Source organism: Protopterus annectens, chromosome 6.part1 (genome assembly GCF_019279795.1).
Source record: "Protopterus annectens isolate FY-2018-M chromosome 6.part1, PAN1.0, whole genome shotgun sequence".
NCBI classification, from domain to species: Eukaryota; Metazoa; Chordata; order Ceratodontiformes; family Protopteridae; genus Protopterus; species Protopterus annectens.
In genome coordinates this window covers 383,721,947-383,794,035 of record NC_056738.1, presented here as the reverse complement: position 1 = coordinate 383,794,035, position 72,089 = coordinate 383,721,947, and positions in this window count along the sequence as shown.

Sequence of the window (72,089 nt, the reverse complement as noted above, 5' to 3'; positions counted from 1 at the left end):
GTCCGATGCCACTCGCCCCCTCGGAGCCGACGAGGGAGTCCCGGCACCCAGATTCCTCCAAGGACGGCACCATGGAAGAGATCGGAGCCGACGACGGAACTGAAAGGGTAGGTATCGGTGCCGACAGTCCCACTATCCCAGCCTCAGCATGCTCCGGCTCCAAGCTCAAGGGATGAGTCGAAGGAGGAACTACTGCAGAGACAGGTAGAGTCGAACCCTGATGAGGGGGGCTGGATAACATTTTAGCCAGGGCCTGCGATTTTAAAAGCCTGCTCACCACTCTCTCCAAATCATGGTCAGATAGTCTAGATGACCGAGAAGAGTGGGATCGGTGACTTCACTCCGATTGCAACAAGGGCGACCCCGGAGCTGAGTGTATCGACTCTAAAGATGGTGATCTGGAGCATTTTTGACTCCCTGACGGTTCCGACAGAAGAGTCGGGGCCGACTGGGAGATAAGTACTATGGCTCCAGTCAGAGCCGAAGTTGGCTTGGAGATAGGTACTTCGGTTCCAGCCGGATCCGAAGTTGAAGCAGATGCACACCCGATGACGGCTCCGAACTGGGAGCCGGCGGCTTTGATGGCTTGGAAGGTTTCACTGACTGAGCCTTGGCCGGTGATCCTTCAGGTTTAAGCAAACCCCTAAGGATAAGCTTATTTCTATGCTCCTGCAGGACTCTTGGACTAAAGGCGTGACACACCGAACAAGAGTCCTGCAGGTGTAGGCCACCCAAGAAATAGACACAAGAAGTGTGTCCATCTGTCAGTGACATTTTCTGACAGCATGAGTCACACTTCTTGAATCCAGACACTTTCGTGTCTTTAGACATTCCTGTAAAGGAAAAATCAAAATACAAAAAAAGAGTACAAAGGAAAGTAGGTAACTAGAAAAAAACACACACAGTCCACCACACAAGTTACCACACCCTAACAGCACACACACACTAGATAATAGAAGAAAGGCTAAACGGACCTACCAACTACCTTAAAAAAGGAAACAAGGATAAGCCTCTAACTAAAAACGGTTTACCTTAAAAAGGAAAACGGGAGTGAGGGAGGGAGGGGAAAACTCTCTAAGAAGAAAACGAGTTTTCAAGGGGGGATTAAACACCAACAATTACTACAACTATGTATGAACACTAAGTATTCTAACTAATAATATACAAAAAGTTATATATATATATATATCAATAAAGTGAAAAAATACGACCTGAGCCAGTAAACGCAACCTCGTAGCAGAAGCGGCAAACGAGATCTGGGTATCTAGTGCCAGGCATCATGGGATATAGGGGGGCCTCAAGCCAGTAAGCAGCTCTCGAGCTTTTGAAGATGGCCGAGTCAGAGCCGAGGATCGGCTCCGAACCCAACCAGCAAGAATGAAGGCGAGATCAGTGGCAGTGAAAAACATTGAGCAGCCTGTCTGCCCCCGTGGGAGTGGTTACTGACTTGAAACTGTAGTTTTATTGGCCATTCTGGGTCAATTCCAAAACTCCTTCATCTTCCTCTCTTAAAACCTGGTTGCCTCGTGGTTTTGGCGTCTTTTCAGGCTTGTTGGCTGTTGGTGAAGCACCCACCAAGAGGAGAAAACGCTGAGAGAAGAAAGGAGCCACTTTTGAGACTTTAAGTATTTTCCTCTGTTTATTTGCTAAGTTTTTCTGCATAGCCGCCTATTTTGAGCATTTTCTGGCTTGTTAAATTTGATTTCTGCATTAGTAACTGTATTTAGAGCACAACCTAGAGCTGTTTACTGAATTTCCTGTTTGCACTTATTTTTAAAATCGTTTTTCTCAAAACTTGCATTTTATCTGTCTTTGGCCTAGCACTCTTGTGTGGGGTCATTTACTGCACTGTTATAACTTGTTGATACTTGTTAACCTCTGCTATCTCTGAAAAATCAAAAAAAAAAACAAAACAAATCTGCCTTTTTCCCACTTTTCTGAGATTTAAAAAAGTTCAGTTACAGGCTTGCTGTTCTTGAACTGTTTGTAAGTTTCTGTGAGGCCATTTTTTGCTTGGGCTAAAGGAAAGTCTCTCTGTTGATCAGTGGCAGTGAAAACATTGAGCAGCCTGTCTGCCCCCGTGGGAGTGGTTACTGACTTGAAACTGTAGTTTTATTGGCCATTCTGGGTCAATTCCAAAACTCCTTCATCTTCCTCTCTTAAAACCCTCTTTTGCAGTGGTTTTGCGTTTTTGCATAGCTTAACAACGGCAGCGCCGCCTAATTGGGTTTAAACTATTCCTGGCTCCACAAAGTCTGCTCTTCACTTTTCCCTTAGAACTGCTCTACCTCTCAATTTAAACACCATATTCTCATTCTAAGGCCCTTCACTGGTCCAATTAAGTAATCCTACAAGTTAGCACTATTAAACCATAAGCACTACTTACTCTTATAATCTCTGATCACCCTGTCCTCTATTGGTCCATCTTAAATTCAGTTTCCCTATTACTCTAGCATGTCCAAAGGTCAGTCAATGGTTTCCTCTCCAGTCCAGCTGGTGAATCTAGAATTTTGAGGCAATGTTGCAACTGTCTCATGTACACGGACAACCCTCTCCTCCTCCAAACAGGTTCAAATATATGTGAGAGATGCAACTATTTAGCCAAACTGGAGGCTGAGCTCTCTCATCTCAAAACTGGTGTAACCAGTCAGGAGGAGAAGGTAACCTCACACAACACAATTCCAGTATCACATAGTCCCACCACATCAATGAACCAAACACATAAATACACAAAAACATACTAGGCTCTAAATAAAAATCTACCTAAGCAACAGAGACCTCCAAAGCAGACATCCAAGCAAACGCTACCTCAAAACAAAACACACACAACACATAACCCACAAAGTCAGTGTGCCAAGCAGCCACAGCCCTTAAGGCTGAATAACACACCTGATACTCTTGTTATAGGTGACTCTATTGTCAGACACACTGGCGTCCCGCTCACCAGGCTGAATAAAGAGAAGGTCACAGTGAGCTGCCTGTCGAGCGCTAGGATCCGCCACATAGCAAGCACTCAGGTCACTCCAAAGCAAATACAAATATGACTCAGTCATTGTACATGCTGGTGTGAATGACCTGAGGCGTACCTCCCTGGACTACATGAAAAGGGACATAGAGGAGCTCTCTGATCATGTAGCCCAGGCTGGTATGACCCTGACCTTGAGCAGCATCTTACCCTCACCTAGAATGATGCCACAGTACAAAGACAAAATGATCAATTTTAACAATTGGCTAAAATTTTGGTGTCATTCAAAGGGGATCCAGTGTCTGTCAGCCTGGGATGACATGCTCGACAAGCCACGTTGCTTCGCTAGGGCGGCTTGCACCTGTCACCCCTGGGCTTTCGGATATTGGCAAAGGCTCTTGCCACCCCATAGTGCCTTTTTAGGCAAGGCTCAAAAGTCAAACCCACCCCATAGACAGCACAAGGAACAAGAAACTAAGGGTAATGCTGCTAAGCGCCAGAAGTCTTAACCTCAAGATGCCTTTTCGAAGCTCTCCTCAGTATGGAGAACATCGATATCTGTGCAGTGACAGAAACCTGGTTCAAGGCTCCAGAGAGCACCCCAGCACTACCAGGCTATACCTCATATCATGCTTTTCGGCCCCAGAACCCAGACCGAACCACAAAGGAGGGGAGTTTCCATATTTATCAAGGATATCCACACCTCCAGGTTAGTGGCATTGCAGTATCGGAGACCATCCATGTGCAACTCACAGTGGGCAAGACTGCTTTCAGTTTATAGCATCCTACAGACCACCCTCTCAAAGTCAGGAATCCCATTTGGCTTTCCTGAAAACATTGGAGAACATGAAGATCTCTCGAACACCATTATATTGGGCGACTTCAACTACCCAAACATTGACTGGAAGCACTACTCAAGCCCCAGCACCTTAGCCCAAAGATTCCTGGAAATTATAAACTCAAATGCTATGGAACAACTAGTCACCACTCCCACAAGAGGGGACAACATACTAGACCTGATCATTACCAACATGGGGACTCTATGCTCCACACCAAGTATATCCCTCATTGGTAAGATCAGACCATAAATTAATTTCACTGGATGTCCACATCCCGACCCCAAGCCCAGCCCAGAAAACCACGGTAAAAAACTTCTCAAAAGCGAACTTCTCATTTCTCAAAACCGAAGTGGAATCCTTCAAGGCCCCAGGGCCAGTGGAAACTACAGCCCAAACTGCAGAATCCTATATAAATGCATTCTACGGACATCTCCAGGAATGCATGGATCATGCTATCCCAAACAAAACCAAGACCCAATCATCCAAGGCAGGCGTCCAGTCTGGTGGAACCCCTGACATAAATAAACTGTACAACAGAAGGAGGAAGCTACTACATGATAGAGCAAAATCCCTAATAGGGAAGGCATCTCTGATCAGCACTAGCCAAAAATTACAATCCCTCATAAAATCCTCCAAGGCCAGCTTTGAGAGAAAAATTGCACAGGACACCAAAGACAATCATAAGGCTTTTTTCAGTTATGTTAGAAACCTGGGATGCAACTCCCAGACTTGTTCTGATTTGATTCTAAGCGACAAAAATACACTGAACCCACAGACATCGCCAATATCCTGGCAGACAGGTTCAGTGCAAACTTCTCCACCCCTCCCCAAAGAGCAAATATCTATCGGCAGAGGGCTGCCTCCCAAACATCTCAGATGCTCAGGTGAAGGCTGCCCTCTCCAAAGCAAACAACACTGCTTCCATGGGACCAGATGGCGTCCCAGGTTGCGTCCTACATGAACTACAAGAGGAACTAATCCCTCAAATAAAACAGCTATACAATCTCAGCCTCACTACAGGATATGTGCCCACAGAATGGCGTACAGCAACAGTGGTCCTACTCCACAAAGGTGGAGCATCTACGGACCCTGGAAACTATCGCCCCATAAGCCTGACTAGCTTAGTTTGCAAGGCTATGGAGAGGATCATCATGGAGCTCATAAACAAAGACATTGGGGACCTACAGACACTAGATCCTACCCAGTTCGGCTTTGTCAAGGGCAGATCCTGCCTTTTGAACCTGGTTGACTTCTTTGAAACAGTCACCAAAGCCATAGATGAAGGAAGGTAGTCCACACAGCCTATCTGGACCTTGCAAAGGCATTTGACACAATACCCCACTCGGGCATCATAGATAAGCTATCCAGCTTAAATATAAACCCCTATGTCACAAGATGGGTCGCAAACTGGCTCAAAGACAGAACCCACAGAGTGAGAGTTGCTGGAGCCATGTCAGACTCAAAACCGGTCTAAGTGGCATCCCACAGGGTTCTGTCCTGGGACCACTCTTGTTCGGTATATACTTTTCCGAGGTACAGGCAAGCGTGGGAGGACTATGGCTCACCAAGTTAGCAGGCGACTGCAAACTGGGTGCCATAATCAACTCTCCAGCTGACACAAACATCCTTCAAAAGGTCTCACAGAGACAGATAACTGGTGCCAGCACCATGGTTTAAAGCTAAATGCCAAAAATGTATAGTCATACCCTTTGGCAAAAACAATGTGCCCACAAATTACCACATAGGCGGAAACCCATTAAGTACAGAGAAAGTTATTAGAGACCTGGGGACCCAAGTTGATAGCAATCTCTCCTTTGAAAACCACATTGCCAAAGTGGTTAGAAAGACCTTTTACATAGCCCACCTCATCACGAAGGGTTTCACATCTAGATCAAGAGAGGTAATCGTGCCCCTTTATTCATCCCTCATCATCCCCATCATAGAATACAATGCCCCTTTTGGGATGTACCTTACCCGACACCTGCAGAAATTAGAAAGACCCCAAAAGTATCTCACCAAGAGGATCAAGGGTCTCAAACAGATGCCATATACTGCTCGGTTAAAAAAACTCCAGCTCTACTCAGTTGCATACCGCCTACTTCGAAGCGATCTATGCCTGACATACAAAGCTATGTCAAATCCAGAATTAATGGACATGCTCCACCTCAGTAAATCTAAATCCCTTAGAGCCACACGCTCGAGGGACTTGAACCTCAGCACAGAAATAAATAGAACTTGCTGGAGGGACAGGTTCATAACCCAGAGGCTCCCTTCGCTCTGGAATAGAATTCCAGTTCATGTGAGGCAGAGCACCTCACTGAATCTCTTCAAGAAGAATCTCGATAAGTGGATGGGGGATCGTAGGTTTGTCCCAGGGATTACTCCTGTGTCACTATTAGACAGAGGCACAGTAAACTAAACCTTAAAGGGCACAGTATACTCAAATCAAGGGGTGGCGTAAGCCATACTGAATCGGGCTAGGCTTATAATTGCCCCAGGACAGATGGCCTAGTATGAACCTATGAACCTATGAACCTATAGACAACTTAACATTATCTGTTACTGTATTCATACTCTTACTTTGTATGACCAATATGCACACTCTGTTGTTGAGATTTGGCCTGTGTCCCTGCAGTAATACTGGCTATGACCTGACTTCCTGCTGTAGGGAGTTGCCAGGTATGTTATCCATAGCTCTCAAGCCATGACATACGAATATTGACTAAACTGTGATCTAGCCAGAGTACATCAGGGACAGTCATGGACACCTTTACAATGTCTGAACTATTCCTGTGTGACATTCACAGACTGAGAGGTGCTGAATGACAGCACATCATGTGATATGATAGCTGCGTCCACCCTTACTTACTGTCAATATGTCTAACACATAATCCAGTAGAATTCTTACAGGAGCCAACCTTGTAGGAAGGAGTGAGAGGGCCACATCTCTGATGTAATTCACAGCAGGCACATTTGAGAGGCATGCCTGTAGCTACTGGACAGCAGAATATCAACTACATGTCATTGCCAGAGATGTACTACAGGCCTACTGTTGTAATCCCTATTCCCCATAACTGCATCTTCACATCTGCGTCTCATTATATGGGGACATGCACTACATACCTGGTAGAGTAGTGTAATCCTTTTGTGAAGAAATCCTGAAGAAGAATGCTTGCTAAATCGCAGGCTTTCTTGGTATAGCAAGTTACATATGTATTTCCCATAGGCAGTTGTTTGCCTTTTGTAGGTGATGCTCATTAACAGGTAATTGCCTGTGCACCATTCCATGGCTCAGACTTGCTAATTGCATTCAGAACAGCTGGGTTGCACTTTTATTAGCCAATGGCATGGCACAACAGTGCAATATTTAAGGCCTTCATGGAGGCCTTAGTCCCTTTCTTAGTCTGTGAGATGGACATTGATGAGGTGTGAAGTGTGTAGCATCGCACAGGGTAGATGCTAATACTGTCCACTGTTGAGGTTTATGAAGTATGTCCACAGTTTTCCATGCTGTGTTTGGCCATTGTCAAATGACTATGATTATCTGGCAGTTCAGTGTTAAACATTGTAGGTTGAGGTCAGTAACGGGGGTGAGACATGTGGGTGTCGAACATCATACTCATCAGAATATGCATGCTACAGCAGTAGCTGCTGGTCTGTCAGCTCTGTATGTTTGTAGTGGCAGACTGTGACACATGTCCCTGTCATTTGACCTTTGCCCACCACTCCTTTCTGTATGGGTGTTGTGTGAATCCCTTGTTCTAGGGGGTTGTGAGGTACAGTAGGTCTGTAGCAGGTAACATAACATGCAGCTGCATATGTTGCAGCCTGCAGCTGCTGCCTTTTGCCTAGGACTCATAGTGGGTAGTGTGAACATGTTGGAGGACAGCAAGCTGTATGTGTCACTGAGAGAGCAGTGTCAGCTCTGTCATCACATCAGAGCCAGGGTGAGGGTACCCAAAACAGTCCAGTTGAGGCATGTGCTTAAGGTACATCTGTTATGTAACAGTGCTGATCAGACAGTAGTAGGCAACGTATAGGTAGGCTATACGAATATGTGCAGTATGTCCCTACCTACAAGACTTTGACTTGCTAACATGTGCAGCAGTCAATTCAGTAGCAGCAACCTGTTTTGGTTAAAATTGCATGACTCAGTCATTTTTTTCTGTATTCACAAGACTGTAATTGAAGTGCAATGCACTGGATTTGAACCCAGGACTGTGGGTGGCAAAATGGACTGCATGCATGACATTTAACAGACTGAACTACTGAGTCATGGCTGCAGCAGGTGTATTTGCAAGATATATGTCCATGCATAGAGCCTGTGACTCAGGAATTGCATTAGCATGTGTTTTCAGATGGGTATGAGGTGTGACACTCAAATGTCTTTTATGATTTTCTAACCTCAATCTTTAATGACTTGCCAGTACTTTAGCAGACAGATATGTTTTTGTGAAACCATGCCAAAACTAGGAGGCACAACTGTGGACATTCTACAACAGTCTGTACAGTTGACAGCTATACCTGCTATCCCATGCCTCATGTACACAATTTGGCTGTGTACTGGTGCAGTGTCTGCATCACAGTCCCATGAACACTGCCAATTTCCCCATTATATGTACTGGCAGTGTGCCAGTGGCAATCAGGATATGTTGGTGCAAACACCTGTTTTAATTCAGAGCTGAGTAGCCTAGTGGACTAATGCACTGTCCTGTAGTTGACAGGGGCTCAGGTTTGAGATGTGGAAAGCATGATTATTTTGCAGATGTACTAAACACTGTCAAAAATACATAAGATGATTAAGGTGCTTTTAAGCAGTTTTAAGTGGGTTTGCATGGTGCGCCACACTGCTTAGCTCCACTTAAACCTACGCTAATTATAAAAAAAAGAAAAGAAAAAAGGGGTGATAGGAAAGTGGTGAAATGGGGGCAAGCAAGGGGAAAAGCATACTGAAAGGCAGGTAGGAATGTGCAGGATGGGTGTAGGAAAGGACCATAGCTCTCCATTTCTTGTGCAGCAACAGCTATGCAGGTTGCACATAATTTGGAATTTGGAGCCTCACACCCCAGAGAGAGGGTGAGGGCAACATAACTGTGTTGATTAATGCATGTAATAATTAATTGTGTCCAGTGGACATGGGTGTGAAATGAAGAGCTATGTATGTGGAGATATTTGTTTTGTGGGACAGGTGCCCCCTTTTTTTTAAGGAGAGAGTGGAATGTTGGGGAAGGGATATATGTACATGTGGAGAGGTAAGCTGGGTAGGAGAGGTTGCATTTGCAGGCAGACAAGACAGATAAGAAAGCATACAGAAGCAGTGTGTGACACATGAGGGAGGTAAACACATTGGATGGGGAGGGTGTTGTGGAATCCGAGATACATGTGCCCCAAGATGGCAGCAGTGTGACTGAGCTCCCCACCCATAGGCAATCAGCACTGCTTCTTCACTGGCTTGAAGGTGGCTGAACAGGAGGCTGGGTGCCAGGGCTACCTTGCCCCTCCAGGTTAGCCCTCAATCCAGTGCAGACAATTATCATAACCACAATGCAGTATCCTGCACACAATCACTGATAGCTGATCCTGAGTGACAGACCCTTCTGCTCTCACTCCCAGTGGGGACGGGCTCCGTCCCCTGAGGCGGTTCCACCCATAGGTGGTGCAGGGCCAGCAGAGGGGGTAACACTGGCTTGGGTCCCAGATGTGTTAAGACCCGGTACCACAGCAGGCTGAGGTAGGGTAGGTGGATCACCAGGAACAGGCCTACACAATCAAGCTGTGGTGTTGAGGTATTTCAATGTGTATTGGTTAGTAATGAACATAACATTTAGTTAGCTATAGCAGCATGTCAGAATACTGCAAATGACCCAGTAACATAACATTGCATAGTATATGGAACACAATAATAAGTGAGATAACAGCCAGTATAGTAATATCTTGCCAGTAACAGTTACGGCATAAGGCCAACAACATACGTAATTCAACATGATATGTTAGTATGCAACCATTGTATTATATAACAATAATAAAACATAAGGTTCAACATAACATTTAGAGAACATTTGTTAATAGTAAACCATAGCTGATATATAACAATAATAAATTATGATGAAGATAAGGGGTGGGGGGAGAGAGAAATACAGTCCATTAGTACCAGTATAGACTATCCGCAGTGGTGGTGCTGCAGTAGCGTTGTTGCCTCACAGTAAGATGCTGACCAGTTCGACTCTCAGCTAGAGCGTCTTCTGTGTGTGGAGGTTTTGCTCGTGAATGGTACGTTGAAGGTTGTGCATTAGGGCTGGCAACTCAGCACGTAAAAATCAACTGCCAATTATTAGCGGGCCAGAGTTCCACTGTGGTGACCCCTAACCGGGAAAAGCCAAAAGACACAACAACAAAAAGTACCAGTATAGACTATATAGTTTGCAACAGTACTGTTAATTATTGTACAGGTCTGCCCTTCCTTTATGTATAACATTGTCCTATAGGTGCTGTAGCATGTACATACTCTCAAGCTATCCACATGGGTCAGTATGGGCCAAGCTGTAACACCTACAGGTACACAACTACAGAGGACTGTTACATGTCAGCTGGACCTATATGACTACCAAGGTGTACTTTGGACTGATGTAGTGTGATTGTGCTATTGACATAATCATGTCGATAATACATCTGTGACAGAGGGGATTAAGGGACAGTGATTACAGTCCATGACAGTGTGACACTTGAGAGACATGTATCATGTACAGTACAAAGAGTAAACAACTATCATTCCATTCTTGGCAGGCATGGGGTTAGACTGTCAGCAAATTTACACATACATACCAGGCACACAGCCATACCAAGATCACACATTTTATTTATTGTAATATCTTTTATTAGTATTGTACTTGTTGCCTTTATTTTCTGATGTGTTATTGCATTCCTGATCAATGCTGTTAACAGTCTTACTTCTGAACACACAAATTATTAACTCATAATACGGGCTACTGCACTCATTTACCTGTAATGCCTATGGGGAGAAAATCTGTTAACAATACATAACTGATTCAGTAATATTTATTAGTACTTGCACTGGATTAGAACCCTGGTCTGTGTGTGGCAAAATGTACATCAGACGCAGCATTTAACAAACTGAGTTACTGAGCCACTGCTAGCTATTCACTGCCTGATATTTGCATAGAGCTCACCTGGAAACAAAATATGACCTTGATTTAGTAATACAATTTTATACAAGACGGCAGTGACAGCTGAAGACACATGCATGAGATTCATGCATGACAGAGATACTAGGTAAACTGTACATTAATACATAGAATGCAAGTGTACACAATAAACTCTTAGTGGGTGGAAATATCTGTGACCTGTACAAACCATATCAGAGTATTGGGTTGGCTACCTGACCCATATACAGTTGCAGATAGTATATTTGCAGTCTACAGCTATTACAGTTTCATACTTGCCTGCAGCACCATAACTCAGAGCAGGAATGCATATAGCTGAAATGCAATGGTTAACACAAGACAATCCTGATATACACAATATACCTTGGGTGTTCCTGGTATTACTTCAGATGTTAGTGCAGAAAATTTCATAATACATATGTCTTGTAATACAGCTCTAAATCTACAGTTTAGCATAACACTCCTTCTTAGCTAACCATGAGTCAGTTAGTGGTATTCTTTGTGTTGTTATTTCAGAGCAGATGCTATACTTGATTTCATGTACAACAGCCCTACTTACACACATATTGCACAACACAGCTTTATTAGGGGTACCTTCATGCAGTTACTGTCATATTTTTGAGTCTTTATTAAACAACATTTGGGATAAAGCAGGTGTTGCAATACAGCTGTAATTCCACAATTATTGCAGTAGTATCTTTATTTCATTAACATTATCAGGTTTAATGCTTTAATGTTTATTGCACTATACTTTGCAGTAGACAGTTATTGCAGTACAGCCCTACGTCCACATTCATTGCATTACACAAATCTGTGCAGTATGTACCTACTGGCAGTGACTGACTTACTGTATCTGGTGTATTTGGACCTTCTCCTTGTTCAGTTCCTTTTAAGCTTTAGTGAGCACTATAGATTGCAAATTAATCTGGACTCACCACACTCACAGCGCAACTGGGCCAGGTGCCCTGCATGGGCCTCTAGGTTGAGAGCTCCATCCTCTGCAGCTGTAGGGAGAGAAGCACACCATTATGCATACCTGTCTATCACACATTCAGATTAGGTATTGGTAAAACAATGTTAACAGCACATACAAACTTGTGTGGCATTCCTGTCACAAGCATCGTGGACCCAGGTGTCCAGAATTCCCCTCTTCTGCCACTTCAGATCATTGAAATGGTGATGGACCTGCTCACCTGTACGGGGGATACATGTTGCACTGGTGAGATCACATGCCAGCTGGTCCCAGGCTTCCAACTTATACTCCATTCCCTGGTACTGGCCATGCAGCAGCCAGACATCATGGTATTTCACTAGGAGTCCAAACATGGCCCTGAACTCCAGAATGCCCCACCACTGCACCCAGAAGCATGCACCCTCTCCAACAAATGCCATAGTTCCTGCATGGTTCAAACTCCAACAGGTTATGCTATATTTCTACCTGTTGCATGTAAATCAGCCTGTTTTCCCACCCTTGCACATCACTGGGCCATTTTTAAAAATGCAGTGCATCACTTGGCACCATGCAAACTAGCTTAGCTGAGCTCAGCAGTGCTTTGACTAGAAATGCTGAGCAGTGCTTTGCACCACTTAGTAATGCGCAAACAAGTGGTGCTAAAACATACATTGTTTAAGCAGTGCTTGGCAAGGTTTAGCAGTGCTTAGCACAGCTTAGCTGAGTGCAGCAAAGCAGGATTTAAACATAATTGGCATAATTTGTATTTGCAGAATAAATGCTTGCTAATCTGTGTATTCAAATATTGCACCTACAGCACATAAGGCAGTCATTCTAACCATTTGGCTACGTGGAAGTGTAGAATTCTACTATACTTTGACATATATATTTCTACTGTGTTTAAGCACCGATGAGCACCATGGCACGCCACGCAAACCCACTCAGTTATGCTTAAACTTGACCTTTGCATTCATAATTGAATGTATCCAGTTTCTATTTTTAGATGTCTGGCATGTGTCAATTGCAGCACTCTGTGCAAACATAAAAAAAATAAATACATTTAATACATATGCATACATGATATACTGCACTTTCACAGTGCAGGGGGTGTGTTATTCATCTCCGGACACAGTAACACATTCCCTACACTAATTCAATAACCATGTTACATGTCTCACCTTCAGTAACGTGCCTTCATTAATATGCATGGCACGGTACCGAGGGGGTACCGTGTACACGGCCACTGTACCTTCCATGTAGGCTTTACACTATGTCTACACAAAATCTGAAGGATAATTTATTCCATCCACTTGAAATGCAGCTACTTGCTGATATTTAAAGAGAAACATAGTATTCTAATGGAAGCATATATTATTATTTTATAAAAGCATTCAAAGTCAAATTATATTGAGAAATTAATATAGTGCTGTCTTTCACTATGCAGCAAAACTTTTCACTACTTTTTGGGAATGACTAACTGCATGCAAAAATAAATAAATTAAATAAATAAATAAATACAATAAATAAATGAACCAAAAGTGGATACTTAAAATCCACACCAATAAAGAACTGTCCTTTCCAAGAATCTTACAGTGAAACTAATGCTGTTTTAAAATGCATGTTATTACTGTTACAGTGCTACCTGTAAATACATTGTACAGTTGGTTAACTAAAGAAACACATACTGTCAGCTATGCAAATACTGAGAAAACAGTCAACAGCTTGTGCAACATTAACTTCTATTACATTGTGCTACTGAATACCTACAAAAAGGTCATCATTTGACTGTTAACTGACTAACCAAAGAAGCACAAGTTATGAACTATAAAAAGTTAAGAAACAGTGAGTACTTAATGCAGCACTATGTTCCACTACTTCCTGAAAATGAATAACTAAAAAGGGTGGTGGTTATACTATGATACTTGTAAAGCATTCCCTTTGACGAACTGAATCAAGGTGTGATAATAGTTCTGCTTTTCACTAATTTTATGCACCTGAATTAATACAGTGCTATCTTCAATTCCTTGCACAAAACAGTAGCTAAAAATGGTATGCACATCTTCAAATGCATATTTATTAAATAATGTGTGAGGAAATGCCTGAAAAGCACATTATAATTAATGCACCACTACATTCCACTATTTTGCACAACTGAATAACTAATAATGGAATTGATCAGCTAAACAAAAAAGCAAAACATTTGACTACCATACTTATAAAGCATTTCCTTTAAGTAACTAAATCAAGACATATAACAATTAATTTGATGTTGCATTTCAGCTACTTACTAACTTAATGCAGCACTACCTTTAATTTCTATGCACACCTGACAAAATGAAATAAAAAACAAGGTTCAATAATTACTGAACCACTGTCTCTTATTACTTAGTCAAAAGACATCAAAAATGGCAATTTCAAATGTATGTTCATTAAATATTGTAAGAAGTAATAGGTGAAAAGTCCACTATAATTCATGCACAGATGAATTGCACTTTGTTGCACAACTGAGCAATTAAAAATAAGAAGTTATGTACCTACCATAACGTTCCATGTTAGTTGTCTTCATCTCGCCTTCTTTCTTGTTGTTTGGGATCGGAACCAATCCTCGGCTCCGACTCTGCCATCTTCAATAGCTCGAGAGCTCTTTACTGGCTCGAGGCTACCCCTTATCCCATGATGCCTAGCAATAGCTACCCAGATCTCGTTTGAAATAGCTAATCCAGACATAATAAGAGAGAAACCAATTATCAAAAAACTGGTTATTCCATGCATTCTAATATCTAGAATAACAATAAAAGAATACTCAGCCAGTGAAAAAAGGGACTCCTCTCGATCCACTAGGACGGGGGACGGAGGGAGGGACACAAGAAAGAAGGTGAGATGAAGACAACTAACATGGAATGTTATGGTAGGTACATAACTTCTTAATGTTAAGTTGTCTATCTCACCTTCATTCTTGCTGTTTGGGACAGCGTCCCTAGCACCTAACACCTTGAGTGGCTCAGTGGAACAGACTCTTCAGAACAGTGGAACCAAAGTCAGCTCTGCTCCAGGAGACCATATCCACCTTGTAATGAGAAATAAAGGTATGAGGGTTTGCCCACGTGGCAGCTGCACAGATGGAATCCATGGGCAACCTAGACTGAAAAGCTATGGAGGTGGCTAATGCCCTAGTAGAATGACCTTTTGGTTTAATTGGTAACTCTTTGTTCCTTAACTGGTAAATAAAAGTAATAGTGTGGGACAACCATCTGGATAAGGTCACCTTGGAAACTGGGAGACCTTGTTTGTTTAAGGCATAAGAAAGGAATAATTGGTCTGAATTTCTTATTTCTTTAGTTCTGTGTAGGTAAAAACGCAATTGTCTATGAACGTCCAATTGGTGAAGCTTGTACTCTGCCTTGTTGCTATGATTTGGGAAGAACACAGGTAGATCTATAGATTGGTTTAAATTATCTTCTGAGCAGACTTTAGGAAGAAACGAAGTATTAGTCCTCAGAGCAACTCTGTCCTTTTGAAACACCAGGTAGGGAGGATGAACACATAGTGCTTGAAGTTCTGAGACACGCCTAGCTGAAGTGATAGCTACCAGAAAGAGTGTCTTCCAAGATAGAAACTTGATGGAGCAGGATGCTGCTGGTTCAAAAGGAGGCAGAATTAAGGAAGTTAGGACTAAATTATGATCCCAAGGAGGAGGGGGATCTCTCACTTGAGGTCTAAGAAGAGATGTTCATCTCAAAAAAGCTTTATAGAGCTTATGAGACATAATGTTAGAATTTGACAAACCAATATGAAAATTAGAAATGGCCACTAATTGTACCCTAATTGTAGTGGAAGTGGCCCCGGAGTGAAACAGTTGTGCTAGGAATTCCAGAATTTTGTGGACTGGGGCTGAGAAGGGATCCACATTCCTAGACTCTGCCCAACCACAAAAACATTTCCATTTGCTAGCATAAGTTTTTCTCGTTGTAGACTTATGAGAGGAGACGATAATCTCACAGACTGCTGGGGAAATGCTGGGAAGCCTGGCTAAGGTTGGAAGTGGAGCAACCAAGTTGTGAGCTGGAGAGTTTGGAGGGATTGATGCAACCCGCCTGATTGATGAATCAGGAGATCTGGAATTGGATTCAGAGTCCAGGGCTGATCGAGAAGGTAATGGTGCAGGAATGGGAACCATATTTGTCGAGGCCAGTAGGGGGCAATGAGGATCGTTTTGCAACCCAACGATTTTGCTTTCTGTATGAGTTTCGGTATCAGGGGAAATGGAGGAAAAGCATAAAGAAGTCCCTGAGGCCAATTGTGGACTAGAGCATCTCTGGGTATGTGAACTGGAAGCAGAAGAACGGAGAAGTAGTTGCTGCATTTGCTGTTGAAGGGGGTGGCAAAAAGATCGCAGCAAGGCTGTCCCCATTTGCGGAAAATAAGATCCGCAACTTCCTGATTCAGAGACCACTTGTGAGGCATGAGGATAGCTTTGCTGAGCCTGTCCGCTATGACGTTGGATCTCCCAGGGATGTGCATCACAATCAGAAAACATTGGGAGGAAATTGCCCACTGCCAATGTCTGAGTGCTTCTCGACATAGGGGGTAGGATCTGGTTCCACCCTGCTTGTTGATGTACCACACCACTGACATGTTGTCTGTTTGAATTGCAATGGTCCCGGAAGGAAGAGAGTCTTGAAGAGCTTGCAACGCTAGGAGCACGGCTCTCATTTCTAGGACATTTATGTGCAGATGGTACTCATGAGGTTGTCAAGTGCCTTGGACTGTCCTGCCCAGATAATGCCCCCCCACCCTATCAGGGAGGCGTCTGTCATCACTGTGGCTACCGGAGGGGGTTGTATGAAAGGTCTGCCCTGAGTAACTAGTGGGAAGACCATCCACCAAGAAAGGTGTCTTTTGCATGCCTCTGTGATCAGGATCATGTGAGACATAGGTAGCTCCTGGAAAGACCACTGCATGAAAAGAAGCCACTGAAGAATTCTCATGTGGAAGCGCGCTAGTGGGAGTAGAAGAATGGCAGCTGCCATGGAGCCCAGAGTTTGAAGGACATACCTGACTTGGATCCTTTTGCTCTGCATTAGGATTTGCACTTATTGACAAATTGTGGACACTCTTTCTAGTGGCAACCTTGCAAACATATCCCTTGTGTTTAAGTCTGCTCCTATGTAAGTGATAGACTGACAGGGCAACAAGGCAGATTTTTCGAAATTTATTGTAATACCTAGCTGGGTGCAGGATGTGATTGTATAATCCCGTGCTTATAGGAGTTGATGCCTGGTGGTAGCAGTGAGGAGCCAGTCGTCTAGATATGGAAACACCTGGAATCCTTGACGTCTCAGGTGAGCCGTGACCACTGCCATACATATGGTGAACACCCTGGGGGGCTGTGGTGAGACCAAAGGGCAGAGCTCTGAACTGGTAATGACTGGCTCCCACCTGAAAGCGAAGAAATCTCCTGGAGCATCTGTCCATCTTGATATGGTAGTACGCGTCCTGAAGATCTATCGAGCACATCCAATTATCCTGACCCAGGAAGGGTAGAATGGACTGTAGCATGACCATCCAAAACTTTGTTCTTTGTACAGATCTGTTTAGTCTGCTGAGATCCAGAATCGGTCTCCAGTCCCTGTCTTTTTTGGTACCAAAAAGAACCTTGAGTAAGTTCCGGATCCATGCTGGTCTGCGGGGACTTCCTGAATGGCTCTTTTTTCTAGCAGTTTTGAAACTTCTATTACTGCTTGCTTCTTCAGATTGGGTAGAACATCTGGAAGGGTCTTCTTTGACTGTAAGGGGGGATTGATGGAAGGGAATTTTGTAACCTCCGGGTATAGTGGACCGTACCCATCTGTCTCTTGTTAAATTTTGCCAGGCTTTTGGGTACAGTGAAAGTCTTCCCCTGACTGCCTCCAGAGGTGAGCAGCCAGGCAACCCTTCAGGGATGCTGGAAGGGCTTATCAGAGAAAGATTCTCTGTTGCCCTGGTTCTGCGGACCCCCTCTGCCACGAGGGCGGCATCTATTATTATTGTTTCCCCCTCTACCTCTGGAGGAAAAATCACTACATGTGTCAGGTAAGGCTCCCTAAAATTTACGGAACCACATCTTCCCACTCTTCTGACCCTTGGGGTAAGGTCTAGAGGGAGTGGAAAAACAGACTCCCATGGCAGAGAGAGTCTTGCCTTCTTGCTCACACCTAGTCAACGTGTCTTTCACCTGTGGCCCAAAGAGAAAGGAGCCATCAAGGGGGATATTAGTGAAGGACACTCAAAAGGGTACCGCAAAGTGACACAGCCGCATCCATGCATGCCTCCTAAGGGCTACACCTGTGCTCCCAGCTCTACTTGCTCCATCGGCTGCATAGGGAATGAGCCGCATGGAGGAGTTAACTACAGAATTAAGCGTCGCTAGCTGGGAAGCTACTTTGGCTTGTGCTCCCTCAGCTGTAGGATCTTGAAGGGTATCTCTAAGCTCTTTAAGGAGATCCCTTTGAAGTCGAGTAAAATGACATAGATAGTTCAGTGACCTCATGGAGAAGATCGCTGAAGTAAACATTCATTTTTCGTACCTGTCCATCATCCTAGACTCCTTGTTAGGGGGATGAACAGATGAAGAGGTCTCTGCTAACTCTTTTTTGGTGGCTGCTGCTACCACCATGACATCAACGGGCACACCTTTAGAAAGGAATTGCTTATCCTGGGGAGCTGTAATCAATTTATCAGGTCTCCTCGGAGTTGGTTACACTGTGTCCGGAGCTGACCAAGCCTTTCGAGCCACTATGGACATAAGTGGGTCAAAAGGCAGAGAAACCCAGGAGGTGGAAGGTCGGGAACCAAAAGCATCCAGGAATATAGACTCATCCTCGGTAGGGGCTAGGGGATTCCAGATCCCCCTCTGCCTAAGCATTTTCAGGATGTCTGAGAAGGAAACATCTTCAGGGGGGGATCTCAGGGACCCTTCCAATTCATCTAAGTCTGTATCAGAAGTGACAGACTCAGGGGAGTGAATATGCTTCCTCTTGCACTTCTTCTTCCGAGGGGGCTCCTCTGAGTGATCAGGGGAGGCTTTGGAAGTAGACAAAACACCCAATGGGGTGTCCTGGAGCATCAGTTCACTACGTTTGAGGTCTGGAGGAGGAGCAGAGGTTGGCACAGACACTACTGGGCATGGAGCCAGTGGGGCTGGTAGTGGAGCTGACTCGGGGACAGCACACTCTGCATGACCTCAAAGGCATCCCCGTCTCGAGGCAGAGAAAGCTCCAGTTCTGAAGAAATAGGAATCTTTCTCCGTGCCGAGGGGGATGGCTCCGAGGCTGATGTTGGAGCCGAGCTCACCTGTGCTGATGCACCGAGAGGGAGGATGGGGTCGGGCAAGGGTCCGATGTCACTCGCCCCCTTGGAGCTGACGAGGGAGCCCCGGTGTCCAGATCCCTCGATCAAAGGTACTATCAAGGTAATCGGAGCTGACATCGGAACCGAAGGAGGTATGGTTATCGGAGCCGACGGTTCCACTACTTGAACCCCAACGAACTCCAGCTCCAAGCTCAATGGAATCGGAGGAGGAACAGAAAGGGAGGTGGATGGAGCCAATACCTGTTGAGGAGGGCTAGACAATATTTTAGCTAGTGCCTGTGATTTTCGCAACCTACTTACTAAGGTCTCCACATTATGATCCGACAGCCTAGAGGATCGAGAGAAGTGTGAAGAACGGTGGCTACGTTCACTTTGCAATAATGCAGAGCCAGGAGCCGAATGAACTGACTCTAATGAAGGTGGACCTCAGCATTTTATGGCTCTGAGATGGCTCCGAAACATCTGATGGAGACGACGGAGGGGTTGTCTTGTCTGTACCAGCTGGAACCGACATACTCGGTAAATCCTGTACCGGAGTCAGCTCCAAAGGTGAAGCCAACGGTTTAGAGGATTTTGGGGATTTCACTGGCTGTGAACTCTTTGCCGGTGAATCCTGAGGTTTTAACAGACCCCTAAGGATCAATTTGTTCTTCCGTTCCAGCAGGACTCTTGGACTAAAGGCATGACAGATAGAACAAGAGTTCTGCAGGTGAACAGTGCCCAAACAATAAACACAACTAGTGTGCCCCTCTGTCAGAGATGTTTTCTGACAGCACGAGTCACACTTTTTAAATCCAGAAACTTTAGCTTCTTTAGACATAACTAAACCACAAAAAAACAAGCATCAGAAGAGAACTACAGATAGAAAAAAATTATACTCTAGTCAAAGTACAACAGACTATGTATATATATAAAACATTCTCCCTTTTTTTTTTTTAATGAACGATAGCAAAAAATAGAAGGAAAGGAAAACCTCTAAGTTAAATGCCTGTCCTTGGAAGGGTGTGGGGGAGGGGAGAACGCTAACTTAAACGAGTTCTACAAAAAGGGACTATAAAAGAACAAGGTACTCAACAACAAACACTAGTGAATAAAACTAAGAAAGGTAATTTATCTAATAGTTTTATGGAGTATAAGAATATATTTCTACACAAAAAATTTGAAAAATACAAGCCTGAGTCAGAAAACGACACACCTCACAGCCGAAGCGGCAAACGAGATCTGGGTAGCTATCGCTAGGCATCATGGGATAAGGGGTAGCCTCGAGCCAGTAAACAGCTCTCGAGCTATTGAAGATGGCCGAGTTGGAGCCGAGGATCGGCTCCGATCCCAACCAGCAAGAATGAAGGCGAGATAGACAACTTAACATCTAACTTTAGCTACTCAAAAACTAAACTTTGTCACTTGGGATGCATACTTATATGGTATTCTTCTTGATTCAGTTACTTTAAAAGCTTCTTAGCACAAATATTAAGTGAAGAAACAATTGACGAAATGCACAAGGTGGAGAACTGTTACCATCCAGAGTGCTTTTGCTAATTAATTCAGCACTACTTTCCACTTCTTTGAGTGAAATGAAACATTCTGTTTCTTTCAATTATTTTATGCATTCCTTAATATAGAGGATTATGTTAGGGATGCCAATCCTAACTGATGCCAAGACCACATAACTGTAGGTTAAGACTGGAGAACCAATCATGAATTCTTTGTAGTCCATGGAGCTTTATCTGCTCCATGTACTACTAGTTAAAGTAAAATAAGGAAAAAATGCTAAGCGTTTTGTTGGCTTTCAAAGCTGTTAAGACCTTAGCAAGTGCTATCAGAAAGGCAGAGTAACACAGTCCCCTTCATTTACACTCACCTTCCATGCCTCTCAACAGTCTAGATTTTTGCATAAAGTCCTCATAAAGGCCAATGATTTTAGGCAGATTACTGAGGACTGAATTAGTAAAATAATGACATACATTTAAGTTTCAGACTTTGTATCATTCGGAAAATGCAGGGAACACAAATTCTGTTATTCCTGCAACTTTCTAAGTTTTTAACAGGAAGCTAGGGACATGTTACCAGTATGGAGAGCAGGCAGAAACAAATTTTTCATTATGCTGCTGTCATTTGCTGGTCAGTACTGGCAGATTTTACTGCATAACACTAGACCTGATCTTAACAACTTAAGCAGGAGATGCTTAACAATTGTTAAGACTGAATTTTGTGCCACTCGCGCACTTTACTGATTTGTCTTTTTCTGAATAATAGAGTGATTAATATCTGAATCCATGCACTGCATAAATATTATATGCCAGCTAATAAAGCTGTTATCAATAAAACGTCTCCGATCAATAAATGCACATTAAAAAAAAGCAGCACTATCCTTTACGATTTGCACATTTTACACAAAAAGGTACCCAATTAAAATGAATATGTATTAAGCATTATACAATGAAATGCATTGCATTATTGTTCAGTAATGATGTAGTCAACAAAAAGACCCGCAAGCTGAAGAACTGTCACTTTCCTGAATTGCACACTAAAAATAAAGCAAAACTACCTTCAATTATTTCATGCAACTGAAGGTTGTAAACAAAGCTGAACACTTGGTAATAACATTTTTAAAATGAAACGTGCTGCTGTTTGTACATAGTAATAACTATTAAAATGCATAAAAGGATCCTCTGAAGGCACACTTTTATGTGTAAGACATTCTAGCTGAAGTTTTATTCATTTGTATAATACTTGCTACATTGGAAACACAATGCATTTATTCCTATGTGTGTAAGCCATCACAAAAGTAACCATAATGCTATTTCTGAAATAAATTAAATTGATGGGGAAATGACCAAAAGTGACTATATATACGATGAATCAAGAAGTTAGACTATTAATGTATTTTACAGTATCACTGAACACAGTTAATAATAATATCTTCAAAGAGCAGAACCACAGAGTAGCACAGGAAGCTGCCTTATAGTGTAGCATTTGTTTCTCCAGTTTGATTCTCAGCTAACATGCCTTCTTTGTGAAGATTACACAATCTCCCTTGGTGGACCTGAGTTTCTTTTGGTGTTTTGAATTTGTCCCATATCCCAAAGATGGGCCATAGGTGAACTGATGATCTTGTGAACTGTCTATAGGACAAGCCAACAGCCCTAGAGCCTTTTTAAGCCTAGCTATTCATGTCCAATTTTCCAATTATCAATGCCCAAGAACTAGAACAGCTTTGGTTTATTCCTGTACCTTTAGACATCTACAAGCTACCCCTGTCAATAATTGACACAGGTGACAAGTCAGGGGTGAGTTTGTGATTTCCATCCTTTGGTAAAATTATGTTTGCTAGACTTAGGTAAGAGCTCTGTTTCACATGAATGGGGAGTCTGATCCAGAGAAGGGGTAATCTCTTAGACACATATAAGTCCCTACAACATGTTTTCTTTATGTCACAGGCGAGGTTAGATCCTTACATCAGTAATTCTCATACTGTTTTGCAAATGTGTAGCAGATCCAGCAGAGTGGAATGCCTTTTAGGTTAGATGCATATTGGAGACTAAGTACAGGTCTAGGACTCTAAAGCAGTCTGCATAGGACATATTATTTACACCCTGTATTCTTGTAGTATGGAACCTCTATGGCCACTCCTGCTGTTAAAAATGTCTGGTCAGGTATGTGCTGTAGGGTGCATTGTACTCAATTATTGGTCTAATGAGAACTAAGTACAGTGGAACTATGATCTCCTTAGATCTGGATGTCATGCCCTTTCTTACAAGTTGTGCCACTTAGAAGTATTTTTTCACCACCATGAACACAGTTATCAAAGTTCAGGTTACTGTCTACCTGAGTTCCCAAGTCCATTACAGGGTTGGGTCTATATCAGAACATCGAAGTATTAAAACTTTGAATGTTCCGATATCGAACAATATTCAATGAACGCTAAGAATAGTGAAGCTGCAGAACAGCAAATTCTTCCTCGGGAAATAATTTGGTTGGCCGTTTCTGTGGCTTTGCTATTCTTAGCGCTGTGGTGGAAAGTTATGGGTTGGGTTCAGGTAAGTATGCGATTGCTTGTACGTTACGGTTAGGGGCGGGTTAAGTGAGTAAGGGTTAGGGCGCGGGTTAGGTGAGTGTGCGATAATGACGGACCTTAGGGTTAGGGTTTGGGTTAAGGTAAGTGGGTAGATAGTAGTGTATGTTTAGCTTAATGTAGTGTTAGATGTAGGAATTTAAGTGTATGTGTGTGGTTGCTGTTTGTTTGATGTGCTTGTGTTGTGTGTATGTGTTTCGGAGCAGCAAATTTTTTTCATGGGAAAAAATTTGCTGTTCTGAATGTTCAATATTTTCATGTTTAGATGTTTTGGGGCCGATGAAATAGCATTCGCTATTTTCATCTTTTGATAACGTGATATAAACGCACATGGTCTACTCTTAGGGGAATGTTATCAATGTTGTACTTTGCAGGGGAGGTCATCTTCCCAAAAGGGTGTAATTATGCATTTTTTTTGCACTAAGTTTTAGGCCATGGCTCTGGCACAGTTATTTGTGGGTGTCAGTGCCTCCTGGAGGATATCTACATATTTGGGGGATGCAATCATTGCACCCAGCTTGCAGTCATTAGCAGATATAGTCAGCCTAGGCCATCTACATTTGCCTTGACTTCAGAGAAGTATATTCTCATCAGGAGAGGTCCCAGTACTGAGGCCAGTGGGACACCACTAGTAACAGGCCTCTTAGTCGAGGTGGATTCCCCCATCCTAACTTTATGTGTCTTATAGGTGTTTGTGTCATAGAGGTTGAGTGTTTGCACATATCCTTAGATGGCTACCACACTTCCAAGGACTGTTTTCACTGGTTGACAGCCTCTGAGTGCTAGGATAGACTCTAGCTCCTCATGATACAGAAGTGGATTAAGCAGATAATCAAAGGATGAATGACTGAATGGAAGAATATTCAAAATATTCAGATCAAAGACAGAATTACACAAGGAAATTATGGGAATATATGCTTAAATTAAAACATGTATTTGTAATTAAGAGTTTTTTTTCTAGGTTCATAGGTGAATAGTGAACTACTTGCCACTTCAGGCCATTTTAAGCTTAGTTGATTATTGCATTCAAATTACCATTACCCAGTGCCAAGGTCTATATTTATATACAAAGAATAGGATGGTGACTCGTTTTTCTTTACTTCTAAGGTAATACCATTGAGTATTTACATGTGCCATATTGTAGAAAATAACATTTAGGTGCTGCTCCTGTCTTTAAGTAGTACAGGGGCAGTCCTGGGGTAAATTTCCTCATTGCCATCCTCAGATCCAGATTACGCTTGAATAGGGACAGGGATGAACTTTGCTTTATGTAGATGCGGCATCTGTTCTAGAGTAGTGGTAACCTCTGAGAGATGTACCCCCCACCCCAAACCATTCTGTTTAAGTTATAGAAGAAGTTTAGGTTCCTGCAATGAGTATTTCTGATACTATTTTACTTGTGGATGTGCAATAGCTCTGTCAGTATTGGTTCAGAGAATGCTTTAAAAGCTGGATATTGATTCTATCTCAGCAGTCTGTATGATACAGAATACAGAGCACAGTGACAGTGCTTTGAGATGGTCCATCTAGGTCATATGTCATAGGTTATGTATACTCTTTTTGAGGAACTTCTGTAGGTATTTGAATTGTTGAATATGCCTGGCCAGATACATGCCAGAAGGGGCATTATACTCAATGACTGACCCGAAGAGAGCAGAGTAAAGGGGACAATGACATCCCTGGACTTGGAAGCTATCCATTTGCTTATAAGCTATTCAATTTAGAAGGACTTTCTTACCCCTGTGGACGCATGTTGGTTGAATGTTAGGTTACTATCCACATACAAACCCAATTCCTGAACTACAGGGTCAACTCTTAGGGCTATATTGTCAATGTGGTAATTTCCTGGGACAGTGTATTTCTCAAAGAATACAACAATGCACATTTTGGCATTTAGTTTTAGCCTATGGCTTTGGCACCAGTAATTTGTCTGGAACAAGTCTTAATGCAGAATAGCTTAGTCATCTCGGGATTCAATGACTGCTCCTAGGTTCCAGTCATCTGCAGACTTTCTCAGCTAGAGACCATTGGTGTCTGTCTATAGTTCAGAGAAGTAGGTGCAAACAGTAGAGGTCCCAGTACCATGACCTTTGGAACTCCACTGGTGACTGATCTTTTTGTGGAGGTAGCTTTTGCTATCTTGATCTCTAGAGTCCTATTTGTGAGCCAGTTGGCAGTCCAGTGGATGATGCCATTGTTTTTCCCTAGTTGTGTAAGCCTCTCCACTATGCCTGAGTGAGGTACTTTGTCAAAAGCTTTGGTCAGGTCTAGGTACGTGGTATGCACAGTCTTACCTTCATCCATTACCGCTACTTTTCTGCAGTTGGTGACATGCTGATACAAGTTAGAAGTGTACAGTTCCATATACAAGTTAGAAGTGTACAGTTCCACATACATAGCAGAGTTTACTGAGTTGGGGGGTTAAAATTTTGCAGGGTATCACACTGAATTAGGAAGTTTACGTTGGAGAAATTTCTAAAGATTCCAGGGGTTGCTGGGATCTCAAATTTCAGTTTAATTTCTCCTAGCATTGATCAGTATCACCTTCATATTATCCATTGCTCATACATATCTGATTAGCATTACCTAAAAAGGCATTAAGAGGGTGGATAATGTCTTAGCCAATATTCAAAAGCCTACAGGGCAAGTTGCAGATCATCCCTGGCAATGCATTATATTCTGTTAATTACGCCTTCCCAAGTTGACAAATATTGTACCACCTTCATATGACATCAAAAGCTAAGTCAATTATTTTTGCTCATACTGTGGCATCATCCTTATAAAAGGTAGAATGCTACTCAATACAAGGCTCATACTTGCCTGGGACACACAGTCAGAGATCTCCATTATGTTCCTCTTTATATAGTCCAGGTAGGTATGTCTCAAGTTATTAACAGATAGAAATACTATGTTATACCGGTGCTTGCTGTTTAAGTACTTGACTGCCTGATTGATCTGATGCATCCTGGCACCAGACAAGTAACTGACTATCACTCTTTCCTTATTCAGCTTGGTAAAATGTATATCTGTATGTCTTACAATGGAGTCTGCTATGACTGGAGTATTTGTCTGCTTTAAAGGCTGGGCATCTAAGATGTTGGGACTCTTACTGCTATGTGAAGTGGCAGGCTTTTAGTTTGAAAGTATTGCTGAGGGTGTTTAATGCCTGTATAACACTTTGGAAGGTTTTGCAGTTAAGGCAAGTTGGTCTTTAGAACCTCAGCATAGGATTCGTGTTGTGTTGTGTGAGTGTCATACTAAGTTGTGTTGTGTGGTGTATTGCTATTGATCCTGATGTCTTGCTTGTCTGTATATGAGATTTTGGCCTTCAAAGACATTAAGTACATTTCTCATGTGCTGCATTATGCTGTTTGAGTAATAGGTAATCTTCAGACAGCAAGAGACTTGTCTTACATTGTCTTAAGATACTTATCTCAATCAGGCTGGCTACAGACATTACGGGGAGATGCTGGTCCATGGTTTCAACAGAAGTGATGTTAGGGGGAGGGGTGTCTATAGTTACTGCAGAGGTAGTTAGTTTGGCTTTAAGATGCAGGGGCAAAGGGTATCAGATGGTGGCAGAGCAGAGTGACACCTCCAGCTATTTCTGCAGTTACATCTTACTGACGTCTCTAGACATCTCATATTGCTTGTGTATATTTGCTTTAATAATTCTAAAACCATGCTATATGTGAAGTATTGAAATGTTTCATGTTAAAGCTTACACAATGGCAAACAATTTTATTAATATTCGACCTCTGTCTAATGCAGGTAAATAAATATTAATTGTTGTTCACATAATATTTAATTATATTGTCATAAATTTCATGTTTTTCTAAATATCTCAACAACCTAGTAGCACAGGCAGAACTGTTTAGCCTCACATGAAAGCTCTCAGCTTGATGAACAAAATTTGGCTACTGACAGTATGTGTGCAACATGAGTGGTTTCTGAGATATTGTAAGTTATTTACAAAATATTGCAAACTTAATAGTTACTATATTTACTGTGATTTATAAAATCCAGTTTAAGACCTAGAACCTAACTGCCACTATAAAATAGTTGTGCTGAAGATTTTGCTATTTACACTTCTTTAGTAACCCTATGGTTCCCATGAATTGGCATATTTGTTTGAAATGTGAGGGCATGATTTGATTTCATCAAAGTGATTAGGCTCTGCCCATTGGAAGTCACCGTGCAAACTTCCAGAGCCCCACTGGAGGAAATGAGCTAAGCAGACAGCTGAAAATTAGTTTTCTTGGGTTAAGTGCAGTTTACTGCAGCTTTGAGTATCTTAATTGTGCTTAGCATGGATTACTGTACCCAAAAAGTTATAGCACTGAGACTCATTTTATTTACAGGGCTTTTTATATGCAGAAAAAAAAGCTGTTGCACAAACAACCCACTATAGAGCCAGTCCAGCATTGGTGGTGTGCTGACTGCAACTGGTGCAGCTTCTGTTTCTTCTCCTTTTGATGAAAAGTGCTGCTTGGAACACCTGGAAAATACCAAAATCAGCACAACTATTTTCCCATTGTTCAGGGCTTACCACACTGTTTACAGTCATGATTCAAAGTCTCTGGGCACGCAAAGCTCAGTGCAAGTTATAGGAGGGGAGGGAGCAAACAAATCAGAAAAAACTAAAAAAAAAAAAAATCAGACTTGTGTAGTTCTGTAACTAGACACATTTCTTCTTCACACCACTGTAAATGTAAACTACAGTCTTAGGTCACAGGCAGACTAGAATTACAACCACCTGAAAAACAGTGGCAGGAAAAGCAATAACTAATGTATGAACAGGAGGAAACAGCAGGGGAAACAGTAGCAATGCTAACAAAGAGTCTGGGTTAACAGTAAAAATTAATCAAGCACAGGCAGGGAAAACACCAGATGTAACAAAGACAGGGCACTTTTTAATTGCAGATTTTATCAGGCAATATTTAGCAGACTTAACACAAACTCTGGATATGAGCAACTCAGACCTCTCAACCATTTGGGGACAAATTTCAACAGAATCAGGGACAAGTCAAGAAAAAATCAGGGACAATCAGGGACACTTTTAAAATATTAGTGCTATTAACTTGAAACATTGACAGAATCAGAGGATATGAATGAATACACATTTTCTGAAGTAAAAGAAGTTTATAACTCTTAATTATTGTCATTAATTAAGTGTAATTCACCACCTTTCATCCAAAAGTCACTAGTTTCAGGAAGGATTAAGAGGGACAGAGTTAAAATTTGAGTCAAAATCAGGGACGTCCCTGAAAATCAGGGGCAGTTGAGAGGTATGGCAACTCTAGGTATATCAGACCTAGCTGTTAAGCACAATACTCCCACTATTGCAAATCAGACTACAAATCTATGACATTAGATCATGTAGAAATAAACACTAAATGTTCTTTAGGAAAAAAGTGCAGCAGAATTTGTTTGTATGAGCTCAGATCCTGTAGTAAATTACAATACTCTCACTTATTGCAAGTTGAAACTTCAAGAATATACTTTTTTGACAAAAATGATTTAAAAAACTGCAAAATGTACAAAAACATGTATTAGAACATATGCACCAATGTGTGTAGCTAAATAAATAAGCAAAGGTTAAATAAATGTTTTTTTTTCTTCCCCCTTTGATTACAATACAGTTTGGAATGCCTGGAGGACATCAAAGTTAACATAACTTTTTTCTTGCTAGTTAGAGTCCTAATTCAAAGACCGTGGTTGAGTGGAGCGTATCACAACTTAAAGAAGAGTAGAGCAGGGAGCAAATCAATCAGAAAAACTAAAAGAAATTCAGACCTGTGGAGCTCTGTAACTAGATCTTGTAGCAAAACACCGTTCTCTCACTAATGTGAATATTCTCTACAAGCCTTAGAGCACAGATGGGCTAGAAGTATACACAACTGTAAAACAGTGGCAGGGAAAGCAGTAACTAGAACACACATAACAAGTGCAACTGAAATAAGTTAGCAAAAGAGAAATTAATTTCTTTTTTCTTCATTTTCACAAAAAAATGCTGTCTAGAACATCTGGGAAATGCCAAAATCAACATTGCTGTTTTCTCTCTGTTCAGGGCATACCACTCTGTTAATAGTCTTTAACAGAATTTTAAGTTAATGAAAGAAATGTGAAACACTAGGTGATTACAAGGAACTCTCTGTGGCAGAAGAAAATGAAATGAGTACTAGGCAAACCTTAATTCCGAGGAGCCTTTGCTGAAGCTAGTAACTTGTCATTATAGGAAGGTAACATTTTAGTTGTGGCAAGAGATGAAAGAAAAGTTGAAGAGATCAGAACAAAATAAAAATAACAGAACACATATCTAGTCCAACATTATGGTTGCTCCCACAGTAACACCACTGAAGATAATAATAATAATAGTAATAATAACAATATGGTAAGAATCTACAGTATATTACTATAATAAGATGAAAGCTGGTTCACTGAGCATTTAAAATTTAGCTCCTTACTTTTTAGTGTTTTAATAGTGTTTGGAGCTGGGGAAAAGCTATTGCAAGATTCATAATATTCAGAACAGCAGGAAATTCTGTCTGAATATTAAATGAAAGAGAATTGGGTAATATCACATGAGAAAAAGAAATTAAAAGTTTCATAAATGTATTGAGAATGATTTGGAGATGAAAATGCTTAAGGACAGGCTATGAAAGGATTGTCAGTATAGATGCCTGCTGTGAGAAAATATATAGTCTGTTTTTATTAAAGTGGTTTGTCACATACAGTACTTGTTGTTCAAAACAAATAAACTGAGAATGTTAAATCAGTTAAGAAAAGAAATGCTGGCAAGAACATGGGACATACTTGCACACTGTAACGTAAAAAATGCCCGTGATGTATTATTTTGGTCAGGAATGGATGCATTATTAGTGCTGGAAATTAAATGCAGTGTTATGTGTAATAATAATACAAAAGTAGGTACATTATACTGTTTATTTTGTGTAAAACTATGTAGGAAGACTGGGGAACATTTGTTTCACTAGCTCAAAAATGTGTATCTGATCTATTCTAACTATTGTTTGCAGATGTCATGATGATAACTATTTCTGTGGGCAGAGGTGTCATTAGTGCGCTGAAACATGGGTAGTAGGTGCCAGACCAAGGTATTGTTTTCAAGCCATGATTGCATCAGATAACTCTACAGTATACCACCATGGAGTTCAAGAAATGTAGTAGTGGGAGTTTCAGCAAGTTATATCCAGTTCAAATTATGCACAGTGCAATGATAATGCAGGAAAAAGAACAGACGAGGAAGACATTTACAGCGAACGATACTTAGATTTTCACTTCACATCAGTGTTATGTAAAAAAACAAAAAATGTGTTGGTCAGTATTCTGATCATTTACTTATGGGTCAAAAATTAAAAGGGGGAGTCCTATTTTCACTTCTTTATTTATTCATAATAGCCAAATCAGAATTAATCAAAAAACAGAGACTGTGATATGATTGAGATGGCAGACCCTTTTCTAACTTGAAGACAGAATAGAAGGTAAAAATTAGCAGATTTCCAGTAAAAAACAACTAGAAACTATTGTTTTGGAACAATAACTGAAAGCAGATGCAATGCAGTGTACTGCTACAGGTGAAAAAATAGGTACTAACAGAAGCCTCCCTTCAATAGAACTCATTCAGAATGACTTTGCGAGCCAAAAAAACATTGTTGCAGATTGTTCTAGAAGTGATGAAGTACCTAATGCAATATTCAAGGAGATACCAAACAGGTGCCCCAAGAGACATTTCTTGAATTATCCACAAGACTTTAATATCCATCTGAACTGTTTACAGACTCACTTAAACATTCAATTCCAAGTACATTATCAGCAGCAGCAGCTACTGAAACCTTTTGCCTCTAACTTTTTTTTTAGATTTGGAAGATTACTTAGAAAGCCAGCTTGATGCACTGGTAGTTTATGACCTCAAAGACAACAACTGAAATACAATAAACAAAATGCCTTATTGAAATGTGCTATTAAAATCTAGAAGTGTTTGTTTGTAATAAAACACCTAAAAATCAGAATTAAAAGCAATGTTTTTTTGAGTGTAATAAAGGAGCAATTTTGATGCAGCACTGTATTTTACAAACATTAATTAGCACTATTTTACTAAAAACATATACCCCAGGATTCACGAAGCCTCCGTGTAAGAGTTATAACTCTTACACGGAGGCTGCAGTTAAACTGAGTGATGTCAGCATGCTCTGCATATTCATGAGAGCATGCTGAATCACACCTAAGTCGAACACGGTCCGTGTAAGACAGTAGGGGGCGTGACCGTAGGCAGAGCCCTGCAAGCGGACACGCCCCCAGAAGTGTAAATGTGCCCAAAGCAGACACCCACAACAGAGTCCACGGAAATGTGAAGAAACACAACACAACACATGCCCCTACTGACTATTACACATAAAACAATCTAAATTAACATGTCATTTTTTTTTAAATTGTAAAGATGTTTAACCGTGAGTGCTTTCGTTATGCTGGCGTGCCCGTAGCGCAGCTACAGTTAGCAGTCAATGGGAAAGCATATAAGAACTAAATATGCAAAATAAGCCAAGAAGCAATAGTGAAGCGGTAGAGATGCTGGCTGCAGAGCAGGCATTCATGGTTCGAGCCCCTACAACACAAATTTTTTTTTTTGCAAAATAAGCAGGAAACAAGTCCCTGACACATAGAACACATAAAACCAGAAAATATGTAAAATGCAATGAAATAGCCCATTTATATTGAATAAATGTGAGCTAAGAAATGAATATAAACTGCCAGATGTGCCCATGGCTGAGCTACAGTTCAACAGAGTGAGGGTATGTGCCCGTAGATAAGCATTGGTTTAACTGGTGCAAAATGAGTGCCTGTAGCCGAGCAGTGGTGTACCACGCTAAATATATGTGCCCCTAACTGAGCTAAGCGGCATATGCGTGCCAATAGCCAAATGAGGCTTAAACCAGCGTACCCCGTTTGCGCGGAGCTGCGCACCGCGCAAACAAGCTAACCGACGGGCAACGGTGAGCAAGCCGTATCAAAACTGCCTTCACACAGACACACCCCACATCATGTCTAGACAGTCATGAAAAATAAAAAGCAGTGGTCAGGTTCGAACCCAGGATACTATACACCATAGTCAAGGTAGAGAACCACTAAGCCATGACAGCAGTACCTAGAAATGCAGTAATAGCTCATATATAGGAATGAATACAAACTGCAGCATGACAATGCAGGTTTACTGAAGTTGATACAATTCCAAATTGGCCAATCACAGATATGTGTGGGAAAAACGGACTATATAAGCCCCATAGGCAGGAATACACAGCATAAACGATTGTAGAACAGACCTGCAGGCAGAATGTCAGGTGTAGGTGAGGGTAGTCGCTTTCGAGCGCAGAGGTGGGGTGTTGAGGAGTCCAGGTACATGGCCTGGCTCCTAGTCCACAACCATGAGGCCCAACTCATGCAGGGCCAGGTCCTCTGGGGAGCGTACAAGGCTGAGGCGTGGGACCGGTTGGCTCATGAACTCACCAGTGCCACAGGAATTCCTAGGACAGGTGAGCAGGTCCGTCACCACCATGCGGACCTGAAGAGGCGTAAGCAGGACCAACTGAACCTTTGGATCCAGGAGGCCCGGCAATCACCCAACGCCCCACCACTGAGTAAGTATCAATTAATTATGTATGTAGAAAGTTAAACTACCTGAAAGTATGGAGATGTGTATTCCAATATTACTTCATTTATATTACAGCTGTAGGTGTCCGTTCTGCGAACCGCAGAGCCTATGCCGATAGGCTGGTGCGGTTGCGCCACCAGGCAGGTCAGTAATCCACTACTAGTAACTGTAAAGATATATAAATGTATGACAGTCAGCATAAGAGTGCAGTGTAGCCAGGAAGGAATTAAATCTGCAAGTCACAGTGTGAAAGTGTATGCAAGTATTGCTTGATTACAACAGTTCCCAGCCTGTAAGATGAAACTAATCATGACACTGTCCAACACATATTTTGAAATAAAACTGCCCTGCCTGTAAGAAAATAGTACACAACCTGCAGCAGCATGTAAAGTATAGCTGCAGAAGAGGATGAAATCACATGTGTGAAATATATCCCTGTGGAAATACTGAAACATGACAGAAGTGAGACTGCTGGAAAGAACTGTAATAACTACTGTTAAAACATGTCAATAAAGCCTAGAAGTACCAGTCCGAATAGTAACATGAAAGCAAGTGAGAGAGTGTGAGAAAGTGTCAGGAATACAGCACTACAGTAGTAATAACCCCTGAATAAACTATACTGCAGACAGGACATAATTAAATGCATGTGAGACTCAGAACCAAACAGAAAAATCTGTTCAAAGTGTTGCTGCATGTGGAATGTGTACTCCAAAATCTGGATATGTTGCTCCCAGTCTGAAATATGCAGATAGGATGATTGTCTGATATACCAAACATCCACACCTGTCTACAAGTATATAAAGCACAGGTAACAGGATGATGTATCTGCACAAAGCTCGATATGAATGTGTATGAACAGCAATAAAATGTAGATTTATGTTGCAGTAACAGTCCCATCTGCAAGGTTAAGTAGTTAACATATAGGACACTGTAGTTAGAACAGTAGTGTGTATATAACTGTAACTATTAGAAATGTACAGCATATGTATTTGTATTCGAAGGTGTTAATATTACGTTTGATTTACCCCACCCTCTAACCATCTATAACCCATTCCACGTGAAAATGGTATGTGCAATCACAATTACCACCCCTGGACGTCTGTCCTGTTGGGTCATATATATTTGCATGTCTGTTGATGCATCCGCCCCATTCATACATCCACACCTGATGGCCTGTTGCCATCAATCAACCCTGCATGTTGTTGGACTGTGTATTACTGTTCAAATTATGCATGTGTTATGCACGCTGTTCAATGGTGTGAATAACTGGGTGTTTGGTTAATGGGAATACTAATGCATGCTGTTACAACTAACTGTGAATGATATTTATATGTCACTAACCCAAACTGTCATGACATAATGCAAAACATAGAACGACAGGGAAGGCGGGTTCCGGCGGACCCACCTCTCCCACCTCAGCTGGCGAGTGCACCTGGCACTAGTGCCGAGTCCGGACCCTCCTCCGGTGGCCCTGTGCCACCTGCGGGTGGAAGCGCTGCAGGGGATGGGGCTCGCCCCCCCTCTGCAAGTGTGGCTGGAGGAGATCCACCACTCACCCTCCGTAGCGTCCGGACTGTGGTGCGTAGGGAGATTCGGGACTCTGTCCTTGAGCCCCTACGCCAGCTCGAGGCACGGGTGGTGCAACTAACGGGCATGCCCATTGCCCCGCCTACACAGCCCCCAGCACAGCCCCGTCCTGGGCAGTGAAGGAACAGTGGCAACTGCCTATGGGTGGGGATATCAGTTCCACTGTTGCCATCTGTGGGCTCATGGGCTCTGGACATCCAAACCTCCGTCCCCGTCAATTGTGTAACCACCCCACACGTGTCATACACCACCCCTGTATGCGTCTTGTTTGTCTTGTCTGTTAACCTACCCAACCTACCTCCCCAGCTGTACCGACTACCTTCACCTGACATACCACTCTCACCTGAGGAAAAAAAAAAAAGGGCACTCTGTACCCACAAAAAATTACGCCCCATACATAGCTGCCCATTCCGCACATATGTCTACTGGACATGGAACCCATCAATTCCAATTGGCTGTACAACAGGTATTATTGTTGTCCTGACACCTCTCTCAGGGGTGGAAGGTTTCAAATGTCACACCAAATTACATACATATGCACAGCTGTTGCTGATGAAGAAATGGGCAGCTATGGGCCTTACCTACATCCCTCCTGCACATCCCAAGCTTGTTTCCCTACTGTCTTACCCTCTTTGTGACCCCTTTTTCACCACTTTCCTGTCTCCCCGTTTTCTTTTCTTTCAAAGAAAATAGCACGGGTGTGCGCAAGAGTAAGCACGTTTAAGCGGTTGTAAGCGGGTGTGCGCTTGTGTGCGCGGAGCTAACCGCCAGTGTGCATGCGTGAGCTCCGCGCAAACCAGCGCTAACCCGGTTATAACTGCTTAAAAGTGCCTTAGTTAATTTGCTTGACAGGTCCTGTACTCAGTTTAAAAGAAAAATAAAATCCCACTGTGAGTTCCGAACCCAGGACCTTGGCAACTATAGTCTGCATGACTTACCACTAAGCCATGACTCTGATATAAAATCATTGTGCTAAAGTAAATATATCATGTAACAGTAGGAATGAATGTAAAGGGAATATAGATGTGTAGTAAACAAAGCATGACATTTAAAATCACAAACAAAACTGGTGGATTTCAATAATAGTAGTGTGTGAACAGAAACAGCCATGCTAGTGGGAAGCTAGTAGGTAATAATGTCACCATAGCACCTTGCAAGACACACACATACTCACAGCAGGATAAGCACTGCCCATACCCCACAACCCCTTACAGGAACACATCCGGACCAAGTAATAAAATATGTGGAGCAAAGGCCCAAAACCAGGGACACATTACAAATAAAGGTACAACACACGCAGACAGTGCAGAAAGTAACAGGGTCTACACCTTGTGGGATGTTTGGAAGGGTATGCAGTCTGGAACTTGAATGTTTGTCACCATATTCTGACTACAGCCCAGACTGCCTTGCCAGATAAAGGTGTGCATGAGATATTGACCAAATTATGAGGCAGAAATGTGGACAGCCTGCAAATATCTGTACACATGACGGGTCAAACACCACCATATTTGCATAGTTAAGGACCTAGACATAGCAACAGTGAATGTCTTACAGGGATGTACCACAGACCCCATGTGAAATGTACAAACAGTAGGCAGAAAGGTGTAACACATGCAATGGTAACTATGTAGTCTGGAAAGTATTCACCACTTGCATGGCAGAAAAACTGTAGTAATACATATGCCCATGCTAACCCACAGTCACAACTGCAGCATACCAGACATTTTAATGGGTGTACCCCACTGATATGTACCATTCCATGAGGCACATAACTGATGAACCTGAAAGCCTCTGGGGCCTGCTCAGCAGCATACTCAAATACCCTAATAGATGTCAAGGCCCACACCATGGCCAGACCACACTGCATGCTGTAACACCCTAGCAGATATAGCAAGCATTCCAGGGTGTGAATGTACATGGAAAATAGGAAAGCTACAGCAGCACACTACAGTCAAGACACCTAGCAGGCATACCAGTACTGACAGTAAAGGGCAACTATTGAAGCCTTAGCAACAGAGTGCAAGCAAAAGTGAAAGGAAAGCACACACACACACACACACACACATTAACAATAGTAGTAGTTGTAGTTGTTAGTGTACATACACAGTCAGTACAGGAAACTGGAGAAATGAATGGAGGAATGTTAATCCACAACACACCGAGAAATATGAGAGAGATACCAACCTTTACACTCACAGAACGTTGTCCACAGCATAACAGCATGGTCCCTGCCCTTAACATCTGAAAGGGCTACGCCTATCTCACACACCTTTTTATAGCACAGTTCTGAAATCACAGTGAGAACTGCAATCAGTACACAACTGGCTGCATGCAATTAGCAAATGCTGGCTAACAATTGGTGCAGAGGCCATCACATGGGCATATGCAGATACCTACAAAAGTATGCTGTACTCCATGTCCACGCATGCAATACTTTCATTGCACCCTGAGAAGCACGTGAGACAGACAGAGACAGAGAGAGAGAGAGAGAGAGAGATAGAGAAGACTGCAATTAAGCAGACAGAAACGAATTGCTCAGCAACAGCTACCTGAAAGCTGACAACTGGGAAGTGGAGCAGCAGGACAGAGAGCCAGACAGTAGCAGAAGCAGCTGTGACAAACACAGGTAATGTAAAGTAATACTATAAAGGTGTACATACTGTGAATCCTCCATATGTGTCATTGGTCTGTATCCATATGTATATGAAGATGTGTAAAGGGCAGGAGACATACAGCAACTATCAGTGAAGGCTGTACATACATATGTATGTGTGAGCATCTATGTGCACATATCAATGTTGTTTGATTGTAGGTTGTAGTGCCATGTACAAATTAGGTTACACAGCTATGTATGTTTAGCAGTATGTTAGTGTGTGTATACAGTATGGTAGACAAATATGCTGATATACCTGTCTAACATATGGATATGTATGTATGTCAACATATGTATGTGTATATATATATATATATATATATGTATATATATACATATGATATGCATATATGTATACATACATAGAGAGAGAGATGTAGGACTACATAGACAGATGTCGATAGAATATTGTACCAACATATCTATGTAATGCACACATGCAGATATAGATATATGTAGATACATATACATAGACAGACTGATCTGACCACCTACAGGTATGATTGTATATGATGACCTGCAACACAGCCTGTCCCCCCCCCTGTCACTCACACCCCCTCTGCGCCCCCCCCTCCACATCTATAGCTAAATATGTACATCAATATATATATATGTGCAAATGTATACAGACATATTTATATATATATATATATATATATATATATATATATATATATATATATATATATCTATATACATATAGACATATCTATATACATATATATATATGTATAGAGAGAGAGAGAGAGATGTATATAGAGTCTGAGTGAGGCACATGTGTACAGATGTATTGCAACAGGTGCCTGGTGACAAAGGCACGGACTGAACACCAGTGTCAAATCCGGAGTAACATACCACATTCCAGATCACCTACACCAGTAACCACCAGATATGTGAGTGTCCGCCCACCACTGCATGTGTCAGGGGTGGGCAGGGTCAGACATGTGTACAATAGTGGCCCCAATGATAGTCACAGTGGCACACTATCCCTGGAATAGCTGCACATGGTATGTGTCCGCAGACATGGTGAGTCAGGTATGGACATGTAGGTCGGTGTACCCCCCACAGCACATAATGGATGCCATGGTATGGACCTCACATGACAGCAACAGATATGGAGAAGGACACAGTGACATGTACAACACTGTGACAATGCACCCAAACACAGTACCAATGCACAGTGACTGACAACACCACAGAGTACACATATGCTACCCACGTAGAGGTTACCACCCCCAGATGCACATATGGAGGTCACACCCATGACAGATGTCCAACAACCATAGTAACACCACCCACCATCCACAACCTATATGTCTGCTGTGTGTCGTCTGTGCCACTGCAATAGTGTGCACATGTGGAGGTACGGGTTCCAACTCACAGATAGGACACACCCTGCAATACACCACACAGTGTTAAGAAGTGAGACTCCCCATGTGTACATGTCACACATACCCCTGCTGAATGTTAGTCAGATAGGTAATATGCCATATGAGTCACCCTGTGTAACTGTGTGACGGCAGCAGGTACCATCACACCACATGTGTCACAATGGTCAGGGTAGCAGAACAGTACGCTGCTGTAGACACAGGGGCAATAGCATATTGTATAGTATTGTATTGTAATGTAATGTATTGTGTTGTATTGTATTGGTATGGTGAGGTGCCTCCTTCATGGAGTGGAACCACTGCTGCTGTGTGCCAGTGTACAGGTACATATCCTGTAGTCAAGCTAGTGTTACATGGCACTTCTATATGTGTGTTTAGCTCCTGTCAGAGGTTATGTAGCATGCAACTGGGGATACCATCAGGTCCCATCCATGTCGTGTATTCTGCTGTCCTGCGGGTGTCTCTCACCTGGACATCTGTGATGACTTGGAGGTTAGGGTCAGCTGGGATAACTATGCCTTATTACAGGGGAGAGGGCGGGGTGACACCTGCACTGAACCTGTCCGCCACAATGTTGTCTATCTGTGGTGTCAGTGAAATATGTGTTGTGTACTACCTATGGGCATAGAGGATGGCTCCTGACCAGGTTGCTAACATAACTGAGGTAGGCCTCCTGGTCATCTGTAGTGTCACGCTTGACGTCCCTCCCAACATTGCCCATGTAGTCAGTATGATGGGAAATAGATCCTTACCAGTGCTGCTCAGACATGCCCTCCCTTCAGTGAATGATGCTCTGTCTTGCAGTAGCTTACATCTTCTGTAATACAATCTGTCTATGGCTGGGGTCCGCCAGACAGGATGCTGTCCCTTTGTGGATAGTGTCTTGGCCATATATGGGATTGCATGATCCATGCATTCTTGGAGATGTCTGTAGAAAGCAATTGTGTAGGGGTCAGCATTGTGGGTTGTCTCTGCCACTGGCCCAGTGGGCTGTAAGGATACCATATCACTGTTACAAAGTGTAAAGTCTGTATCTGTAATGTTATGCACTGTAGCCATCTGTGCTGGTGGTGGAGGTGGGATATGTATATCCAGGGCAAGCAGTGTGTGGTCAGCCCACAGTATTTGCCGATGTAGGCCATACAGTACCTAGATACAAACCCCCAGAGTGAGGAGGTGCTTCTGACCTGAATTGGTGTTCTGACTGCTGGTGTTTGGTAGTATGTCGTATGGAGCCTGGCAGGTACTGTTGCACAGTTGCTGGCCGAGCACTGATACCTGGCCATCTACATGTGTATCCACCAATAGACAGACAGATGCTACATATGTGAGATATGTTGTATCATAACAGTCGAGTAGCATGTGTAGTATGTGTGCCAAAGTCTGCTGACATATATTGCTGATACCAGGTTATCTTCTTTCTCAGGTACATGGCCAACCCAAGGAATCCCACCTACTCCGCAGCTGAGGATGAGGAGATACACCAGAGCCTGGTGCGGGACTATGCACTACTCTTTTCCCGCACCAGCCAGAATCAGCAGGTGAGGGCTGCACTGTGGCAGGACCTTGTCCGTCGGGTAAATGATATAGGCATGCATAATAGGACATATGAGCAGGTACGACATCACTGCAGTGATTTAATCAGACATGTCCGTCAGCGTGCGTCTGATATCCACAGGCAACAGGTCGCCACAGGTGGTGGGGTGGCTACACATCCCCCACTCACCAGACTGGAGGGACTACTCCTGAGTGTAGTGGCTCCAGTCCACCAGCAACAACAACAGCAGCAGACATGCATCATGATGGAGGCTGGAGCCACACAGCAGCAGGACAGTGAACGTGCAGGTAATATGTCATATGTATAGTTGACTGTTGTGTACACTGGTAGTTAATGCATGTGTGTGGTGTGTCCTTGGTTCGTAGCTGCCACCATAGTATTTAATGTGCAAGTGTGATATCCTCAATATTAGCTGCAGACCTGTGAAAGGCGACTGTTGTACTCCTGACCTGTATCATACTCAGTAACAATGGCACAGTTGTGCCCACTAACATTAGTTTCCTCATGTCTGCAGGACCCTCTGGTATCACTGCATTGCAGCCTATCCATGCTGGTGAGTGTCTATTTACAATACCTGTAATAGTGTTGGAAGTAATAGTATTATTTGGCACACTTAGTAGTGCTCTTTGTATGCATGTAGGTGTGTCTGTGTCTGTGTGTCGATATCACGCATACTGAGTACTGTACAATTGTGTGAAACTGTGTGCATGTGTGCATGTGTGCATGTGTGCATGTGTGCACCTGTGCATGTGTGCATGTGTTCATGTGTGCACCTGTGCATGTGTGCATGTGTGCATGTGTGCACCTGTGCATGTGTGCATCGCTGGTAATGTGTAGACACTGTAAACTGTGTTTCCTGTTTCCTTCCCACAGGTTCTGTTGCTGCTCTGGTGTCATGTAGCAGGGAACCTGAGTCAGGTGCCATGGGTACTGATGATGATGACATCTGTGTAATGGCACAGGATGGTATGCCAGGGTCCGCCATTGGTCAGCCAATTGACAGTACACAGCTGTCGACCCCATCAATGCGCACAGTTATCCTGCCAATACACCCCTTGTCACCACTGTCCCTAGGTGATGGACAGCATACAGTGGGCATTGACCAGGGTAATGTGGTATCTGTGGCACATGCCTCCCCACACAGCAGCCATGGCCATGGCCCAGAGATGGTACCACACAGACAGATGTCCAGGTGTTCTCGTGGGAGCATCTGTGGGCACTGCCCCTGTCAGGCGTGCCCACAGAGGTCTTACAACCTCAGCTATGTTTCGACTGTCATGCAGGCACAGTCACGTATGGAACGGTACACCAGACAGGGTCTGAGGGAGCTGGCAGCATGTCGCACAGCCATGACTGACAGTATGCGTGACATTGCGGCTGCCATCCGTGATTTCACCAATGTCATAGACAGACGTTGTGGGGACATATTAGACCAGTTCCACAACTACATGTCCATGAGCCAGGGTGATGGTGGGCGGTTGAGGCGTCGGCGTGGCCGTATGCCAGCAACAGCAGCAGCTGGCAGTCGGCGCGGGCGGCAACAGGGCGCGGCGCCCCATAGTGCCAGCAGCAGCCCCAGCAATGCTGGGTCTGTGCTGTCATCTGACCACCCCAGGAGACCACGTGCACGTGGCTCTGGCCAGGCCCGACAGGGCTCTGTGTCCAGTCAACGAACACCTGCTTCTGATGACAGTACCCAGTCTGGGTTGGTACCGGATACGGTCCGTAGCACCCCTGCAAGGCACAGGTACCATGTCCGTGGCCAGAGACACTGATCTGTATGACCTGGCAGGTACAGTCTGTGCAAATTGACAACACCTAGGGCTACCGCATACACACACACACTGCATCAGCATTGCCCCACCTTCTACTGCTGTCCCTCACCAACACACATACACATACATGTCAATTGGTGGTATGGGTGGCTGGCTCAGGCATACCAAGTTCACACCCTGTGCATATGATGAAACTGTGCCACCTCCTGCAATCTGTAACAACTGTGCAGGTACAGGTTAACATGTTGTTGATGCACAGGGTGACCACATAGATGTGTAGTAATAGCATCATGTTGTTAACAGTACTGTGTGCTGAATTAATTGTGGGTATATCACAGCATGCCTGATGCAGTAAGTGTGTGATTGTCACGTCCTGTTGTCTACACCCATGGTAAGTACCATAGTGTATCATCTGCACATGTTGGCATACTGGTGGTAATGATGTAAACAGAAGGCGACATACATAGGTAGCACGGGGGATAGGGTAATGAATGTAGTAATACACAATGATGGACATGTAGATTGCAAGTGGCATGTTGCCCACACTAGACTCTGCAATGCAGATGTTTGAGGATGTTGATATGTGTGCAGTACTACACGACTGGTGCAGGACACACAGGAGCACCCTAGCACTGCATGTGCACATATCATACCATGCTAGACAGCCCCAACACACATAACTAACTGTCACAGGAGGGAGGGTCCCCATATATGTCAGGGATACTGTGGTGGCAGGCCAGGGAGCATACATCCTACTAAGTATGGCACCACTGAGCGAGGGCTCACCGTCTGTTATTTGACATGTGTATTACTGCAGGTATGTGCACATGGGTTTCTATCCAGTTATTGTACATCCTGACAGTACATGCATGTTCTGTACACTTGTGTGCACTGAGACTGGACCCTAGCCATCTGACCCATGTATTTCCATGTACATGTGCATAGTGCCTGCATAGTTGCAGTGTTACCTACTGGAACTGGTACAGCTTGTTTGTTGTACAATGGACCACATGGAGCCCTGTTTACTGTAACATTGTTTGCATGCATGTGAGCTTGCAATTACCCTGGAATACTGATCACACCTGCGATGCATAGTTATAGAGCTTCTGTGGACTCCTACTGCCATCTGCATAGCCTACTATATGTATGTCCATGTCCCACTTCACAGATTGTCACTGTTGGTCCTGTTCACATGTACATTGCCTGTGACACAGTGCATATGACCTGCCTGGCATGTGTCCACGTGAGCAGTCATATATGCTACTGCTAACTAATCACAGGCACTACACCTTCACACATTCATCTTCTGTTGAACTACCTGCTTTGCTAGGGACAGCCTGCACCTGTCACCCCTGGCCTTTCACATATTGGCATAGGCTCTAGCTACACCCATGTTGCCTATGTTAGGCAGGGCTCAAATGACAAACCCACCTTCATAGGTATCACAAGGGATAAGACACTAGGAGCAATGCTACCCATCGCCAGATGTCTAAACCTCCAGATGCATGCACCCGACACACTCCTTGGCATGGAACACATCGATATCTATGCAGTATCAGATGCCTGGTTCAGGGCTAGTGGGAGCCCATCAGCACTACTGGGTGTAACCCGGTTGATTTCTTTGATACAGTCTCCAAGGCCATTGCCGAGGGGAAGGTGGTCCACACAGACTACCTGGACCTTGCAAACGCCTTTGCAACAATACCCCACTTGGGCATTCTAGGGAAGCTCCCCAGCTTAAATATAGGCCCCTATGTCACTAGCTGGATTGCACAGTGGCTCAAGAACAGGACCCACATGGTTAGCATTGCTGGAGCCATGCCAGACCCCATAACAGTTACAGGTTGTGTCCCACAAGGCTCAGTCCTGGGACCCTCTTGTTTGGTATATGTTTATTGGAGGTACAGGCCAACACGGATGGACTGTGGCTGTACAACTGTGCAGATGACTGCGAACTGGCCACCATACTCAACTCTCCAGCTGACACAAGTATCGTCCAAAGGGGCATCATAGCAACAGGCGATTTGTGCCAGAGCCATGGCCGTCTGCTGAACAGTGTTTAGATGGGAAATGTGCATCCTGTAGTCTGTTCACCTAGTTGCCAAAAGGGACATTGTCCTCAAACACACTAACCCCCCTCAGCCAAAACCACACACTTGCCAATTGCAGGAGTCAAACCCCTATCTGACTGTTATGACACATGAGACGGACACATTAGCAGAGCATGCTATTTGCATTACTGGGGGCTTCCTCTTCCCCTGCTATACTTATAGAGTGCTGACATCATCAGTGTTTCAGAAAAGGGAATGGGCATCCTGTAGTGTCCTATCCTATTTGCCAAAAGGGACATTCCCTTCACACACACAAAACCCCCTCAGACAAACACACACTTGCCATTCGCAGGATTCAAACCCCTACCTAACTATGCTATGACACTTAAGACAGAAGCATTAGCAGAGCGCGCTATTCACATTACTGGGAGGTTTCTGTTCTCCTGCTGTACTTATAGGGTGCTGACATCATCGGTGTTTAGAAAGGGAATGTGCATCCTGTAGTGTCTTTTCCTATTTGCCAAAAGGGACATTCCCCTCACACCCCCCTCAAACAAACACACACACTTGCCATTCGCAGGATTCAAACCCCTACCTAATTATGTTATGACACTTGGAACGGACACATTAGCAGAGCGTGCTATTCGCATTACTGGGAGGTTTTTGTTCTCCTGCTGTACTTATAGGGTGCTGACATCATCGGTGTTTAGAAAGGGAATGTGCATCCTGTAGTGTCATTTCCTATTTGCCAAAAGGGACATTCCCCCACACACACAAACCCCCCTCAGACAAACACACACTTGCCATTCGCAGGATTCAAACCCCTATCTAACTATGTTTTATAGTTTCATAGTAGTGTACTAGGCTATCTGCCCGGGGGCATTTATAAGCCTAGCCAACAGTGATGTGGCTTCCGCCACCCCGTATTATATAGTTGCGCCTCTCTAGTAGTGACACATGTGGGACCCCATTATTTAGTAAACTATACCTCTGTCTAGTAGTGACACTGAGGTGACTCCTGGGGTAAACTTGCGATCTCCCATCCATGCATCGAGATTTTTCTTGAACAGTGCCAATGAAGGGCTCTGTCTCACATGAACTGGGATTTTATAGTTTCATATAGTTATATATATATTTTATAGTTTCATATAGTTATGACACTTGAGACGGACGCATTAGCAGAGCGCGCTATTCGCATTACTGGGAGGTTTCTGTTCTCCTGCTGTACTTATAGGGTGCTGACATCATCGGTGTTTAGAAAGGGAATGTGCATCCTGTAGTGTCTTTTCCTATTTGCCAAAAGGGACATTCCCCTCACACACACAAACCCCCCTCAGACAAACACACACTTGCCATTCACAGGATTCAAACCCCTACCTAACTATGCTATGACACTTGAGACGGACGCATTAGCAGAGCGCGCTATTTGCATTACTGGGAGATTTCTGTTCTCCTGCTGTACTTATAGGGTGCTGACATCATCGGTGTTTAGAAAGGGAATGTGCATCCTGTAGTGTCTTTTCCTATTTGCCAAAAGGGACAATTTCCTCACACACACAAACCCCCCTCAGACAAACACACACTTGCCATTCACAGGATTCAAACCCCTACCTAACTATGTTATGACACTTGAGACAGACGCATTAGCAGAGCGCGCTATTCGCATTACTGGGAGTTTTCTGTTCTCCTGCTGTACTTATAGGGTGCTGACATCATCGGTGTTTAGAAAGGGAATGTGCATCCTGTAGTGTCTTTTCCTATTTGCCAAAAGGGACAATTCCCTCACACACACACCAACCCCACTCACACACACACACTGAGCATTTGCAGGATTTGAAACCCCTACCTAACTATGTTATGACACTTGAGACGGACGCATTAGCGGACCGCGCTATTCGGATTACTGGGAAGTTTCTTTTCACCTGCTGTACCTATAGGGTGCTGACATCATCTGTGTTTAGAAAGGGGAATGTGCATCCTGTGGGGAAGCAGACACCAAAGACACTGGCTAAGCTGTCATTCCCTAGGGCAGACAGCCTAGTGTTGACCTCTACACCATTATGTTTGATTGTCAAATGCACATTAGTTGTTGCTGATAGACTGTTTGCATATCTTTATTGCCATAGCATTCCCTGTTTGTGTGAACAACTTCTGCATCTGTGGAAAATGTTTGCATATGGGAGGGATCCACTATATCACGTATGTCTCTGTAGTCATTTAACTGTGTGCACTGGGCAGACTGCTGTAATGTTGTTGGTTCCTGGCATAACACATAACAATACCAGATAGGTGTGTCCAACTGCTAAGCCGGGATTTTGCCTAAGTGTGTGAGCATGCCCAGTTCAGCCTTCCCATGGCATGTTGTCAAAGTGTGTGAGCATGCCCAGTGTGAGCATTCCATATGTTGGACTCCGCAGCCCACCACATTCGTGGATGTGTGTGAACTTCAACAACTATCACCCGTTTATGGTTGTGGGTTGTGTGTCATGTTGTGTAGTTACTGTACAACTGCTTTGTGTGTGAACACAACAGGATTATACTGTGCCTGCAGTGTTTGCATGGGATACTTTGCATACAGTTGTCAACATCCTTTCACACTGACCTAACACTGTAGTTCTGGGGTGGTAGTGTGCAGTATCCATTCAGGTGACACCTTTGTTGAGGCGGACCACTGTTGTTGTACACTGCTCTTTGGGTACATATTCTGTGGTAAGGCTGACATTGAGCAGTCGTGTGGTTTGGCATTCCATTCATCTTAGAGTCCATGTTGCACTAGGCCCAGGACACCATCTCATACCATTGCTCCTGTGTGTTCTGCTTTGGAGATGTTGTGTGTTACCTCAGCATCTGCAATGTCAGGGGGCCATCAGTCTGCTGGGATAGATATTCTGCATTCGTGGGGGTGGGGGGGTTTGCACTGCACCTATCAGGATGTATGTTGGCAATATGTGTGTGTGTTTGAGGTATTTGTGTGATTCAGGGCATATCTGTGAATTCCCCACATGGCTCCTACCATCAGTTGTGTAAGCCTTGGGATTATCCTCCGTGTCCTGTACAATTTGTATCTACATAGGTTCATAGGTTCATACTAGGCTATCCACCCTGGGCGTTTGTTAGCCTAGCCAGAGTGTGTGTGGCTTGTGAGACCCCGTGCTATGTGGATATTATGGCCAGTTATGGTTTGCTTTGCTGTGCCTCTGTCTGGACATGACACAGTGAAGACCCCCACTGTAACTCTACAATCATCCATCCACTTGGCAAGATTCCTGTTGAACAGTGTCAGTGAGGGGCTGTGCCTAAGATGCAGTGGGATTCTGGTCCAGGGTGTGGGGAGCCTCTGGATTATGTATCTGTCCCACCGGCACATCCTATTTCATTATTTGTGGAGGTGGACATCTGTCACTCTTGCAGCTCCAATGGATATGTGTTTTCTGGGGTGGAGCATGTCCATTACTCCTGTGTTGGGCATGGCCTCCTACGACAGGCATGCAATGCCTCTGTGTGGGCAGTATGTGACTGGATTAAGCTGGGGTGTCTGCAGCCAGGCAGCATATGACATATATTTGGGACACTTTATCCTCTGGGTGAGGTACCTTTGAGGTCTTTCTAACTGCTGCAGGTGTCAGGTATGGTAGATCCCATATGAGGCATTGTACTGGATTATGGGTTTGATTAGAGGGAGGTATAGGGGCACACTGACCTCTGTTGCCGTACATGTGACTCCTTTCCTGATACGGTGTCAAGTGTAGACAGTCTTCCTAGCCACATTGGCAATGTGGGTGTCACATAACAGGTTACTGTCCACTTGTGTCCCTAGGTCCCTGGTTACTCCTTCCATACATAATGCTTTACCACCTATGTGGTAATTCGTGGTACCTTGTTTGTTATTTGGTGGGACATTCATACTGTCCAGTGTCTTCAGGACGGCTGGGTGGGGTTATTGTGTGTGAGAGTGTGGTCTGTAGCATGCTACAGACTGCACAGCAGTCTTGCCTACAGTTAGTTCCACATGGGTGTACTCCTCTGCCTTGTGCATTGTCAGTTACCTGGACGTATGGGTGTCTGTGCTGCCTATGGATACTCACCCTCCTTTTATGTTTTGTTCCAGGTTTTGGGGCCGTGACACATGGTACGTGGTATAACCTGGTAGTGCTGGTGTGCTGTCAGGAGCCTTGCAGCAGGTTTGTGTCACTGCGCGGACATCGATGTTCTCTATTCAGGGAATGGCCTCGGGAGCATGCATATTGGAGTGTACACATCTGGCATTGGTCATCATTTCCCTCATGTTTCTGCCCACCTATGTTTTCTCAGGTGGTGGGTCAGTCTGTTCAGCCTTGCCTACAAAAGGCTCTATGGAGGTGGCAAAGGCCTTATCCAATATTCAGACGCCCAGGGGTAACAGGTGCAGGCCATCTCAGGAACAGCTGCGTGGCATGTCAAGCATGACATGCCAGGCAGACAGACATTGGATCCCCTTGGAATGACACCAGTAAGTGTACTACCTGCTATGGCTGATCATTCCGTGTTTGTACTGTGGCATTGTTCTTGGTAAGGGTAGGATGCTACAAACGGTGCATGTCATACCGGCCTGGACTACATAATCAGATAGCTCATCTGTGTCTCTTTACATGTAGTCTAGGGCAGTACATCTCAGGTCATTCACACCAGCATGGACTATGACTGCATCATATTACTACTTGCTTTGGAGTGACCTACATATTTCTGTTATGTGGCATATTGTGGCAGCCTACAGGCAGCTTACTGTACCCTTTCCCTTGTTCAGTCTGGTATGCGGGACAGCAGTGTGTCTGACTATGGAGTCACCTATTACAACTGTATCAGGCATGTTGTTTCCCCTTCTGGCCTGTGACTGTTTGGCACACCAGCTTTGTGTGCTATGTGTTGCATGTGCTATGTTTGGGGGCTGTTTCATTGGGTGTCTGCTTTAGCGGCCTCTGTTGGTGTGCTGTGTTTGTGATTTCTGCCTCCGGTAATGTATTTCCGTGTTTATGTGTTTGGTTTGCAGTTGTGATAGGTCTATGTGGGTATGTGTTTGTGGTGTGTGTGGTTACCTTCTCCTATTGACTTGTTTTGGGAGTACTGAGTTGGGGGAGCTCAGCCTCCATTTTGGATGGATGGTTGCATCTCTCACATATATTTGTATTCCTTGGGTGGGGTTGGGGGTTGTCTGTGTACTTGGGGCAGGTGTAACATTGCCTCAGGATTCGCAGATTCCACGTGTTGTGGCTGGCCTTTGTGGATTGCATGTGTGGACAGATTGTATTGCCATACTACTGATCAGTAATTACTTCATTGTTCATGTTTGCTCTATCATGTAGTAGCTTCCTCATTCTCTTGCATGTTTTGGTTATGGCTGGTGTCCACCATGCCAGATATAGGCACTGTGTCCTGTTTTAATGTAGGACTGCATATTCCAAGCATTCCTGGCAGTGTTCATGGACTGGCTGTATTACAGGTTCTGAGGTGTGGCCCATATATTGCACCTGCACAGGAGCTTTAATGGATTCCACATCAGTTTTGAGGTGTGCAAATATTGCTTAGCACACGTTTTCCACTGTGTTTTTCCAGACAGGGACTGTGGTCGGGATTTGTATATCCAGTGTGATTACTATTTGGTCTGGTTTTACCAGTGGGCAATACACTTCTCATCTTGACATCCCATACCCATGTTGCTGATTATCACATCCAGTATGCTTGCCCCTCTTGTGGGGGTGGTACGCTGTTCCTGGGCCTATTGGTTTGTGGATTCGATGAGCTTTTGTCCTACACTGTTGCAGCTGGTTTAATGCTCCCAGTCTATTTGTCTGGGTATTTGCAGTCGCCCAATATAATGTGGTTTGGAGGACTTGTTCTATTCATGTATTCCAGCATGGGCCGGATGCAGTTCCTGGTGTTGGGCCAGTAGTCTGTGGCAGGCTATGTACTGGGGGGCAGTTTTAGCCACTGTTACTTGTGCATGGCTAGTCCATGCTGCTTTTTGTGGTGGTACCGACATGGGGGTGTGGTTATCCTTGACATTTCTTGCTAGTCACCGTCATTTTGTAGCTTGTTACAAGTTTTGAGGCTGTACAGCACAGTATGAGGTGTCACCTGGTAGTGTTAGGGTGCTGTTGTGAGCCTTGCCTCAGTGTTCTGTTACAGCACAGTTATCAACATTCTCCATACTGGGTGGTCTTAGACTGCATGCATCTTGCTGTTTCAACTTATCCGTTGTCTTATTCTTATCCCTTCTGGTACCTATGGAGATAGGTTTGTGTTTTGGGCCTTACCTATTCGGGGCACACTGTGCGTGGCAACAGCCTTTGCCAGTATCCATACGGCCTGCACTGATAGGTGCACACCAGTCCTAGCAGGTGGTGCATCATGTCATGCTCAGCATGTCATCCCAGACAGGCACACATTGGGTCCCCTATGACTAACTGCGATACTTCAGTCTATTGTTGCACTTGATTGTCTCGTTGTCATGTTGTGGCATGCTGCTTGTTGAGGGTAGGATGTTAGTCAGGGTCCTCAGGTGTGCATGTGGGACTTGGTGTTACATTACTTAACACATAGCATTCATGCCTCAGGTGGTGCTGCAGGGCTGCCTCTGTCGGATGCACATATTACACTTCCCTGTACATGTTTGAGAGCAGGTTGTGTGACGTTAGGCATCCCTGTTACTATTTGAGTGAGTCAGAGAAGGGTATCATTCCCAAGGTTCCTACTGAGCCAGTGTATGTGCTATGCGTTGCCTCTTTGCCAAGGCCAGGGCATACTGGGCACGCCTCCTTCTGCTTACTGGGGCAGGCTCAGGTTGTTCCTCCTCCGAGTCACGCTGTGCCTGTGGTGGCCTTGGCAATGGTGGGGGGCTGTTTGGCCCAGCCCTATGCTGGTCCTGCTGCAGCTGTTTTCGCAAGATCATATTATGTAGCATAGCACATACCATGACAATTTGGGTACATGTAGTTGGTGTGTACTGCAAGGCTCCACCAGATGTGTCCAGACACCGGAACCGTGACTTGAGCAGCCCAAACACACGCTCTATTACATTACGTGTTTGTGCGTGTGCCTCATTATGGCGTTCCTGTTCAGGTGTGTGTGCGTTTCTGATGGGTGTCATCAGCCACGGCTCCAGTGCATACCCTGCATCCCCCACTAGGTGTCCGTGCTGGATGTCCCCATTGGCAAATGTCTGGTACAGCTGCGTCAAATGCCAGATGTGGGAATCGTGGTAGCTCCCAGGACAGCCAGCACACACATTCATTATTATGCCCTGGGCATTACACACGACCTGGCAGTTGATGGAGGGGAAGCCCTTGTGGTTGATGTATGCCCTACCCCGCTCACCGGCTGGTGCTTTGATGCGTATGTGCGTGCAGTCTATTGCACCCACTACCTCAGGGTATTCCGCTATTTGCTGGAAGAGATGCATGTTGCTGGCCAATACCTCACGGGCATTAGGGAAGTATACATGATCACTGACATGTGCTGACATGGCATCCAGGAACTGGTGCAGTACCCTGGAAGCTGATGCCTGTGATATCCCCATCATATCGCCAGTTGGTCTCTGGAAGGTACCTGTTGCTAGTATTCTTAGGCCAACACATACCTTGGTTTCCACTGGGATGGGTTCCCCTCTGTTGGTTCTGTGTGTGAGGCGTGGCCTGCACAGCTCCACTATTTGCTGCAGGAGGTCTCTGTCCACTCTATAGCGCTCTACTATCTCCAGCTCATGTAACCCATGGTAGGTGACCCTGGGCCTGTACACTCTTCTCCGTCTCCTCACTGTGGGTTGTCTGGCACCATCTGCATTGTCACCACCCTCAGCAAGTCGCCTATGTCTCATTATGACAGCTATGGCAGCCCCTAACATTTCTGCTCTGAGTTCAGCTTTTTCAGTTTTCACTTCTGATAACTTAACTCCTGTCTTGCAGTGTCTCTTGAGTGAAACATTCTGCACTGCTGTTTGCAGAGTTTTAAGTGCTGGGCTGGACTAGTATTTTGCCTGTGTAATTGCCTGCATCTAACTGTTTTCACCTGCTAGCTCCAGCAGTATTCCCTGCTAACTTCCTACTACATCTGTTGCTTCCTTTTTCCGATCTGTTTCCTCAGGGTGGAGCCGTGTGCAGACCAGCAGAAACATGCTCACAGTGGCTTACACGCGCGCACACATACTTCAACAGTTTTGGATCTGCTTATTCGGATTAAAACGCGTGCGCGCCCGCGCAAACGGTGTTAAACACCCCCGACACGCTCCCACATGCTCAGTCTGCCTTACACGTGCGCACACTGTCTTACACGCGCGCACACCGCCTTACTCGTGCTTCATAGGCGCACACGCGATACACGTCCAGCAAGAAACTTTGGTGTAGGCAACAGTGTACACCTTCCATTTCTTGACTTTCTCATGTTTACTTAGTGGCACACCTCCTTCCTTGATATCTGTCTGACATCTGTCATGTAACTCTACCCTCCAATGAACTCCATCCCTTTCTACCATTCCCCTGTGATGTCACCTATCTCCTACTCTGTTCCTCCCCTTCTGTAACTCTTACACTACTCAGAATGTGCTCATTTGCTATGTGACAGTGGAATTCAGTATCCTTACACTCATTTGCATCAGATTGCCTACTAATGCTTAGTTACATCTCTTAGACTTAGCTTCCCCCCTTAGCAACCACTACACGGTGGCCATGTTGGTTTTCCTATGCTGGTCCCTCCATAGACATTCCATGTATTGCATAAAACCTACATTTGTAGGTTTAAAACCTTTTTATGTTCTATAGCGCAGCCCGTTTGCTGAGGGCTGCGTTGGTTTACATCGGCAATTGCGAAAAAAAATTATATTTTTAATATTTTTGCATGGGGTTACCTTGCCAATGGTCACATATTTGGCCATTGGCATGCTGCCTATAACATATGCACCCTTTATTTGGAGCTGACATGGCTCCATTGCCGTGTTTGCAGAAACGTACTCAGTTGTCAACTGAGTACATTTCTGCAGCTAAAACAGCTCTTACACGGGCTGTTCTTGGCTTCCTGGATCGCTAATCAGCCTCATTTGCATGCTATTCGCTGCAAGTGGGCTGATTAGCTATACGCCACTCCGTGTAAGAGCCGTTTTAACCTGACTCTTACACGGACTTTGGGCTGTTCCTGGATTGCGAAGGCTGCATGGAGTCTTACACTACTCTTAGACTCCGTGCAAGCCTTCGTGAATCCGGCCCAATGTCTTTTGTTTTGTAAAATGTTGTGGAGTATAACATCTGTGAATATGTATTTATATCTTTAAATAGTGACATCTCCAGCCTTATTTGGAGTCTTATGTGCATGTCAAATGGTATAATGTACTGTCCACTGTTGTAAAGACAGCAAATCTGACAGAGATGTCAATACTGCATCCCATGCCTCACATCTTCCCTTCATATTTTTGATAACCAAATGCTAGTGTGTGTGTGTGTGTGTGTGTGTGTGAGCGCCTGCATGCACATGCCAGTGTCAAACTGATGCCATACTTGTCATCTTTCATATTGTTACTTGAACACTTGTGGATAACTTTACAATGTGTCCATGTGCCACCTAGGCAGTTCACATGGCTCACATGTATGGCACACCTCTGGCTTACCAGCCATTCCTGTGAGTTGAGTTTGTACAGGCCACCTGGTTGGTAGGTACACACATAGTCAACAGAATAACATGTACAGACTGGTAATATGCAGTATGCAATGCTGTGTCTTGTGTTTCACAAGTGATGTCAGATAAACTCATGAGTCATGGATGATGACTCAATTCACAACCCACAGACAATGGCAGAAAGGTCATACAAAAAGGTCACTCTGAAACAGGAAATGCTGTGGAAAGAGTAAATGGACTTTGAAGGGCAGATTCTACTTTTTAGACACCTGCAGTGGGGTACTACAATATAGTCTGAAGATATGCAGGAAAATAATTGTTGTGTGTGCCATACTATACAGTGCATTCCTGTGTAAACAGGCAGTGCAGGTCAACAACACAGTGTTAGGACAGGCAGTAGCGGGGCATGGAGAAGATACAAGGAAAGAGACTAGATGAGCAGATTTACAACTGAAACATCTATGGTAGCAATATATTGCAACACTGGCATTTGGTTCACAATTATGGGCCATGACATAGACAATACTGAATAATATGATGCATGGTCTGACCACAATGCGCATCACACTTCAACAAACCTACACAGGATAGGGATTGGCAGGGCATAGTTATCACTTGCAAAGGTGGTGGGATGCAGCAAAAGTTGACTGTAACACAACAATGTGGTACTAATGTCACATTAGGTGAATGCAGTAGCCATGTTCTCCAGGAGATTGTTGAGTTTCAGGCATTAGGATCACATTCTCTAATGAATGGAGTTGAAGCACCACTACAATACCACTGCCAGTATCCACAGTGTTGGTTACTCATTTCCTGGGCTGGATACTTTCCACAGCAGGAATGTGGTTGAATCTTGGGATCTTGTGGGCCATCCTGAGGAGGCATGTCACAGGATCAATCCAAGAAGAAATGTCTCCAGTGGAGTCATGTCATGGGTATAGCCCAAGAAACATCTCCAATCATGGCTACTGATGTCAGGTCATGTGCCAGCATGTGACACAAACAATACAGTATATCTACAGTGCTCTGTGTCCCCTGATGTGGGACATCCTGTACACATTCACCTTGTGTCCAGACCCTCCCAAACCCCCTGGCCAAAGATACCATGACCAGAGGAATCAGTGGAGAGCAGTCATAATGAGTCAAATGGGGCAACTATAGATAGAACATGTTCCACCAGTGACCTCAGTAGCACTACTGTCTCAGCGTACCAGTACTAGACCACTGTAGAGTTGGGTTATGTTCTCCCACATGCCACATACCACTGAATTAACTTACAAGCTCCACAAGCATTGTGTGTAGCAATTGCTTGAACCTGGATTACTGACCTGTATATCTACATGCATAGCAAGACTGGAAGGAAGCCATTGAATTGTCAGATATCCCATCTGCATCTTACCTATGGGATATATGCTTACTTTAGAGGCAGTGTGAATATTAGAGGATGAATCTGGTAGAAAAACAGGAAAAGATGGTGTGAGACTGTCACCTACAGGTGGTATGTCAGGCTCCAGTGAGGCTGAGGGCTCAGTAGCAATCTCCACAAGGATAAATGTTGATGTGGGTGTTCTCATTTCTGGTGACTCACAGACACTGCCAATGTGCTGTCTGCATGTCACCTTCATCATTACTGTACCCTAATCAGGTCTGCTGTCATCAGTCCTCTGTTGTCCCACTGTGCTGGACCTGCCTGTAGTGGGACCTATGAATGCATATAAAAAAGTACACCTGTATGAGCCCACAGACTTATGGTTGTATTACTTTCCCAGTGGTATTCACACATGGACACATGCTAAACATTGCTAGTGAATACTTTGCACCACAGACATTTTGAGACCATCACACTTGCAGACTGTGAAGATTGGGGAAGATGGACGAAGGCTGCCAGCCTAGTCAAATAGAATTTGATACATAATTCTATCATTTGTATATATAAATGTAAAATACAGGCTTATGTTCTTAAATGAAAGAAACACTGTAAAATGTGAACTTCAAGATTGTTTCAACATTGCCATCTGATGTAAGGAAAACTAAGCCAAGCATTTCAAATGTTCTTTGACATTAAAATGATCTAAATAGTGGTGCCGAAGCGGCTGGATGAACGCATTCTTTCTATTGTCTTAACTTAAGAAATAATTGCTAGAGTGTACATGTGAAATGTCTTTTATTGTAGTTTCCTGAGCAGGTGTTAGATTGCTAAATAATGTAGCCTTTTTGCCTGGGAACTCCAGACTAAGTGTCAAAATGATGTAATGTGTATACTGGGAAAACCTAAATGTCAAAATGATGTAATCTGGGAGGGCCTAGCAAAGATGTGTGTTAGTGAGTTTAAAAACAATTGTTCAGAGAGAGACTGAGCATCTTGATCTTGATACCCCACTTATCAGCACTCTGCCTGTTGTCTTATGTAAGTAGTGTCTTAGAAATATGTTTTCTTGTAGTAATAGCTAGGAACTTAGAAGAAAGTTAGACTTATGTGTTTTTCTGTTATACCAGAATTTTCCTACTGTATTGTTTTACGTTTCTGTGTGATCTCTGAACTCGTATATATCACTGTGGTGTAGTAGTATTGTTTTGTGTTTTAATTACTTTATTATTAAATATTTAAAAAAACCTTTACCTGTGGCTGGTTTGTGTAGAGATAAGTAAGCTCTAGAGTACATTGCATATTTATAGAGTTTATTGTAATAAACCACTCTAATAAGCCTTAGACTGAATAGTCACATTACCAATTGGATAATAATATTTCACAGTAATAATTGGACACCCTTGTAAGGGCCTTTGGGTAGTTGATAAGTATTAGCTGGTGGTGGCAGAATTTACTACTGTATAGTCTGGGTAAAGGGGCACAGCTGGAGAATCGGTGTCAGCCTTTATCAGGAGTGTCTGTGAAGTTGTATAAATACTTATCTCAAAGTGTGCGTGGTGTGTCAGCTACCCGGGCAGGGACACAAAGCACTGGTGGGACAGAGAGGGTACTGGAGGTTAGCTTGCCAGCTAGGCTGATATCTGGACACTATAGCTGTGCCAGTGGGGAGGCTTATTGGGGACCTGGAGAGCAAGGGAGCAACCAGCCCCAGACTGACTGTGGTCTCTGTGTGCACTTAAGGGAAATTGTAATTTACTGTGTGTATTTATCCTTTCCTCTTATATGAGATGCCCTCCCTGGTGTTAGTGATGAGGACTGAGGCTCCTTGATTGCTGGGCCAGGGCACGGTCATCACACAGACCAAAGGTTCCTAAAGGACACAGCTGCAGATCACCAGCCATCATATTCACTCCACTTCATGCATGCATATCATACCATATAAGTATGGTCAGTACCAACCAGGTAAATTATCTATAGACACATGGGTAGTAGGTGCCAGACCTGCACCCACTTCCACACCACCACCTGGTATGAAGGTCCAATCCTTCTGCCTACAGCAATTGACACAGGAAACACTTCAATCTGCATCAGGTTCTGTGTTAGTGGTCCATCCCCCTGTGGTGGTTTTGTCCACCACAATGTCCTCAGCCTTCTGCTTTGTACTGAAAGGATATATGTAACCCTTCTTCATACCTGTTGTAGGGGCCTATTTTGACCTTTCATGGAAATGACATCCCACACTGTGCCCTTTTAAATTTAGTCTCTGACCTTCTGTTCTGCATCAACATTGGTCAGTAGGCACTAGGCACATACCATGAATCCACAGAGACTGTGGTAATATATCATCATCATAATTATGAAATTCTCCAGAGTTTCCTATCCCATGTGGACATTTCTCTCCCGCTAGACCTGAAGACAAAGCATATTATTAAGTGAGTGTATATGCTAGGCTACACTATGCACACCATGGAGTAATGCAAAACTAATGGTATGTGATTCAGTAACATGCATCCAAGCACATGGGTTTGTGATCTTGCTCCTTAATTAGGCCTATTGAGTGATCATGGCCATTTCTTTCAGAGTGGACAACATGGCTCCTGCATGGCATGCTGGGACAGCAGAATTTTCCTGTTCTTCCTGCACATGGATTTTAAGAGTACCTGTGTGGGCATGATGGCGGTACCTTCAAAAGAGCTGATTCCAGATGTATCCTGGTATGGGTGCTGTCACCATTTTTCCTAAAACTGTAATTACCTCTGTATGACATAGAGATATACAAAAATGTCAACTTTTCAAGCTGCTACAATCTTTTCTGCGCTCATTAGCACATCCCTCTGTGACAGACTAAGATCCCATCCAAGTTAGTTCACTACCTTCTGTTCCTACAGTGCAAGGATAGGATTTAGCTCCATTGTGACCCAAGAAAGGATAAAGCAGGAGTCAGGGAATGAATGAATGAATGAATGAATGAACTGAATTAAGGTTTCATTAACTGTTAATTATCTGTGTAGATTTTATGTCTTTATATTATTCGTTTGTTTACTGTGCAATCCAGTTAGGCCCAAACATCTTTTCAGAGGCAACCTAGCAGCATTCTGTAAACACAACAAAAATTCAGGAAGAACAAAAATAGCAGTAACTTTATTTAATCATCCAAAATAAGTTTTATTTTTGTTCATGCATTTTCATTGTGTATTTTGTTATATACAGTATATTTTCCTTCTGAAATGTTAAGTAGCCACCATGCAAAAGAAATTATTCCTTATGCTGTTCACCAGAACTACCAGAATGAAAAACACACCTTCCATGACAATCAAGGACAATGACAGCAACATCATACCTACTACCTTGAAAGAAAAATACCACAGCATGCTGCTAGATCCTTCCTTATATTCATTAAATATACAGATAAAGTAGTCACCAGAATACTTACTTAATTAAATCTTTAATATTAAGTGTCGCATCTATTATTTCCTTCCATCCTCAACCCCCTTTTCCCATTTTACACATGAGGTTAGGCTGTCACTTTTAACAGTGACAATCATCTTGAGCCAAGGTTTATACCACCAAGTGGCTAGCCCTGCCTTAGTTGTTCATCCACTCGCTCACACACACACTTGCACCTTGCAACTACGGCCAGTTTAAAGTGTCCAATCCACCTACTGCGTGTCTTTGGAATGTGGGAGGAAACCCACGTGACCACAGGGAGGACATGCAGACTCTACACAGAAGACACGTCAGCCGAGAATCGAAGCCGAGTATCGAACCAGAGAACCCCTTGTTGTTAGGTGACAATGCTAACTGCTGCACCAACACAGCCATTCCAATCTATTATTTCCCAGAGCATGTGCTCATACCAAAGATTGAATATGGGCTCCCTCTCTTAGCCCTGCAATCTGGATATAACTCTAATAAACTGCAATTGGCAGTAAACTAAATATGCCAACTTGCTTTGCTAGCAGCAACCTACACTCAGCACTATGACCTACTGAAAGGATGGCACTGGTTCCCTATTCACATCAGGGTCATATATCTATTCAGCTCATTCCTAGTTTATATTATAGTACTAGTGCAATGTCCTCCACTGATAACCAAACTGCCTATTTGATTTCAGTCCTATTCTCTTAGGCAATATCAAGACGAAGCTCTCTCCCTAAACAAACCCAAATTCAAACCAAATACTGGGGAAAAGCTTTCACTCATCTAGGGCCTGCTACCTGAAATCATCTTCCCATAGAAGTCGAAGCAGAGCAGGAACTCATTACAATTAAGTCAAAACTGTGATGATACCTTTTCAAGGAGACTAAAATCTCACACTTCAGAGACAATAGTTAGGGGCAAGCAGATTAACCTTAGACTATTAATGCCCCAGCTAGCTCTCATGCTATTTACCAATGATTAAATCTGTAGTTATGTACAGGCTGTAAATATATTTTTTAAATTTGCTGGTTGATGGCAAAGAGCATCAACACACACTTCTGCTGCTACAACTGTATAAATCACTCTCTGTGTACTGTAGTCACATGTTATATATTGACTTGACTTAATGTCTAATTTTAGTAGATATGTATTATGTATTGTCTAATTACTGTATTCTTCACAATTTAGCAGTTCATTGTCATGTTACTAACCTGCACGTAAGTTTGCTGATTTATTATAAGTTGTGTACTGCACTGCTTTAATGAGTCCAGGGTCATGGCTGAAAAGGGTCACTAGACTATCCTACCCCCTCAGCAACCAAATAGAAAATAAATAAGTAAATAAATAAACCTGGGAGCACTGCTTGCTTAAGTGACTTTCTCAGAGTCATAAGCAAGCAAATGGAGACTAAGGAAATCAAATGCTAGACTACAGGATATGGCTTGTTAGCAGCTCACACAGCCTTAACAATCTGTGCTGGACTACCATATTTAAAATGTTACATATAATACAATTAATCTAGGACACTTATTTTCCATTTTCCAGAAAAGTACTGTAAAATGTTACAGAATGAACTGTCCTGAGTTCTAAGAAAGAATTTCATAGAATTTGTCAATTTAGGCAGAACACAGACTCTCCATAACATGCATTTCTTCTTACATGTAGTACCTGTAAAACTGCCAGTTATCTTTACTCAGTCTTCTGTTGTCAGAATCTGGTTTAATTCTGCTTATACAAAGGCACCAAAGGTTAAGATGGGACTATGGTAATGACAATTTAAATTTAACAAAACCATGTTTGTTTCTCATAAATAAGTTCAAGAAAATAAAATTTCATTTTAGTAACAGCAAATCAGTGTATCTTGCAATTGGATGGCAAAATGACTATCATGGATCAAAATCGGTAACATAATATCCAACTCAGGAGAACTGGTGTATGCAACTTTGGGCATGAATATGTGTGTGTGTGTATATATATATATATCAGAATTGGTAACATAATATCCATCTCAGGAGAACTGGTGTATGCAACTTTAACTGGGCATGAATATGTTTGTGTGTGCGCATGTGTGTGGATCAGAATCGGTAACATAATATCCAACTCAGGAGAACTGGTGTATGTAACTTTAACTGGGCATGCGTATGTTTGTGTGTGCGTGTATATTATTGTGCATGGACATGTACGTGTATTGATGTCAACCATGAAATATAGGCCCATCTTTCAATATATGATTGAATCACACCACACTTATCCTTTCAGTACAAATATACTTACATAGGTCATAATTAGGCATAACAGAAATAGGTTAGGTGAGTTTGATTCACAAATAAAGGAATACAGCATGATGCTATTATTAACAGTTAATGACCTAACTCACCATATAGTAAGGATCCTTTTGTACATAAAACACTGAAATTGAAAACTGCCATAAAACAGTGCAACAGGTTTGCTTTATCCACGTCATAAAACAGGATAAAATTAGAATGTAAATGATTTCTGAGTGATCTTCTTTCAATTTCTCCCTAGATTTCTGTCTTTCCTTATAATCTGGAAGTCTAATATGCATTAAGGAGGCACAGCTATCATTACATTTCTGACTAGGATACTAGGGGGGGTTCTCTTATAGTTCAGGATACATTTCAGAAGCATAAATGCACAAATTCATGGCACACAGACCACAGACACATACACACACACACACACACACACACACACACACACACACACACACACACACACACAAACACACACACACATATGCACACGCTTTGACAAGTCTATGAAACTTTAACAAAATATTTGGATGTTATTCTTAATAGCTTGGATTTGTTTATTTCCATCATAGAAAAGATTCAAAATTTACTCACAAACACTGACACTCCCTTTACAAATGCAAGTTGTGGTGGTAAATGCCTTTATTATGTATGCTAGTTTGCTTAACATATTATGAAGAAAATATTTCATCTGAAATTTTTTTTATTAATGAAAAGCAAAAAAAAAAAAAAATGCCTTTGCCTAGTGCTCTTGTTAAATACTCTTAGAAATTAAACAATTCATCAGAGGTTACTACCCTTAAATACCTAGTTTGATAGCAAAATTTAACTAAGACATACAACAAGGGCACAACTTCCTGACTAAACTAATAACATTCTACTGTATTTGACAGATTTTATGAGTTGCCCATATGGAGCACTGGCAATTTCTATAACTTAACTAGATTTTTTAACAATTAACAGCATTGTTAAATCATGTAATTGCATTCTTCTATGACGTCATTAATTATTTTCAGTGTTTTCTGACACCTGCTTGGACTGAATTCTGCTTATAAGCACAAGATTTGAGTAATAGACAAGTATTGTGATTTCATAATACAGATATTTATTCCTTTCTGCACTGCTTTGCTTTCAGTTTCATATGGTATTATTAATGTCAAATACCTACCTGCGACTAATACAAATCTGTGGGCAGAACATATATAATGACACTACTAATTAAGTAAACAGGTTGTGAAATCTGTGTGTTTAGCAAAGTTGATGAGCCAGATTCCAAAATAGTTGCTTATGGTGTAAGCCTGTCCTGTTTCAAAAAGACCTGCACTCAGTGTAAGTGACTTACTTTGATGTAAGCCCTATGTATAGACAGCCTTACTATGGGGACCAGGTTCCAAAACCAGTGACCTGAGTTTACTCTCAGTGTAAGTGGTCACTTAAACTGGGAAAAAGTAAAGAAATAAGTAAAATGATGGCAGACCAAGCGTTCCTATAAAATCCCAACTGGTTTATTGTTCTAAGCACTTTTGTTCAACAAATGTACTGTGAATACACACATCACGTTTGTTGAACGAAAGCGCTTACAACAATAAACCAAATCCAATAAGCGTTTATTAGATGCACCAGACAGGTAAGCGCTTTCATGTCTGGTGCATCTAATAAATGCTTATTGGATTTTTTTATATGGAACGTGTTGTTTATAGACTTATTTCAACTGCTGCCCAAACCTCGTCCTTTTGATGTTTAAGATTTTATTCTGCACGGGTTTGCTCCTTGGCTATATTGTTTATTTTACTTTTGTAAATTTGTTTATTTTAATTATTTCTTTAGTTTGTTGTCTTTGAGTTTTGGAAACTGGGAACAATTATTTTGGAATCAGAGCCAATGTCCTCACAGCTATTAATGTGCTATCATAACATTTAAAACAAAAACTATTAGAAGCACTTTTGAAAATGTTTGGTCAAGTCATTCATTTTCCACTCTGGTCATTAAACAGCCAGTACAGCTGACTTTTTGCTTGCAGTCCACCTTGAAGTGACACTATAGCAATGCAACTACATATGCAGCAGTAAGAATGAAAGAAAGATAAAATCAAATTTTACAGCTGTTCTATTTGCACACATGCTTGAACGCAGCATTATATCTGTATACACATTTTTTGGAGGTTGAGAAAAAATTAATGATTAGGGTAATGAAAATCATATCAGCTCTAAACTGAGTATACATTTCAGTGCTGAATATTTTATGTTTGCAGTTATGATGCAATAACTTTTTCACATTTAATTGCAAATTTTGTAAATGTTTAAGTTTCTTGTGCTGAGTACAGCAAGCAATACACTGCTTTCATGTTGCCATTTAGATTAATGCAACCTGATTTAAGCTTCTAGAACCAATTACTTGCTGCCATCCCTTTTTCTGCTGCTGTACACCTCTGTTGCTTAGAAGATGCTAACACTTTCTGAGCCTATCATCTGAAGATGTTTTTTAAAACGAAACATACAGCTTGCGGCAGTTTCTTTTTTTTCCCTCTCCTTGCTCAGATTAATTACTATATACAATGCAATATATATTAAAATGACTTAACAATGTCAATGTTGTTATCTTTCTTACTGTTTAACCAGCCTATGTTCAAAGCTCCCCTTTGGTCACCTATCTTGGTCCCTTGTCAGTAACTGCTAACAAACTAATCTTACTAAGGCTTTTCTGTCAGGGTTCCAACTTACTGACTTCTAAGTATTCAAAATTTCCTCTTCAGTAGTAACTCCAAGATCATTACAAATTAAGTCAAAGTGATAGGTCAGTAGTTTTCAAGTGTGAAAAAGTGCTCTGCTAACAGTGCCACATGTCCAAATATTGCCTGAACACTATATATATTGCTTTTAGGAAGTTCCATACCTGGGACATCTCACATAAAACTAACAGAGATGATCAAATGGTTCTGTAGCAGTAGGATACCTTCAGTGTGTAGCAGTACTCCTAAACTTGCTCACAAGTAGCACTGATAAAGTTCAGAATGCTGACAGAACACTATATGCTAATTTCAGAAATCATTTAGAATGTAGTTTAAAGTTATTGTTTTCATTTAAAGTTCTTCACTGCCTCATGCATGCTCATTTTGTTTGATCATAAATAAACAATTACTGGAATCTAACTTCAGTTAATGTCAACAATGGATACTGAATAAAATATAATGTTTCCAAACTAAGATTCTGGTAAGAATGCATTAATCTTGTCCTATTTCTATTAGAAATGACATTCATGACTAATTATATTGCTGTTAAATAATTTTTAATATTTGCTTTACCAGTATATGAACATTTCATTAATCTGAAAATTGAGGAGTGTTTACCAAATAGAGTAACTAAATAAGCCCTTTCAATGGTGCAATAATATTTTCCTCAGAAATGTGACAGCCACAGAGATACAATATTGTGTTTGAGGGGCAAATGGGGATTTGGGTTGATAGTGGACCACTCTCACATGAAAATGAGGATTTTTACATTATTTGTTTAGGAGTAATGTAACCTGAGGTCTTCTGTCTTATACTTCTTTCACTGGATCAAGCACTTTTTTAAGCAAATGCCATAGCCCAGAAAATAATCCATGAATTATTACATTTCAATACCAAAAAGAATAGCAATATTCATTTTTCTTGTGTGAAGACTAGTTATGAAAGAAACTGAAAATTCATTATGCTGTAAATAAGTCGAGTCAATAACCACTTTCTGTAACCCTGCTGCTGAAGACGACATTTAGTCAAAACATCACTTTAAGATACTTATGTCGTGGATTCAGCAGCGTCAACATATTCATTTGTTTGTGCAGCCTACAAACTCAACAACATAGAGTTCTATGGACATGCACAGTGTGCTAGAATGCATGGAAATACTTACCATGGAATTAACCAGTCAGGACATAAGGAACCTCCAAACACTGGACTTGTCTCTGTTTGAATTTGTCAAGGGCATGACATGCTTACTCAGACTAGTGGATTTCTTTGAAAAGGTCACCAAAGCAATAGGTGAAATGGTGCACATGCATACCTTGATATGGCCAAAGCTTTTGACACAATTCCCCACGCAGACATAGCAGAAAAACTAAATAAATTGGGAATAAATCTGTATGTCACCCACTGGATTGCCAAATGGCACAGATAAAATGCAGACAATCAAAACAGGGGAAATTCCTTCCACAGAAACAGCAGTCACCAGTAGAACCAACCTCCCCACCAGGTTCTGTGCTGGGGGATCTCTCCTCCTGTTTGGCATCTACGTTTTTGAAGTAAAAGCCAATAACAAAGCGCTCTGGCTGAAAAAGTTTGTAGATGACTGCAAGCTAGGAGCAGTCATTGAATCAACAAATGAATTAGGCCATCCTGCAAGAAGGTTTGTCTCAAATAAATTAGTGGTGCCAAAATCATGGACTGAAGCTAAATGCCAAAAAAATGCATGATTGTATCCTTTGGGAAGTTATCTACCCCAGGAAACTATCACATTGACAATATGCCCCTAAGAGCTTACCCAGTTGTTCAGGATTTGGAAACGTATGTGGACAGTAACCTAATGTTGGATCAACATGTGTTTATTGGGCGATATTGTAGTTGAGGGCCTCACCAGATGCGCAGTAGCAAGCCCCGCCCAAAACCCACCCCCGTGATATGTCATTCATGAATATGCATTCCCTCCGAATGTACAATCAAAGAAAAAGTGCACTGACATGTAATATGACAATAAATATAACAGTAAACGGTTACCAACATCTGTAATTGACAAGTTTTATTGCACTAATAATATATACTATAATCAGCAAAGAAATGAAACTGTCAAAACACATGTCATCAGGCTTTTTACTGTGTAGCATTATAGTTCTCTTTGTCAGAGTCGGAATGCGATGGTTCACTGTCGCAATTAATATCCAAACGGACTCATTTTTGGTGCAGGTGTCACAGCCGACTCTTCCTCAGTATCATTGGCAAGACCTTTACTAAGAACAGCTTTCTTGGGCAATACTGTATTAACCGTTTGTGTACATTTAATATTTTCATATCATGTATGCACGAACAAATTAAATATGCAGACCTGGTTGTCACTCAATTTGCGGCACGGCCACTTCTGCGCGAAACAAACTGGTGAGGCCCTCAACTACAATATCGCCGTATCCTTTTAGTAAGGTATCTCTGTGGGCATTCCAGTTGTTGCATGTCTCTGGACAGACACATGCCAAAGGGGGCATCACATTCAATGACTGGCCGAATGAGGGTTGAGTAAAGGGGGCAATGAGATCCCTAGATCTATACACAATCCCTTTGTTTATTAGCTGTGCAATATAGAAGGACTTTCTTACAACAATAAACGGAGATATTTTACTTGAGGGCCTCACCAGATGCGCAGTAGCAACCCCCACCCAAAACCCACCCCCATGATATGTCATTCATGAATATGCATTCTCTTTGAAGCGCACTGACATGTAATATAACAAATAAAACAGTAAAATGTCTTCAGAATCAGTTTAAGTTATTAACAATCACCACCTTGTTTGCCATGCAAGTATCTACATGTTTTACAGCTCCTAGGCTTACATTTATCTTCATTTCTACAGTTTCAGTTTTATACACTTTTACCTCATCTATAATTTATAAAACGGGTAACTCAGAATTATTAACTGCATGACATATATCTGTTTTTTTTTTCACAGTTAAATCAACTTTTCTGAACAGTCTACCCAATATGTGATCACTTCTGATGCCACAGACTATAATGTTTAACAAACAAAAAACATTGTCAGCAAGGGAAAGACGTATGCAGGTACAAGACTTTTAAGTTAAGAAAGCATTGTGGCAGATACGTTTTATCTTCCGACAAGTTGCCAGGCCTGAATTATGTTATAAACATCAAATGTTTTTTTTTTAAAAATAGAAGAATTTAATAACTATTTTGTTGGTACATTTAAAAAACAGATTTAAGCTTATGTTTAATGACTATTAAGTTAATTGATCACGTGATTGTGTTGGATTTGGTTCTTTAATATTGCAAGAACTGTGTGTCTGTTTCTGATGAAGTTGTTGTGAGGTACGTTAAAAGAAAGAAAGTTCTAAACAGAGTCCGTTTTTACCTGGATACGTCTTTCCTGTAGACAGTTGCATGGCAAACAAGGTGGTGACGGTTAATAAATTAAACTGATTCTTCTATCGTCTACAGTAAGGGTTTATAGTGCATTAACCTTTTGTGTTTTGGAAGTAGTATGTACATTTAATTTACGTTAATATTCTCACATCATGTATGCACACGCGATTACTTGAAGGCTAATTACATATGCAGACCGGGTTGTCACTCAATTCGCGATACGCCCACTTCTGCGCAAAACAAACTGGTGAGGCCCTCAAGTAAAATATCGCCAAATTGGCTAGGCTTAAAATGGCTTGCAAAGGCAGCTAGTCTAGTACCTACCTATGAACCTTTGAATAATATAAATACGTAAGCATGCATTTTTAGTTCAGAATACTTTCTTTTTCAGATGTCACTTTTCTAAAATCATTAATTGCAGAACTTAATATAAAAAATTTCATAAGTATTTGCTAAGACAACCAGATTACTTTTTATAGGTAGAATCATTTTTAGTTTTAGTCGAAGCAGAAGAGAGTTTGCTCAACTTGACAGATTACTGCTGCCATTGTGGGAGCTGATTTAATACAGTGCAAACAGTCTAGATGTATCACTGCATTAGAATGTTTGTTCACCTGCTTGAATAACAACATAAGCCCATCAGAATGAAATGTTAACAGGGTAACAAATATTCCCAATAAACAGCTTTGAAGGATAAAGGACATTAGGTGTTAACTTTTGAAAGCTAATGCATTCTGCAGCTAAATGACTTTACAAAGAGCAAGTCAGGGATAACAGAGGACAGTTCAGAGCAACTCTTTAACAGTACCCTTATCTGATGAAAGAAGAAGAATGCCATTGTGAACCCACAACAGAAGCAATGAGTTCATGTAGCACAGACTGACTGTACTTTCTTGGCTGTCAATTTTTTCTCTATATAGTAACTTGCTAAAGCTTTCTGCACTAGACTGTTTTCTATTTTGATTGTTTTCTAACTTCAAGTCATAATAATATGGTACAACTGAAAAAGCAGCAGAACAAAAAGATGAGGATCTGAAGTAGTTAACTTCATTTGATCAGCAACCTGTGGGTATCAGATCCAATCCGGATCTGAGCCGTCAGCTTTCCAAGCTAGAGATCCGAGCTCCTAGCTTCTCCCCCTTACCCATAACACCCTGCTACCTCCCTCCAGTCCTCAGATCTCGTTTGCCATGGCTTCTTGAAGCATGAGTGATGAGCTCTTGGCAGTTTGGGAGTAGATTTAGAGGGTCTTTTCTCTAGTTCTATTTTCCAGTTTCTTCAAAAAAACTGTGTGTGTGTGTGTGTGTGTGTGTGTGTGTGTGTGTGTGTGTGTGTGTGTGTGTGTGTGTGTGTGTGTGTGTGTGTGTGTGTGTGTGTGTGTGTGTTCTGACCCTAGTATACCTAGTAAAAATTTTTTTATATTAGTAGTTTGTTAGTTATAGTTTCCCATTCCCCTTATCTGTGTGTGTGAAGGCGTGTGTGTGACTAAAATGGCTGAAGGCCCTAAGGCCATTTTTTCTAGATGCTCTGAGTGTGGCCATAAGCTGTCTCCAGCTGATGGCCACACTCAGTGCGTTATGTGCCTGGGGGTTGCTCATCTTTCATCAGGCTGCAAAATTTGTGCAGCTTTTAACCCCCGGGCTTTGAAGAACAGAAGGACCAAGCTAATCCTGGCAGGTCTCTTGCCCCCGGATTCTGCTTCGTCCTCCTCTCCCTCTGTGGCACCAGCCGCGGCTGTTCCACCTACTGTTCCTACTCCCCTGGCCGGGACTCAAACTCCCGCTATGGTCCAGGGAGAAAGGGAATCCAGGAAAAAAGATAGAAGGGACAAGGAGCGTGACAGGGAGAGGCATAGGAGCCACAAGCGGTGGGCCGATTCTGCCCCCTCGGCCCCGCCGGCTAAGCAGCTCTGCTTTCCCCTGAAGGCCTCTGGGTCCTCCCCCTCTTGGCTTCACTCTCCACGCTTTTCTCTGGAACCGGAGGAGGAATCCCGGTCACTTTCGAGGTCATTGAGGCGGCCTTCCCGGCCAGCCTTGGCGGCTTCTTCCAGATCCACTAGGAGCCTTTCAGAAGCAGATATGGACCGGATAATGCGTCGCTTCCTCCAGGCCCAGATGCAGATGGGAGCGCTCTTGCCTCCTCCCCCTCCAGGCCCCCTTCTTTGCTCCCATTACTCCTTCTCCGATCCACTATCGGGTTTCGGAGCCATCGGATCCGGGTAGTGTCAGAGCCGGGGCGTCGGCACCGATAGTAATCGCTACTTTGATGCCGGCTGTACCCTCGAGTTTGTTGGGTCCTTTTTCGGATCTGAGCTCTCGGGGCCATGAGCCGAGTCTCGGATCTGGAGAGGTTAGTGTGTCTTCGGCTCTGACGTGGTTGGGGCGCACTTCCTCTTCGGATCTGATCGCTTCAACTCCAGCGTCGATCCACACGTCAGATTCGAGGGGTCTGCTCACGGATCCCAGGGGTGGCAGTTCATCCTTGGCCTTTGACATCATGGAGAGGGTCCTTTTGAGGGATTCGAGGCCCCAGGCTCATGTTATGGATCCACCTGCCATTCCCTTGCAGATGGGCCTGTCTTCCATCATACGGCCCCAGGGACAGCCTGCATCTATGTCCCAGATGGTTCCCCTAGAGGAACAGGACCTGGTTGGTGAGCCCTCCTTGGACAGCCCCCCCGAGGAGGTTCCTCACAAACGAAAGTGTAAAAGGAGGCACTTGGACTCCCCCGAGTCCCTCACAGAAGACACTGACTTGGAGGAAGGGGAAGGTTCCCCCAGGTCACCCCCCGAGGACGAATCCTTTGGAGACATCATGGAGATGCTGCACATTAGAGGGGGGTAGTCAGCCCAAAAGCCTTCCTCAGATGAGTCTGTGTTTCTGGAGGCATTTGATGCAGGCCCATCTACCTCTTGGGTGTCCCCTCTGGCAGACCCCCTGGTAGACCTTATAACTACCAGAGCGTGGAAGGAGCCGGACACTGTACAGCCAATACCCAGGAGATCAGACAAAATCCTTAGCCCCCCGACAGACAGGACAGCTTGGAGCAAAGGTGCCTCAGTAGATGCCATGGTGGTGGCGGCTGCCACCAAGAAGGAACTGGCACAGGAAAGTTCCACGGTACATCCTCCAGACAAGGAGTCTCGGATGATGGACCACATTGGAAAGCGGATGTTCGCTTCAGCCACCTTCTCTGTAAGGGTGCTGAACTACTTGGCATACATAGTTCAGCTTCAGTGGGATCTAATCAAAGAGTACGCTGGGTCACCCCCGGAGTCCATGTCGGCCGAGGACAAACGAACCTTCTCGGCACGAATGATCACTCTAAAGTCGATTTCCAACACTTCTATGTGGCTTCTCTCCCATGCCATGGAGGGAGCGGCTAGAGCCAGAGGAGCAGGCATCGCCTTATGGTGTCATGCCTGGCTCCGTCTTTGCGATTTTGCGGAACCCTTCATGGTGTCCTTCGCGAATGCTCCCTTTGATGGTTCTACACTGTTTGGCAAGACCGTATGCGATACGCTACTCCAGAGCGAGAAAGATGGGAAGACATTGTCTGCCATCGGAATCCACTTCTCAGCTCCTCAAAGGTCCTTTTCCAGGAACCAGCGAGGACAAAAGAAGATGTGGTTCCGGAAATCTCAACAATCCCATTCTGCTCCGGAAACCTCATCCTTCAGAGGCAGGGGAGGACCGGGTGGACGCCGGCCCAGAGGCAGAGGGGGGCCGAGGAATTTCGGGTCGAGGGAACCAATCGACCCACGCAGCAAACCTGAGGGGTTGCCCTACTGCTCCTCTCTGGAGGCAGTCGGGGGGCATTTCTCAGAGCACCTAGCTCATTGGGAGTCCATCACAACAGATCGCTGGATGCTCCAAATAATATCGAGAGGTTACTTTATTCCCTTCCTGAATTCTCCCCCTCAATTAGGGCACCTCCCCAATGTCCCACCCAATCAGAGGGAGGTGGCAGCCTTAGAGATAAAAGAGCTGCTAAGAAAAAGAGCCATCAAGCGCATCCCCCCAGACCAGTCTGGATCAGGCATTTACTCCAGGTTCTTTTTGGTGCCAAAAAAGATGGGGGACCTAAGGCTAATTCTCGACCTGTCTACACTGAACCTGTCCATTGCCAAAACAAAATTCTGGATGGTCACCATTCAGTCTATTCTCCCCCTTCTGCAGGAGAATGACTGGATGTGCTCCATAGATCTCAAGGATGCGTACTACCACATTCTAATGGACAGGGGATCCAGGAGATTTCTCCGTTTTTGGCTGGGAGCCAGCCACTATCAGTTTAGGGTCCTCCCCTTTGGTCTCACCATAGCCCCCAGGGTGTTCACCAAAGTCATGGCAATTGTAGCGGCCCACCTGAGGCTTCAAGGAACACAGGTCTTTCCTTACCTGGACGACTGGCTCCTCACCACCCCCCACCAGGCATCTACTATGCTCGGCCAGGGACTATTTCCTGTGTTTGAACCACCAATTGGGGATCACTGTAAACTACAAAAAAATCGTCCCTTCAGCCTGCTCATGTCTTGGATTTCATAGGGGCCAAAATAGACACGCTTCAATCAAAGGTTTTCTTGATGTTGGACAGACTCTGAAACCTAACTCTCCATGTCCTAGCTCTCCTACACTCTCCAGCCCCACTGGCGGAATTAGTCCTGAGGGCTCTAGGGTCTATGTCGGTGGCTATCAATCTTTCACCTCTAGCCTGCTTGAATATGAGGGTTCTTTAATGGATCTTGCAGGTACAGTGGTCCATCCTCCATCATCCGCTATACTCCCCTATTCCCCTCAGCAGAGTTTGCAGGGATTCTCTGCTTTGGTGGCACCATTCCCGGGAGCTTCAGGAAGGGCAGCCTTTTTCGACGCCTCTACCTCTAACCACAGTGACCACAGACGCTTCTCGCCTAGGGTGGGGGGGGGCATTGCATGAGCAGAACCGTCCAAGGCACGTGGACTCCAACAGAGACTGTTCTGCATATCAGTGTTCTGGAAATGAGGGCAGTGCTTCTAGCGTTGCAGGGTCTCCATGCCCTTCTTCCTCTAGGGACTATTGCAATTCAGACCAACAACATGTCAGTGGTCTGGAACATCAACAAACAGGGGGGAGACCAGGTCTTACCCTCTCTGCCGAGAGGCCATGAGAGTTTGGGAGTGGGCGATATCCACTAACCGCTTTCTGCTAGCAACACACATTCTGGGTCGGTCAAACATTTTAGTGGACAAAC